The sequence below is a fragment of the Diorhabda sublineata genome, chromosome 6 (genome assembly GCF_026230105.1).
Source record: "Diorhabda sublineata isolate icDioSubl1.1 chromosome 6, icDioSubl1.1, whole genome shotgun sequence".
NCBI lineage: Eukaryota > Metazoa > Arthropoda > Insecta > Coleoptera > Chrysomelidae > Diorhabda > Diorhabda sublineata.
In genome coordinates, this window is record NC_079479.1 from 22,378,071 (window position 1) to 22,449,122 (window position 71,052).

At 33.5% G+C, this 71,052-nt stretch overlaps 3 protein-coding genes across 4 annotated transcripts in view; 2 read left to right on the forward strand and 1 right to left on the reverse strand.

The window, feature by feature from the left end:
- Window positions 1-2,315: 2,315 nt before the first annotated feature.
- LOC130445852 (phenoloxidase-activating factor 2-like) lies at window positions 2,316-16,273 on the reverse strand. The gene is made up of 6 exons (XM_056781740.1): window positions 16,130-16,273; window positions 12,985-13,202; window positions 12,240-12,470; window positions 7,851-8,061; window positions 4,007-4,147; window positions 2,316-2,480 (listed from the first exon to the last, which is right to left on the reverse strand). The coding sequence occupies exons 1-6, from the start codon at window positions 16,271-16,273 to the stop codon at window positions 2,316-2,318; spliced, it is 1,110 nt and encodes a 369-aa protein (XP_056637718.1).
- A 5,509-nt stretch (window positions 16,274-21,782) lies between these two features.
- Window positions 21,783-47,406, forward strand: LOC130445202 (inactive CLIP domain-containing serine protease A8-like). 2 transcript variants are annotated; one of them, XM_056780745.1, is made up of 6 exons: window positions 21,783-22,259; window positions 34,725-34,819; window positions 36,509-36,768; window positions 38,941-39,156; window positions 43,765-43,975; window positions 47,094-47,406. In XM_056780745.1, the coding sequence occupies exons 3-6, from the start codon at window positions 36,509-36,511 to the stop codon at window positions 47,313-47,315; spliced, it is 909 nt and encodes a 302-aa protein (XP_056636723.1). In that variant the 5' UTR covers window positions 21,783-22,259; window positions 34,725-34,819; the 3' UTR covers window positions 47,316-47,406. The 2 variants fall into 2 exon arrangements, with proteins under 2 accessions (XP_056636723.1, XP_056636722.1); XM_056780744.1 differs by lacking the exon at window positions 21,783-22,259 and adding an exon at window positions 30,643-30,707.
- A 19,734-nt stretch (window positions 47,407-67,140) lies between these two features.
- The window catches only part of LOC130445853 (methyl farnesoate epoxidase), a 9,623-nt gene continuing 5,711 nt past the window's right edge, over window positions 67,141-71,052 (forward strand). The window contains exons 1-2 of the mRNA XM_056781741.1: window positions 67,141-67,477; window positions 70,543-71,052. The exon at window positions 70,543-71,052 is cut by the window's right edge and continues 3 nt beyond it. Coding sequence (XP_056637719.1) covers window positions 67,141-67,477; window positions 70,543-71,052 — 847 coding nt within the window. The remainder of the gene's footprint in view (window positions 67,478-70,542) is intronic.

Consider the following 71,052-nt stretch of genomic DNA (forward strand, 5'->3'; position numbering starts at 1 on the left):
AATCAAGCCCTTCCATTTGATTTATAGTATGATTGAATTGGTTGAGTCTGAAAAGAATTAAGCGCGGACATTCAACTTAACTTGATGGCTGATTTTTCGACTATGCTCCGATACTTTTTGTATCCCTTTGACGACAAAGTATTGATGGATTTTATGACGAAGCTATAATCATCCACATATCTATTACTGATTCTAATAAGTAACAAGTATTTTAAAATATGACAAAGATTATTTGTCTTTTCATCTCTATGTGAATGTGGATTGAGTCTAGGTTTATAAAAAATCAAAGGTCTTATTATAAGCAAAAAATACAAGAGTCGGTCGGTCTTTGACTTTTTATATAATTTTGGATGTTAAATCTTTTTCTATGGAGCAATATCTGCGAAGGAAATATTTACTAGTGGCTAACTATGAGGTAGATATATTTTTGTCATGGAAACTGCATATGTTGATACAAAACAACTTTTTCGTTAATATTTTCCACTCTGCATTTTTACCTTATGTTGTCGCTACGTTCTCTGTCTGGGAGCGTTTTACCAGTAATTTTTCGTAGGACTTTCATTTCTCTTGTTTCCAGGAGCCTTTTTGTTTTTGCTGCATCAGGCCGAGTTTCTGCTGTGTACGTCATTATGGGTCTGATTACAGTTTTGTAGATTCTTGAATTGGCCTCAATACTTATGTATTTGTTTTTCCATATAGTGTCGTTCAGACATTTGGCTGCTCTTGCTGCTTTTATTGTTTACTCTCTTACCTCTGTCTCAATATCACCATATCCGGATAGTTCTATACCCAGATATTTGAATTTCATTTCTTGCTAGATTATTTCGTCGTCTACGACCAGCTTGCATCTAAGAGGTATTTTGTCATGCTTTTTGTTTTGGAGGCAGCTACCTGATCAGAATTTGTAGGAGAAAAATAGACATACTGTTAAAAGAGAAAATTTTTTGTATTTTTCGTTTACCTTGATAGGCAATCGTTAAATTTTAAAGTTTTTGTATTCTTATACGTTTCTCACTTTAATATATATTTGTTTTCAAAAATTGATTGAGTATAACTAATTTATAGCCGAGAGAAAGTTATGTGCCTACTCTTGCGTGGTAACTACTCTCTCTCTCTCTCTCTTCTAGCCGTTTTCTATCCTTTGGATATAGGCCTCTCTCATATTTTTCCAGTTTTCCCTGTTCTGTGCCACTTGGTACCAGTTAAGTCCGGCTGTTCTCTTGATATCATCATACCATCTTTGTTGTGGTCTGCCGGTGCTTCTTTTCTCCCCCCAAGGTCTCCATCTTGTTATTTTTCCGCTCCAGTTGGTGTTATTTCGAGCAACATGTCCGGCCCAGTTCCATTTAAGACTACCTATTCGCCTCACTATGTCCTCGATTTTGGTTCTATTTCTTATCCACTCATTGGTTTTATGGTCTTTAAGCGTTATTCCTATCATTTTCCGTTCTATTGATCTTTGATGTACCTTTAATTTATTCAAGATTTTCTTTGTTAGGACCCATGTTTCACATCCGTAGGTTGTTACTGGGAGAATGCATTCCATGTAAACCTTGGTTTTTAGTTTGAGGGGTAGGTTGGAGTTGAAGACGTGTCGCATCTTCCCGTAGGCCGCCCATCCTAGATGTATTCTGTGGTTAATTTCAAGTTCTTGATTGGTTTTACCCAATGTTAATTCTTGACCTAGGTAGATATAAGAGTTCACTTTCTTTATCTGTTGTCCTCGCACATTTATACTCTCTTTGTTTGTCCGTTGGTTTGTCATGAATTTGGTTTTAGAAATGTTCATTTCTAGGCCTACTTTTCTTGCTTCTTGTTGTAGTTCTATAAGCATGTATTCTAATTCTTCACTGTTTGGGGCAAAAATGGCAATGTCATCGGCAAATCTTAGGTTACTTAGTTTTTCTCCCGATATATCAATTCCTCTGTCTTCCCAATGTAGGCTCTTAAAAACGTCTTCTAGCACCAGTGTAAACAATTTGGGTGACACAATGTCTCCTTGTCTAACGCCTCTTTTAATTATGATTTCCTCAGTGTCTTCATATAGCCTTACTTTCATTTTTGAGTTGTCGTTTAGTGTCTGTATAATGTCAATATATCGTTGGTCTATTCTTGCATTTTTCATTGACCTGATAATTGCCCAAAATTCAACTGTGTCGAAGGCCTTTCTAAAATCTATGAAGGCAATCCATAATGGGATGTTATATTCCGTTACTTTTTCGTTCAGTGTCCTTACGGTGTGGAGATGTTCTATTGTACTCATGCCTTTTCTGAAGCCCGCCTGCTCATAGGGTTGGTATGCGTCGAGTTTGAATTCAAGGCGGTTTGCTATTATTCTCATAAAAAGCTTGTAGATCTGTGATAGCAGGCTGATTGGTAACTACTGGTTCCGGCTTATGTTGGTACCACTTTGTGTCTACTTCGATGTTATATCCTTCATATATATTCCAATGTATCTGTTTTACAACAGTTTCTTGTCGCTATAATTATGATCACTTAGCTAAGATTGGGCAGCCTGCTACAATGTGATGGTTCGTTTCGCAATCTTTGTATTAGTTTACATGTAATTTGTGGCAGTGGCTTGGTATTGATCCGCCATCATGAGCTTCAGTATCTAGAGCCACGCCCATGTTCGTTTTCGATTTTTTCTTTCATTTTTAATTTCTTCTGCAATTTGTGCATGTAGAGATTGTAGCTCCATTTTTAATTTTACCCTGATTTTTATTTACGTTTCAGGATCTGCTAGGTTGTTCTTTTCTGTCACTTTTTCGTGTACCTCATCTTCTTCGTCTACAGTTCTTTGGTTTTGTTGCCGGTACATCATTTCCAAATGTTCTTTCAATTTCAGGTAGCTGGCAAGCACTTCTTGGACGATGTTGTGAGTTGCTCACCGTTTCTCTGCCTCCTTCTTTTCTTGATAAGTATAATCTCGAGTATAGTGTTCGAGTTTCATATCAGCTCCGGTTCATTTTATTATGGCTACTGCTAGCGATGTTATTGCATCCATCTCATTTCTTGCATTTAATTCTATTATGGTATCTCTCTTATTTTTTCGGAAAATATTTTTTCTTTAGTTTAAATTTCATCCAACGTGTTTTTCTAAGCCCAGGTACTCATACACTTCCGATTGGTCGAGGGATCTGATATTTATATTATCATTTAGCGCCAAGGACTGTTTTTATGTATTTTTCCACTGACGAATGAGGCATTTGAACATTATTCAAGGCCAAATCTGGAATTAAATTCTTTCCCAAGTTCAAATTGTTCTGATCAGTGTTATTTCGTGCTAGTAGTCTTAAGTTATCGATTCTGTTTACGCTGTAAAAAAAGAACAGTGCTACACAAAACAATAGGGGAGACAAGTAATCTCCTTCATAAATGTTGTTGTTAATTTTCTTCTTTTAAATTGTCATCTCAGGACTATTCGCAGAGCTTCCCATTTCAGATGAACTCCTAAAGTCTTGCAGTCTTTGATTAATTATGTTATGTTATTATATTAATTGACTAATTATGTTTTTTTAGATTTTACTACCCGTATGGTTGTATATATGGATTTGGGTGTACAATGCGACCCAAAGGATCTATTGTGTCCTATCTGTATGGTTCTGTTTATTTGCTTTTCTGGTTATCTGATAGATAAATTTGAACATGATAGATTACGAGTGCTTTTATTTTCTGACATAAAGGTGATAGATCAGTTTATTAGACTCTAACAAACATTTTCTACACGAGATTTCATACAGATATGTGGATTTTAAACTAAGAACATTTAGGAAAATGAGAAGAAATCGTGAAGGATGGTACTAAAACATTTCACTAAAAATGAAAAGGAATTCAGAACGTAGAAAAAGAAGTTGAATAACAAATTTGAGCCTACTGAGTGCAATTACTAATGATTAAACTATAACAGAATATCAAAACAGTAATAAATATGCATTATGAGTTCCACTCGTATTTTATAAAATATGAATATCAACATTTATCATGTGGTGGTCATTTGACTTACAATCCAATCGTAATAATAAGGAACGTTGACATAAACTCCATAAACTCCTGTTAATCCACAATTTTTTCCCCAAATGACTAGTCCAGCTACACTATAAGTACCTGTAGAACTTGGACATACCAGAGGTGATCCTCCATCTTGCTGTAAATAAAATTAATTTATATTTATATCGTGACAATATTTATAGTCTCGATTCATTCGAAAATATTATCGTTATATATGGAACATATCACAGAAAATAGAATCCTCTGAATAGTTACATTCGCGGCCAAGGAACAGCCATTAAAATTGACTTTTATTGTTATTTCGGAACATAGAATAACTATTTTTGTAGTTCACTTATTTATGAACATAATTTGTACATTATTGAGAAGAAAAGAGAAACAACTCGCTCATACTAAATCCCTAATGTTAATAGAAAGAAACATGCAATAAACAAAATATGATTTACATTTTACTGCTTTGTGCTTCATATTCTACATGTTGTTAAGGACTATTCTTCAATTGAATTTTTTCTGGCGTTTTTAAACTTTCTTTCAAATTATTTTTGAAATAACCTCGTTTAGGTTCAAATATGTCGATAGCTAACAAATGCTTGTCTTAATGTAATAACTTTCTTTCAGATCTAAAAGTAATCAGCATAAATTATTTTTCATATCTGACCAAACTACTTTTAATATTTAATCGATACATGTATGAGGTAATGTTTCACTGAAAGTTTCTGTGAAACATTTTTTTTTTCAAAAAGTTTTCTCAATAGATAAGCACTTATGCGAAAAAATCACAAGTTTCAACTAAATTATCCACCATTGTGTTGATTGCTTCCCTATCTAGAAGGTCACCTAACCAAGTTCCTGTCATTCTTCCGAGAGCATCCAGAGTGCTTAGTCAAGTATCCTGTCGAGTCCAGATGAAGTAAACCTCTTGTTTGTGACTTTGTGAAGGTCGTATTTTTTCCGTAACAGAAACTTAATGTGCTGGAAGCCACGCAAAGAAATTTTCTTGAGTATTAGCTTTTTTCAATCTAATCACTTTCATCTCCGCTATGCTATTAATCGTCTTGCATTTTTTTCTTTTAGAGGCTAAAAGGCACTGTCGAGTGATCTGGCAACTCCATGCCTTCTATAGATTCTCTCCTAATCACTTTTAAAAGAAGTAGATAGATGCTTTTCAATATCTTTCTTTACACGACCAAACATTCGATCGGCAAAAGATAACGAACCAGTTATGATTTCCATTATGGCTGGTACAGCTTGGAATTTCAACAAATAATACAAAGTATGATAATGTCTGCCCACTGTCCACCGAATGAGTCAGTTATAATTTCTATACTACCTCGCCAAAAAAAAGTGTAGTTACCTTTTATGTTAACGCAACAGCAGTTGTACAAACGAAGTTGGTGATTTTTGGGCAAAGGCTGTGCATGTTGTAAATCGAAGCAGAAAATGTATGAGTTTTCAGAAATAATTCTCATTGATTTGTAAAATCTACTGGCTTTTCCTATTTAATTTTTAAGTCCATGTCGATTTGTTTGTTTGCTGTCTCATACCTGATAATTAAGTCTAATGCTCTGGATACAACAGTCTGAAGATTGAGGAATATGACTATGATGGATGTAGGTGAATAATATTGGAAAGCTTAGAGTTTCAACTTAACTAAGCTGGAATTTCTAGAACCATTAGCGATATTCATACTGAATACACTGTTTACACCACCACTACACCAATGCTCACAATTACTCTCTCTGCGCGAAGGTAAACAGTTTACCTTCAGTCTCTGAGACGATAACTTGGTTATCGAAAAGCTCATATCAGACAATGTAATCGTGAGTGTTGGTGTAGTGATGGTGTGAACAGTGTATTTAGAATTGTTGTTTCAACTTGAGCTACTTTTATTTAAATTGGCTTGATAACAATTATCGTTTATGGAGTATGAAGCTCTTGCGGAGCGTCCGAAGAAAGTGAATGATTGGGCAGGTATCATCAATAGAAGGGATATTGTGTCCTTATTTAGAATGTAGAACGTTCAACGCTACTTAGACATATCAAGATAAGTAATGGTCTACTGCTTTAGAAGATCTAGATTTCATCAGTGGAATACTTTAGTTTCAGAGAAATGGCGTTCTCCCACTTTTGAGTATCATATATTTATTGAATATTTGTACGGGGTATTATGATTGGAAGGCTATCAACTGAGTTAAAATTCTTAGAACCGTTGGCGATATTCATAACGAATACACTATTTACATCAACACTCACGATTACACTGTCTGACGCGCGTTTCGATGCATGCATAGTTGTTGGGCAATCCCTCCGGCAGTGAGTCCGCTGTCGGCTTTGATAGTCAATCACTCGTTAGGTACTGACAAAGGAATTCAATTTTCGAATTCTTGATTCTGTTCAAATCTCATTTGTCCGCGATCCCTTATTCTCAAGTAATAGAAAATTCCCAGGATAGCTAGGTCGTCCATATAAACACGAAGCAAACCCGTTTTTACCGCTTCCGTCGACGAATTTCCACCACTACTCACCAAACCCAATTCGCCGATCTCTCTCAATTCGACTGTTCTACCTTGAATAATATCTCAGAATATATTTTCAAACTAAAATATCTGCAAAATAGCAAGAGTACATCTCCTGCACCGTCTGCGAGTTCCTATGCGTCTAGGGTCTCGCAGAAATCTCGGAAATCTGCCTGTTCGAAATCTCAACAGGTGGATCATTTTCATTTTGGCGCTATCCCAAAAAGAAATAAAAATACCCCTACCCAGAAACCACAATCACTTCAATCACCCCAAAATACCAAACCAATCACCAAAAACACCCCAAAACCCCAGAAACCTCAAGCACCAATCCAAACCCAGCTCCCTAGAACCCCCCAACAATCCCATACCGTCGCCCAACAACAATCCCGTACGTCCTCCCAAAATCCTTCACTCCAGACAGTCAATTTGAGGAATCTTGCTCGAAAATACACTTCACAGAGGGAGCTCTACAATCTCCTCAATACGCAACAGCTATTGAGGGGACAAATGACCTTTCTCAAAGCCAACCCCAACGGCACTGTCCTCCTCAAAATACATGCCACGTTTCATCACGAAAAGTTGGCAAGAAAAATCCGTTACGCTATTGGCGACGAGAAAATCGTCGTCATCCCAATCACTTAACACATTTCGACGATTGTTGGTGTTGCAGGTTTTCTGCGGTTTCCCTGCAACCTGGTGAACCAGGTGAACCAGTGAATGAACATACATGATCTTTTCTTCTCGCAGTCTTCCAGGATGTGACCAGGCATCTGTTTTTCTTTATAATGGAGGATTTCTTCACAGTTTATATGACCCTGAATAACTTCTTCTCGAAATTTGCTCTGAGTAACTTGCTGATGTAAGACGTAGGCATTAACTAATGCCGATCCAACAACCAACTCTAGCTAATTTTCGGTACCACTTGACTCCGCAGCGCAAAGATGAATTGTAGGATTTCATTTGGTCAGAAAAATCAATATAAGCCTTATGTTTATTGTACTCAATAACACTTTTTGGTTCTGTTGTTTCTCCTGATTTTTCCATAGGGTAACCATTTCGGGAACAAATTTTGTATTTAGCATAAGAACGTCTATACATCTATACATATAAATTCGTTTGGAACAATTGGGACTTGAAAGCATTCTTAGAAGTTTTGTAACGAGTGGAGACCATTATTTTGGAAAATAACTTGAATATTTCACTTTATTCAATATTTTTATTTGACTAAAAATGAAGTAATTCGATAAAAAAAACTATGGCCAGAAAGACATCAATATTTGTGTTTTGATTATGGCACTCTGCGTGTTAAATATGTCTTACCGTACAAGCATCCAGCATGCTTTGTCCTCCTGCACAAATTTCCCCGTTAGGATCTAAGTACGTATCAACGTTAGTTCCTAATAAATTTGCCATGGCGAAAGATGCTCTGCAGGTTGTATAGTCCGTAATGGTAACAAAAACTTGTTTTTGGGGAGTAGTGGGAGCATCGAATATTGTGAATGCTGTTTGTCCCCATCCACTGACGACACATCTAGAAAGTTAGAAGTGAGAATTAGATAATATTTATGTAATTTTATTAGACGCTTTGTAGATGATGGATGTATAATTTTCTCCTTCATATTGTTCATTTTCTTGGCGCGTTTAGATAAAAATGAATTTGATATTCAACACCTTTTCGACCAAGACAAAATCCAAAAATCTATAATTTCTCGATTTATTCCCAAAAACTCTAAGATTTCTCGTAGAATGTCGTATTTTATTCAATAAAGTACACACAAAACCGAACAATTTGGGACAAACACAATTGAATATCATAATTTGAATTCTAAACTAATTAAACCTAGGTCAATGAATGTCTGATAAATTTATCGTTCATGGTCACTCCGACTGAAAAAATGTACGATAACCTAGATTTAATCATCCCGTCATCCCGAAAAAATTAAGAATATAAATGAGAATGAATTTATCACCTACAAACTGGTTTTGACAAGAAGGAGACTGAAAAGGTGCATTTACAATATTGGGAAGACGCTGAAAGTGTAATCATATTTAAAGGTAAACGATTCAAGACAGTATTATATAACAATTTGTGACCGAAATCATTGGTAGACAAATCTGAAAAGGATTATATGGCTGACTCTCTAGGCACTTTGCCGGATATGAAAGTGTAAGAAAGTCTTTTTAAATATTCGATAGAGCATCTTACCATCGTTGAAGTTGCACATGCAGTTGACATATCACTATAATGTTTTTTTTTTTTTCGAATACCATGATGAACTACAACCCCTTTCGATCATTTGAACATTCTAGGATGCTGAAGTTTAATCATATATGGAACAAAACTGAGACAGAAAGCTCGAAGAGGTACGGATTAATGTTGTTCTTTCGATCCATAATAACAATACAAGCGCCTTTAAATCCACAGGCTATTCCAGGAACAGCTTTTGATCTGCCTTTAATACCAGAACTTCTAGCTCCAGTGTCTAATACACTTTATTGGGGAAATTCGCAGCCTCGCATATCTCCCAAGAAAATGATCCCAATGCCCACAGAACAATAAGAAAGAATTTATATTACTCCAAAGAATCTGAAGATTGTACCGCATGATGATTCTATCCAAGTAAAAATTTCAACAGTTTCAATTCTTCAAACGCAAAGAATTTTATTTTATTTTCTTGGCACTACTTAAGTTTACAAAAGATAATTACCACTTCTTTCATCTATCTTTGGCACGTTGGTTCCATAAGACTGAACCGACAAAACGAAATATACTTTTAAAATCAATATTCTAATTTATTTCTGAAATACCTCTAACCGAAATCATACTTACAAAATTGAAATCCTGAAAATGTTCATAACAAGGGAATAGATTAATATATCACTAAGGCACAAGTACGATTTGCGTGGCGCCAGGATTTGTCTATGCAATATCAGAATCGATCCAAAATAATAAACATTTTTACATTTATTATTAATAAAATCTTCAAATTATTGCAAAATACTATTCTTATTTTATAAACGATACTAAACAACAGACAATTCTTTGTAAAAAAGATTGAACCATTGGAATATTAAGGTAAATTAATATAAAGGTAAATTAAGATTAAGGTAAATTAAATTAAATAAAAAATTGGGTTTGTTGAATCACAGTACTTCTTTGGTATTTAAAGCGATAAAATATTCATTCTATACGAAGTATTGAATGCCATCCATCTATTCTATAAAGTGAATATTGAACTTACGTTTGGTTGAGATTCCAAGTATCACAATATCTCGAAAAAGAGATAAAAGAGATAAAAATTTTATTCTCTATTTTCGTTTTATTGTGGCTTATTTTTTTTTGTATTTATTAACACCCCCATGCTTATGTGATATTACAATCCCAAAAGCAATATTATTCTAACCTAAATTACTAAGATTGGGAAACTTAAAACTAGGGTCTTACTCACTAGTGCACCATAGAGTCTAATGTTATAACAACACTAAAACCAGCGTATCACCCTCAAAGGGTGTAATCGCCTTAAGTCTTCTGGTTATGTTTGTGTTATCTAGGAACTGGATTGCCTCGACGTTCACATGATAAAGCAACCCTAGAGTTGTATGCCATAACTTCAAATAGGTCTCAATATTTGCTTGTATAGAAACAATTTATTATACGTGGATAACTTTGAACTCCTAATAGCCAATACAGCTTTTTATATTTAATATCAAGCTCTTCGCGTTTCGTTTTGATATGAACTTTCCAGGAGTTTCTTCGTGGATATCTCCCACAGCCATAATTGCCTTGTCAGCAGCTAAAATAGCTATTATTCACTGATATCACTAGTGTACAAAATATAGAGCACTGGAGCAAGTAAGCTACCCTGGGATACTCCTGACTTGATAAATCAGAATTCGATTTACTCTGAAATATCTATCTGGAAAGTAAGACTTAAGGATTTTGGAATATTGTCCAGGTATAACCATTTCCAATTTGTGGAGTAATCTTTTGTCAAAGAGCTGTCGCACATCTAAGTAGACACTAGAACAGACCTTTTCTTCTTCCTCCAAGTCTTAATACGTCATCTGTTGGTCCATTTGCTAATTTGGTCAATGGATGTTTGTAACTTTTTAACAGCTTCTTCGTGAGTACCTCCCATGGCCAAACTGCCGTATCATCAGGGATGGGGTGGGATATTCAAGTTCAGTGATATCACTATTGTACAACAGATAGAGCACTGGACCAAGTAAGCTACCCTGGGATACTCGTGTCTTGATACATCAGGATACTTGTTTTTTTCTTAAATATCTATTTGACAAATAAGACTTTAGGATTTTGGAATATTGTCCTAGTATAACCATTTCAAATTTGTGGAGTAATCCTTTGTTCCATACTTTATCAAAGGCCTATCGCACATTTAAGAAGACAATGAAACCGATGATCGAGTGGTTTTTCCTAAAGCCAAATTGATGGACTGGAATCAGTTTTTTATCTTCTATCATTGTCTTCAGTCTCTTATAGAACTATTTTTATAGAGCTTCAAGATGACAAGCAGCAATGAAATTGGTCTGTAGAATGAAACTTCATGAGGAGGCTTTCCTGGTTTGAGGATCATGATGACCTCTGCAATTTTCAGCATTTTAGAAATATACTCCAATCTGAATGAAGTGTTAATAAGATTGGTAAGATTTACTATAGCCTTTTTTGGTAGTTTCTTCAGAACATCGCCAGTAATCAGATCAAAGTTTATTCTGATCACCTCAAAAAATTTCTCAGTAGTCAAGTAGGTTCAATTTTAACATATTTTGATTCTGGTTCATTGCAATTTTCTTGATCTTCTCCATCATTGAATTGGAATGTCGTCTGTAGATGCTCTGCATTTCCATGCTTTTTGAATATTGTTTTATCTGCAATTCTGAATGGTGGATTTTATGAGATAGGTCTTTTCAGTCCTATGGTAGCTGTGCAAATTGTATAATCTATCCAGTGATCATTAGTCAGTTCACTCAAGTAGTTAGCAATGTATTAATTTTCAACACACTGGATTTCTAGTTTTAGTGGCTGTGTTACGTTATTTAAGGCTTTTCTACCTGAAAGTGCTCTAGTTGTCGTTTTTCAGGAATGAGGTTCCTGATTGTTTTGGATAATTACTTCCTTTGGTTCTGCGGGTAATTTCAAGAGTAATTTCCCATGTTGCTTGCTGGTTTATTTTTACGATAACATCAATTTTACTAACTAGGCTTGGAGGACTTTCTTTCTGAATCACAGTGGCACTTAATATAAGAAGTATAAGAAAGTGATCAGAATTAGTATTCTATGCTTCATAAAAATGAACGTAATTTAACGTCAACGTCAACGACAGGAAAAATTGGTCTAATTGTCAGATTAGGGTGCCACGGAACTCGTTCTCTCTCCTTCACTCATAACTTATTGATATAGTTTTATTCATATCCTATCTCAAACTAATCTACTTTTGATGAGAAGGTTTCCAAGTATATTTCTGAAAATTTCAAATGATGAAGTTAATAAAAATATTAATGTAACAGCATTCATGGAAGATATAGAAATTTTCCATAATTTTTGTCATTCTATGATGTACTTGAATGTACCTCGCAAAGTGGTCGTACAATTTTAGCAATTTATAAATCATAGCTTTCAAAATTTGACACAACGTTACATAGAAGTTGTCCGTTCGAGGGTATATTTAAGTTTCTGAAACTGATACTTACGATTGTCCAACGTATGATGTTCCAGTTGTAGATAAACATATAGTATTGATATTGTTGAATATACCTAATACAATAGGTTGAGTGAGCTGGAGAACCGCTATATCATCAATTAGAGTAGATGCTACGAATGTTGGATATACAGATATTCTAGCTACGGTACTACTTTGTACATTCACAAGATTTGATGGATCCCAAACTCCCATTAAAACTGTAACAGCTGTGGGAGTATTCCTACAAAACAAAACAATATTGTGAAATGGTATTCTCTGGAATCTATGTTTCGAAACGAATGACAAATCTGATTTCAAGCAGCGGCGATTCAGTTCTTTTGCTTGAGTCAGAGTAACTATCGTACATACTGGAAACTGTGACCGCAGAAACGGGTCTTATATTGTGAATACAAATCGTATAAAGAAAAGTGGATAAGCGCTTGGAAAACATATAAAAACAATTAAGAAAAAAAACATATTTGAGCTAGCTTGATAGTACTGAGTAATATACATTGTGTATAGTAACAAAAGCCTCCAGGTATAAAAACTAGTTTATTTTACGAATAAACCCGGTATACCGACTATTAAAAAAACTAATTTCAATAACTGGCTATTGACATAAACTTATAATACTACAGAAACATAAGCCAAATAGAATATAGTATAAGAACTAATAGTGAAAATAAAAAAAAAGTTGTCAATTGAAAGGCAACATTCATTTCTGATCACTTATTTTTTTTTTCATCAATACTCACATATTCAAATAAACTTTATGTGCTGCAGTGATTACGTAATATGGACTGATTAGGACACCGCTTCCTGCAAATACATTGGTAGTATTTCTCAAATAAGCTTGCCATGGATATGCTCCGAAGCTTGTGTTTCCTGGGCCTGCCATATTTGAGGTTATAAATGGTGTTCCACATGCAGTGTTTGTTCCGAAGCAAGGTATAGTTCCATTTGGACATACTGACTGAAAAAACATGTTGCCTCAAATATACAATCAAATCTAATAGTATGCGGTGATGTCAATTTTATATATATATATATATATATATATATATATATATATATATATATATATATATATATATATATATATATCTTAAAATATAGCTTTACTTTTTATCTGTCACTCAAGAATTATCGGCCAATTGCACTTCTTCCCACGTTATCTAAGATCATAGAAAGATTGGTTCAAAAAGGGCTTGAATATAAAATACTCATTACTCATCAATTTGAGTTTGTAACCAACGCACAAATTGATACTAAATTCTTCCTCCTTAACAATATGTACTCTAGCCTGAACAGCCATCACTCCACTGCAACAACTTTTTGTGATTTTTCTAAAGCTTTCGATTGTGTTAATCATAATATTTTAATCGCAAATCGCAGTACTATGGTTTCAGGTGAACACCTCTCGCATGGTGTAAGTCATGTCATACAAACAGAAATCAGCTTGAAGGGGTTGATGTCTTCTTGTAAGTCAATAGAATGTGGAGTGCGTCAAGGCACACTACCAGGCCTTCCATTTTGTTTCTTCTGTTAATAAATGAAATCGCCTATATAGACATTATTTGGTAAAATATGTCTATTTGCAGCGAACACTAGTTTCTCTTGGAACAGCCCTGATCTCACGGCACTTCATAGGACTTTATCTAGTGACCAAATCACCTTTAAATCATGATGCGATTCTAACCTTCTGTTTCTCAATGTTTCTAAGACGATAGTTTCATCATATAAAGATACAATGCAGCCTTTTCTATTAGATAACACCACCATTGACGTCGTCAAAACCGTAAAATTCTTAGGACATGTTGTAGACAATTCCTTGAAATGGAAGTTATATATTACCGCCTTATCCAAAAAATTAAGTCTTATTGAGTCGCATCTCCGATATTCCTTTTCCTTATGGGGTACGTGTAGTGCGACTCAATTCGAGAAAATCTGAAACTATAAAAGAGAGCTGTTAGATCTTTACTCGGACTAAACAGCTGGGCTCACTGCAGGGACATTTTTAAAAGATTAAAAATCCAGACTCCTCTTTTCGCTTACGACCACGGAACTCGACCTTTACCTACCTACTCCGCATTCAGAATTAGTTAAAGGCTCATTATTTCATAATTCAATAAAATGCACAATCACTTGCTAATTGAAATCAAATCGATATTGTATTTTTCCGCATTTCCCAATAATTAATGCAAAGTCTCTTCTACTCTGTAAACGACACCTATTCTGATAATAATATTTAACTCCAGGCATGCTACATATTGGTTTAATTGTGCTATTTATACTAATTATTACCTATTACCCATATCTCTGAGAAACAGCAGCTGAAATTGTTTCGTCTATGGATGTACTGTTATTCAGTATTATTTGCCACAACTTACAAATGCTCTCGTTTACAACAAATGAAGCACTGCTACATAATCAAAGCAACGCCCATCTATATCTTGACAGTATATTTTAAATTGTTTGGAAAGGATATAAGGGTAATAGAACTACCTACCCCCTAATTTAAATTTATTGGATTTTAATTATAGTTTACAAAGCTTAAAATCTTGATTTTTATAATGGAAGGGCGCTCTTTCAATCAAATTTGAGTTTATTGGAATATTAAAGCGATATCTGATAATTACATAAATACGAGGATATATTGAAAAATTCATAACCTACTATAGAACCAAAAAAATTTCAATGTCAAAATATTTTATTACTCAACATATTCTCCTATTAATTGGATACATTTATTACAGCGAACTTGCAACGTCTTTAGACCTTTCAAAAAAAAATTTTCTTCTTGCTCTATAAATCAAACTTCCACTCCTTCCACCACCTCGTTGGAAGAAAATTTACGACCTTTTAAACATTTTTTCAATTGAGGAAAGAGATGATAGTCGGACGGAGCCAAATCTGGTGAATAAGGGAGGTGTTCTAGTAACTTAAACCCTAAATCACGAATTTTGTGCAGGGGCGTTGTCCTGCAAAAACAAAACACCTTTCGATAGCTTTCCGCGTCTTCTTTCTTTAATTTTTTCCCGTAGAGTGATCAGTAATGTCGAATAGTAATCTCCAGTTATTGTTCTACTCTTATCTAAAAAATCAATTATGATTACTCCATGGCAATCCCAAAAAACTGAAGCAAGAACTTTTCCAGCAGATTTTTGTACACGAAACTTCTTAGGTCTTATAGAACCAGAGTGTCGCCATTACATCGATTGCTGCTTTGTTTCTGGATCGTAGAAATGCACCCAAGTCTCATCCATAGTTACAATTCGGTTTAAGAAGTCTACATCGTTTTCTCTTTCGAGCACAGATCGAACGCGATGCTTCTACCCTTGCACGCTTTTGGTCAGCATTCAAACATTTGGGGATCCATTTTGCAGCGATTTTTCTCATGTCCAAGTTGACGTGAACTATATAATGAACGCGTTCGTATGAAATATTCAGTGCTCCAGATATCCGTTTTAGCCCAATTCGACGGTCTAAAATCATGTCATTAACTGCATCGATATTTTCCAGAACTAACACAGAAACTAGCTTTCCCGATCGATCATCATCTTCAATAAAAAATTTACCTCTTTTGAAGCTTGCAGTCTAATTTTTCATGGTCGCATACGAAAGACATTGATCATCAAAGGTATTAATTAGCATATCTTCGTGAATCTGCTTACCTCTCAACCCTTTCAAATACAGATACTTCGATTTTCACAATTTCAGTGGACATTTTTATTTTAATTTATTGCGTAACTCTAGTATACTTTTTTGACGTTAAACTTTACACTGACACTTCTAATAATTTAGTGTTCGTTGCTATGGTAACGCAATATTTTTATGCATGGAACTGGTCTAGGCTAACTAGATATCAATACATCCTCGTAGAAAATAGAAGATACTTACAGAGGATGTTGGTGTTACAATTCTTGGATCAATTGTACCAGCTCCAGAATTTGTAGGACAGATCGTTTCAACAGGAAGACATAAGTAGTATTGTCCATTGAGAACTCCGGATGTAGCTTGTCCAATTGCAAAGCCTACTACCATAAAAATTTGATCAGTTTCAATCACAAAAGTGGATGTGTATTTTATAAATTGCTCCAGCAAAATTATATCAGGAAAACCTTAAAAAACGTCATAATTCATGCGGGCAATTGTTAGGAGATTTGTATTCGAGAAGGATTGATTTTAAGAAATTTGAAAGATCTTTCTTTCTTGGAAAATCTAAGTTTGAGCTCTAGTTCCGTTGGAAAATTTCTTTGAGGAAAGCTTTCTGCATAACGCTAAACAGTATTGCAACAAAATCGTTAAACATGTCTATTTCTTAAGCACCCTATATGTCAGCTGTAAAAACGCGAAATTTGTTTTTCTACAAGTTGTTATTTTCGTTTCTCTAGCTAATAAGTTCTACTCCTTAGGCCGGAAAACAAAACGTTCTGAGTGTTGCTTAGATAACTCCTAATCACGTTTTATGTGGTTCAATACTTTTTGAACAATCAGATATGACAGATTGCAAATTTGATTATTTAATTTTACGCTTCTGTTTTTTGAAATAACCTTCAGTATACCCCATACATTTCTGTCCCCTTTATACTGAACCAATAAAACGCTATGATAAAACGCCACACATTTTTATCTTGATACCTCAATCACAACACCAAAATATATAAAATGCAGAAACTGGCATTAATATGCTAAATTTGAGGAGTGTTATTAAAATATTCAGATATGGAAACACTGATGTGAATATGTCAAAACTAACATTGCCATTATAAAGTTTGACATTTTCAATGGTGAACGTACTCACACGAGTGCTATTTGAGTTGTTTACACATACTTGAAACATTCATCTTGGCCAAAATTGAATTAAATCAACCAACAGCTCTGTATCGATAAAGTTTCTTCGACTTTTGGTGATGAAACACCATCTTGAGCCACTATGTTTCGTTTTCCGAACTCAATCGTGCTCGCACTTCACTACAGGGTGAATTGTTATGGTTGTCCCAAATAGTTTATTGTGCTAGAAACATCGAAAATGTAAGTGAACTGATTTTGCAAGATCTTTATGTCACAGAAGTCAATCGCGGTGCTTCAAAAGACGTCTATAAGATCATGATAGGCTACGTATCATGCACTTTTGTATATGAACTAGAAATTGAAGAACATTCGATGATATGAGCCAAATCCAAGAAAAGTTAGCGCACGAAACACTTCGAAGCAAATGGTTGCCTTTTTTGGAATAACTGAACATGTCACCACCATTCCATTAGAGCATCGTGGAATGGACAATTCTAAATGGTACACCTGCATTTATTTGCTAGAATTGTTCCTAAATTAGAGGGGAAACCAATCACAGGAGACAAATCATCCTTCACACGACAACGCGAACTCTAAAACATCAGTGCAATCGAAAAATTTTTTGAACAGCAAAAACATCGAATTGATATGCACAGTCCTTGTTTGGCACACAATGATTTTTTGTTATTCTCGCAAATGAATTGCGAGATCACCGTTTTTCTACATCTGTAGAGGTTGTTGCGTTCAAATCACATGTTTTGAAAGTACCTCAATCTGAATGGAAACAATTCTTCGACAATCGATGCAAACGGAGGTAAATGGGTATTGATATTGATGAAGAATATTTTGAGAAACAATAAAGCCTCGAGTAACGTAGTAACGTGATTCCAGACAGAATGTAAACCAGCTTAGATCACCATCGGAACCTCTGTCAATGTGTCAATGTATATTATATTAAATTAATGATATGTTGTTCATATTATCATGTACAAATATTCTTTAATACATACTACTCTAACATTAAAATAAATAAAGGTTTTCCTAAGTATCTTTTCACTATATAAAACTGAAAATGTAAATTCGAAAACTAGCTTATTAAAGTGGAGAAGGTGATTGAAATTTTGGAAGATTCAGTTGAAGCTTTAAAAAAAATGATCAAATATTATATTTACCAATATTATACTGTAATAAAACTAGCAATATCTTATTCCAGTACATATTCAATCCACTCAAAAAACCAACTGTTTCGTGCTTAACGAATTTTGAAATTAAATATGAAACTGTCGGTAATTCCATACACAGAAATAAAAGAAATATACAATATAACTATGATTATTGACATATTTATTTCAGTGTCAAGTTTAAACGGATATGGCAAATTTAATGAATTACATATAAAATATTCACTATTATCAGTATAATTTCATACCACGTAAGAGCAATTGAATAGTAATATAAATAGAGTAAAAAAATATTTACGAAAGTATCTCAAATCACAATAGATCTTATATATGTGAAAGAACTGAGGGGAGCGTGGGGATAGTTTCAACAGAGGTAGACTCTAGACAAATTTTGCGCTTTTTTGTTAGAAACTCTAATAACTCCCGTCACTTCTTAATAGAGAGCTATTAGGTGCAGTGTGTGTAAGTGTGATTTTAATGCAAAGTCATTTCTCAATTTGAATCTACGAGGATAGATTAATATCTAGTTAGCCTAGACCAGTTCCATGCATAAACAAAATATTGCGTTACCATAGCAACGAACAACTTATTAGAAGTGTCAGTGTAAAGTAATCCAGAGTTACGCAATAAATTAAAAGAAAAGTCATCATCAAGTACCTGTATTTAAAAGGGTTAAGGGGTAAGCAGATTTACGAAGATATGCTTAATACCCTTGGAGATCAATGTCATTCGTATGCGATCGTGAAAAATTGGACTGCAAGCTTCAAAAGAGGTAAATTTTCCGTTAAAGATGATGACCGATCGGGAAGGCCAGTTTTTCTGTTAATCCCCGAAAACATCGATGCAGTTCATGACATGATTTTATCAGACCGTCGAATTGGGCATACGGATATCTGAAGCACTGAATATTTCATACGAAAGCGTTCAGCCTATAGTTCACGTCAATTTGGACATAAGAAAAATTGTGGCAAAATGGATCCCCAAATATTTGGATGTTGACCAAAAGCGTGCAAGGGTAGAAGTATTGCGTTCTATCTGTGCTCGATTTGAAAACTATGTAGACTTCTTAAACCGAATTGTTACTATGGATGAGACTTGGGTACATTTCTACGAACCAGAAACAAAGCAACAATCGATGGAATGGCGACACTCTGGTTCTCCAAAAATCTGCTGGAAAAGTTCTTGCTTCAGTTTCTTGGGATTGCCATGAAGTGAATTTTCGTAAATTTTCTTCCAACGAGGAGGTAATAAAAGCTGTGGAGGTCTGGTTTGCAAAGCAAGAAGAAACATTTTTTTCTGAAAGGTCTAGAGACGTTGCAGGTTCGCTGTAATAAATGTATCCAATTAAGAGGAGAATATGTTGAGTAATAAAATATTTTGACATAGAATTTTGTATCGTTCTATAGTAGGCTAAGAATTTCTCAATATATCCTCGTAATGTAGTCGAGATAAACGGGTGCGTAAATAATTTTTAGACGTAAAGTTATGATTTAGTCTAAATAGCTGCTTCAGTAATTCATGTGGGATTGATAAATGACGAATTTGCAACAATAAAGTCAACTACAACACCAGAAAGAATGGATGATAGAAGAAATTCTACTTATAATGGATAATCGGAGAGTACACAAGAATAAAAACGAAAAATACATACAAATAAATATAATAAGGAAGAAAATCCGAACAGCAAAAGAAAAATGGATGAAAGACAGTTACGAGGAAATTTAATTACTTCAAAATAAACAGGACAGCCACGGAGTTGGGTTAGAAATAAAAGAGGTAACTCATTCCATTAAAAATCAACCCGTAACAGGTATACTGAACAAAAATAATGAAATGGTAACAGAAGAGAAAGAATTATCAAACGTATGGCAAACATTATATTTTCGCTAGCGATACGCCATGAGTATTCGAAAGGAATAATGAATTCTAAAATTGACTAAAAACGGAAAAGTAACGGGTCCGGACGAAATCCACATAGAAATGATGAAACTTATAAAAGAAAGAGAAAATTTGTTGCCACTTTTCCAGTTACTATATGAAGTTCATGCAACAGGTAATATTCAAAAGACTGGCTTACCTCTGTATTTATTCCCCTCCCTAAGTCAAAAAATGTGATGAGTTCAGACTGATAAGCATTTTTCCACGAAATCCAACCCAGAGTCATATTGGGATGATTTACTATAAGGTCCTTTTGTAAGTTCAAAGATATTCACGAGCACATTGGAGTCCACTTCCATAAGGAGGCATTGAAAACACTTTCAATCTTTTCTCGAAGGTATGCCTGACAATTTGCAACTGAACAAATATTGAAGGAAATTATTGAAAAAAATCGCAAAATTATAAAATCTATTGAGATTGAGAATAGAATTATGGTGAAGATATTCTCGAGGATTTATACAGTTTTTTTGATACCTAATATTTCCAGACTTTGCGAGACAAGATGGAGTGAAAAACACAAAACCATCAGAGTTTTTAAAGAAACGCTGCCAGTAATTCTGGAAGTCTTACAAACATTATCTCAGGAAGGAAATAGTGCAACTCGGAAAAGTGCCTTCCAACTGCATGCGGCTTCCAGAATTTCTGTCATTCTGGGGATTATGTTGGTAGCCAAATACTTGACTTTGATGGAACCAGTTGTGAAAGTACTCCAATCTGTAGCTTTGGACGTTGTCAAAACCTCGGAACACGTTAAAAGGAATTCACTCTTAATTAAAAACCATCGTGATAATCCGCAAAAAATGACAGACGAAATTATAAAGGAGGCTTGCAGAGAAAGTCGGACCGGTTATTACGGGGAAACAACGTCATAGAAGCAATCATCCGGCAGAAAGCCCTTCAGAATATCTAAGTTACACCTGGCGCAGATGCAAATGAAGACAACTGAAAATCTGAAACGAACTTGTACTATTGCACAGTTTTATGATTTACCGAACATAAAGAATGAAATCGAACTTTGGCAGCAAATGTGGTAAGATAGGTTTAATCTAACAGTTATTGATGTCCTAAAAGAAGCAAATACCTTCTTTCCCGAAACAGAATAAGCATTAAAAATTTTGATCGCTTTACCATGCACGACCTGTACAGTAGAGCGATTTTTTAGCAGCATCAGAAGACTAAAAACATGGCTAAAAAGTACCATGGTAGAAGATCGCCTTAATGGTCTGACCATGATGAGTGTACACAGAGCTATAATAAATAAAAACCTGAATAAAATTAATGATAAAAAGATTAAAAGTTTTGCAAGAAATTCCCGCAGATTTTAATTGAATATTATTTTTATAAAAATAAATAACTTTTACTGCGTTTGAAAGTTTGATTTAGTTATTGTGCTGTCGAGGGCTTGTGAAGCTTTATACATTGATATTGATATTAGAACCGTTCTTATTACAATCGTCATCAGTAGTCATAGAGGCGGTTCAGGCAGACAGGCAGACATCCGGTCCAGCCGCTCTGACCGCAGCGCTAACCGCAAGTCGAAAGCAGTGATAACAGCGTTTACTATACTACGTGTAAACCTTCTAATTAAGATACATTAATTAATCAAATTATTTAATTAAACAATTTAATTGCGGTGGAACTGAAAGTTTTAGACTTTTGTGTTTGAAGGATTTTGATAATTTTAGCACATCGCGCGTCAAGCATCGTAGATAATGAAGGTCTTTCGTGACAGTAAGATCCGCATTCGATAATGAATATACTTAATTGTCCGCTCTGTATATAAAATAAATATACATTTATCATGCAAACTGTGGGTATAATGAATTATATTCCGCCTTGTCTGGCCTGTATGATAACGGCGAAAAGGGTGTAGTTACTAGATTATCCAGGTCGTCAAAAAAGTTACTAAACACTCTGTATAAATAATATTAAGAATTGTGCATTTGTTGTTGAAGTGTATAAAAATTATTTTATCACAAAGCCACGGACGATAAGACCAACGGTCCGTGCTGAAAAACACTTTATTCGGGTCGACGAAGTGAAAGTAGACCGTGTCTTTTTGGAAAAACAAAACAGGTGCGTGTGAACAGGAGCCATTCTGAAGCATGTTTAAAAAGGTAAGTCACTTTGTTAGGCATTCACAAGTATTTAAGACAAAGACTTCCAAAATGTAACGCTTCATGCTCTCGACTGTACCAGGCGTTCATATTTTTTATCCATAGTATTGCCCCATTGCCCCCCTTATCATAAACTGGCGACGCCCTTGGTGAAATACTATAAGGAGACATTGGGATACATCTCAATGGCCTATCCTAATCGTTCATTAATGCACACGTGTTTAGTCATTGCTGCAGCTTTTATCAGATCAAAAATTGAAAATTCAGAAAGGTGATTTTAGCAGAGCATTGTTGAATAGCTGATCGTACCAAAGTAATACTCTATTAATAAATCTTTAGATGAAAATGTAAATTTGTGAAGAAAAACATATGAAAATAGTTAAATATTTGCAATATAAAATATGAGTAATAAGAGCTGGAAAATTTTAAAAACGTAAGTATAAATTTATAATCGATAAAATAGAAAGAGAGAAATAGAGATTTTGAAAAAGGATTTGGTTCAGGACGAATGGATGATATTGATATTATCAACCTAACATCCTACATAATATAGTATCCCCTTCAAATTTTTGTACTTTCTCCGTCTCTGATTTAATTTGATTATTATCAGAACGAAACAACCCAAGCGACAAAATTGAAGGATGTTCTCATTTGATTAAATTATTAGAATAAACAACATTTTCCCATTATTATAATATAATTTACTATAAAGGTCATTTTTTTGATTATTTGTATAATTTTTGTTAATAAATGGACTTGTTATTTCACCTAACAAGTGAATTAATCAAGAATATTTTATAAACAATACTTGTAACTGAATGAGAGTTTCAACATAGTGAAATATTGAAAAAACCCTAGAAATTGACGAGTTGAAATTGTTTCTAGTATGACATCCAAAAACTTTACTGGTAAAAGCAGGAGCTGTAGCTCTAGAATACAGCGATGTATGTACATCATGTTAATCAAGAATCAAAATCACTTATTAGGCGGTATCTTACATACCTATGTAAGCAGCACGAGAAAAGCCCTCGATAACGTACAAATACTAGATTACTGGAGATCATGCATATCTCACCCATCTACACCTGGTGATAGATAGATTAACTAGTGGAGCAATTTCCGGGATATCTAAGAACAGATAATAAGAGAATGAAACATGGAAACAGAGAAAATTAAGCATCGAAGATGGTTTACCACCATGTTAAGCAGACATTAAGATTAGGAACTCATATTTTTCACACTCCACAGATTTTTAAATAATTTGTCAAAATAGTCCAATGATTTTAAAATTTCTACCTAGGCGTCTAAGCTCTCTTTTAGATAAAAACTGCTGGTAGTAGATCAGTAGGTATTTTACAGATAGAGCTATGTTGAAGTAAAGACGTAAAACAGGTGAATCTGAAGTGATTAACTCTGCATGGAGGTAGTCTTCAAATAGTTATTTGCCCCCTACTTGCTAAAAATAAAAGGCGAAACACTCTGATGGTATTCTGCATCTCTGTATTTTTGATATAACGAGTAGAACATTTAAATATCATTGGATAACTAAATTCTTTCGGTATGACGTTAATGCTTCTTTAGCTAGAGAGTCTACAAATTCCGCAGAACGTACAAATAATGGAAAAAGCATACGAGCACCAAATACACATAGATATGCTCTTAATCGATTATCAACAGGCCTTTGACTCAATAAAAAGAAACCATTTATTGACTGCACTAGAACAACAAGGTATAGTTACAAATTAACCACGATTACTCTACGCGATCTTCCATATTAACACCTAGAGGAGAAGTTTTTTAAAATAAAATGCGGCAAGATGTAGACTTGGATTATGCGGTGCAACCCCATTAAGTGCGTTAACAGGTTGAGTGCCCACTACTCCGATCGGAATGCAATGGCATCAATCAACGACGCCCACTACTTTGATCGGAGTGATCTGTTTGCTCAAATTTTACATACCAATATGCAGACGGAGTTAGCGAAGGTATGTTGGAGCTGCTCCGGGGCTTCCTTCTAAATTTTTTGTGTCGCTGAATAAGGATGCTCAGCCTGAACCTTCTCATAGACGAAGAACTTTTGCAGTGTTTAGAAGTTAGCAGTGATGACAAATATTTGTCCGAAGTCTGAAGATGAAGATTATCTCTACGAATCATAGGCAGTAATTCAGATGCAGATGGATATAATGATGACCACTCCGTAGGAAATCAACTCGTCCATCTCCGATTAATTCACAAGCAAATTTCCAGTGGACAAAAATAGGTACATTAGAACAATTCACGTTCAAAAAAAATCAAGAGGGTCCGGGCAGAGGCAGACCTATAGATTTTTTCAGCCTTATAATTGACGACACTTTTTTATTGCAGACCAGACAAATGATTATGCTATTCAAGTTTTTCTCAGCAGTGAAACATCAGTCACGTATCACAAATTGAAAGCACGTTACGGTTCCAGTATTGAAAATTTTCATAGGTCTGCTCTTTCATAAAGGTACTATTCAACATACACTAGTAAATAACTACTGTAAAACGGACCCGCTCTTCAATATACTCATTTTCCGGAAGCATATGTCAAGAAATAGTTGCTTCTCATCTTGAGGTGTCTACACTTTACATCTACCAGCACTAGAGCTAACGATCGTCTAGGCAGAATAACATATGTGGTCGACTTTTTCAATGCAAAGATGAACAATCTCTGTTACCCGGGAAAAGAATTGTCTTTAGAATAATGTATGGTATTTCGAGGGCGCTTACAGTTGAAACAATACATACAAAATAAACGTCATAAGTACAGTATTAATCTTTATATGCTTACAAAACCTGGATTAGTTCTGAAATTCCGCGTGTATGAATGTTCATCAGATGAATATGATAGAACTGGACATACCACCAAAGTAGTTAGGCATTTACTTGAAGAATAGTAAGGTCTAGGACAGGCGGTATACCTCGACAACTTTTACACCAATTGCATCAACACCCTAAGAAGTGACCGTACAACCCACAAGACGTCATTAAAGCGAAATTAAAACGAGGAGAAAACGAATCTAGGTTCTATAATGGCATTCATATTAGAAAATGGAATGATAAACGCGACGTCAATTATATAAGCACTGAACTTGTCAATAAAACTGACATTTTTAAGAATAAAAGAAAAAAGAAACTGAAAAACCTAAAGCTGTTCTAAACTATAATAACTATACGAGGATGTATTAATACCTAGTTACCCTAGACCAGTTCCATGCATAAACAAAATATTGCGTTACCATAGCAACGAACAATAACTTATTACAAGTGTCAGTGTAAAGTTTGACGTCAAAAAAGTAAACCAGAGTTGCACAATAAATTAAAAGAAAAAGATTTCCACCGAAATTGTGAAAATAGAAAAATTGGAGTATCGAACCATCATCAAGTACCTATATTTAAAAGGGTTAAGAGGGAAGCAGATTTACGAAGATAGGCTTAATACCCTTGGTGATCAATGTCCTTCGTATGCGACCGTAAAAAATTGGACTGTAAGCTTCAAAAACGGTAAATTTTCCATTGAAGATGATGACCTATCGGGAAGGCCAGTTTCTGTGTCAGTCGTCGAAAATATCGATGCAGTTCATGACATGATTTTATCAAACCGTTGAATTGGGCTAAAACGGATATCTGGAACACTGAAAATTTCATACGAACACATTTATCATATATTTCACGTCAATGGATGAGACTTGAGTACATTTCCACGATCCAGAAACAAAGCAGGAATCGATGTAATGGCGACACTCTGGTTCTATAAGACCTAAGAAGTTTCGTGTACAAAAATTTGCTGGAAAAGCTCTTGCTTCAGTTGTTTTTTTCGGGATTGCCATGAAGTAATCATGATTGATTTTTTGGATAAGTGTGGAACAATAACTGGAAATTACTATTCGACATTACTGACCACTCTACGGGAAAAATTGAAAAGAAAAGACGCGGAAAGCTATCCAAAGGTGTTTTCTTTCTGCAGGACAACGCTTCTGCACACAAATCTCATGCTGCTATGCAAAAAATTCGTGATTTAGGGTTTGAATTACTAGAACCCTTATTCACCAGATCTGGCTCCGTCCGACTATAATTTTTTTTGAAAGGTCTAGAGATGCTGCAGGTTCGCTGTAATAAATGAATCAATTAAGAGGAGAATATGTTGAGTAATAAAATATTTTGATTGTAGGCTGAGAATTTTTCAATATATCCTCGTATGTCAGGAATTAATCGCCAAGATCAAATGTTCTCGTACTATCCGTGTAATAGAAAAACGCAGTACAAGAAATTTTTCATTCATGTTTTGCAAATGAGTTTGACTATCTACATAGAAAGTACTCTGGTGGTCGTCGCCTTCATTTTTATGAATTTCGCCTGGAGGTAATAGGAGACCTGTTAGACCCAAGTGATGATGTAGTTGTCCGTCCTCCACATCAAAAAAAGAATCCGAACGCTAGAGTGTACTAAAGAAAAGGCGTATTGAAACTAAAACAATATCTATGAATTAATGTAGAACCTGCAGGCAAAATAAAATAAGGAAACAGACGACGTTTGAATGCAAACAATGCGCTAGGAATCCTGTTATTTGTGTAAAATACTTTGAAGACTCATAAAAAAATATAGTTTTTGTCTGTCTGGTATTTTCTATATTTTTGCTACTTTATGTGACTATACCATAAATTAAGCATGTGACTTTCTTTTGTAGGTATGAGATCTTGTTACCAGTCTACTTTTTCGTTATGTTTTTGTTTGCTTTAAGAAAATTTAGTTATGTTGTTTCGATTTTTTTTTGTATACCTCATCTTTTGTTACCAGATTAGTTCTTTTGTGTTGCTTAAATAGATGTTTTTCGAATATTGCTAAAATTTATAGCGACTCTGGTCGGAGTGTTCGGCACCCAGTGAAAATATTAATACCTGACGCCGACGACTCCGATCGGAGTATCTTTTTTTCTCTAGTGTGAGAAAAATTAAGGAAACTATGATTTACATGATTTATGGCATAAGTAAAGGCAACAAAACAAATAAAACCTAATGGCGTCTGAGAGTACCTCAAATATATGGTCGGCAGTTAACCTGTTAAGCAGTTATGATTATTATTATTATTATTATTATGCGAAAAACTTATGCACTACTCAGTTTAGGGCCGGTATTATTTACCTATTCCGGATACAAAGTATCAAAAGGATTAGGCTCGGTTTACATAATGAACTTGCGCACTGTGTGGCAAGTATTCAATATTACCTTCTGGATGTCGGCGAAGGTGTTTTTCGCTAATCCCAGTTTGGCGATGCTACCGTCTAGGGTCTTAAGCTGGACGCCAGTTGCTGACATAATAACTGGGACTATTTCCATATTTTTGCTGTGCCACATCTGTTTAATCTCAATTGCGAGATCTGCGTATTTGGTCAATTTCTCCTGGTGTTTGTTGAGAACGTCATGGGGACTGAAGGGACTGAATTGACTCTTCTATCAACCACCACGATGTCAGGTCTGTTATTCGTCACCAGTCTATCCGTGATAATGGACCTATCGTAGTAGAGTCTAAAATTGTCATTTTCGAGCATCCTCTACGGCTGGTAGTTGTAATACGGTGTATACGTATTGAGAAGACCGAACTTGTTAACCAGTTTCTGGTGGATGATGTTGCACACTTGGTTATGACGTTGTAGATAGTCGGTATTAGCTAACACACTACTAGTAGATATTATATTATGAATGGTCTCTGATGTTTGTTGGCACTTTCTGCAGCTATCAGATTAAGTGTTCGGATCGTTAATAATATTTTATTGTATATTGTAGTTATTCGTGTTAATAACTTGATCCTGGATAGCCACCATGAAGCCTTCGGTCTCTGGAAAGAGATTGCCGCTAGTAAGCCATCTGTTTGAAGCTTTCTTGTCAACATGTGGATGGTTGAGATCATAATGATGTCTACCGTGTAGTACCTTTCGTGACCACTGTTCCAGCTTCTCGGTGTCCAATAGTCAGATTCTGGCGATTCGAGATTGAGTGATAATCCTTATCCGCTTTGAATATAATCCGGTGCAAAGCTGAGACTTCAGATTTAATATGAAAGAATTCACGTAGTTTCATTACCTGTCGAGGTTAAGAAGGTCAATCAAGCCTCTTCCGCCCTCTTTTCGGGGTAATGTTGTTCTAATAGTGGATGATTCGGGTGGTGGCTGTTGTTCTTCGTCATCATTGTTCGTGTCAACCACTGAATACCCTCTAGCTCTGTTTTCGTCCACTTCAGGATTCCAAAAGAGTACGTTTAACCAGGTATGGCATAAGTTTTGATTGCCTGGACTAATTTGCTTGCATTTAATTCGGATTGCATAAGTGACTTCACTCTTTTGGTGTATTGATCCTGGATTCTAGCTTTTGCCTGCTTGTGATCCAGCAGCTTAGCCTGTTTAAATCCTAGATATTTGTAGGTTTCTTCGTTTTCCATCGCCTGTACAATATCTCCGTTGGGAAGTTGCACATCTCCGTTATGATAATGCCTTTCTCGATATGTAGTCTTGCACTTAGACTTTGTAAATTATTATTATTATATTGACCAGAGGGAGAAAGTGAATTTACACTATTTGGAAGAGTAAGAGTATCGGTTCATCACTCTTTATTTCTATCTACTTACTTTTGATTGGTGTTTCATGTACAGACTTAATACTAAAGGTCTAAGGTCAAAAGAGATTAGACGGATATAGAGAATGGTATTTCGATGTTCTTTCTATCTCTATTAGCAGTTAGTCCTAACTTGAATAACCTCCCATACCTTGCTCTTTCTTTAATATATACTCATTGCCATTAACATGTGAGGACAGTTATAATTACTTCTATGACAGCATTCGTGTATAGAATGTAGTAAAAGAAAGAAGAAATATTAAAAACTGAAAAAACAAAGTTGGAAAACTCACATTATTCGATGAATCAAGAAGAAATTTCAGCCGATTTTTTTTTCTAGAACAATTTGATGTTATACTAAATTTATAAGATAGATTTCACATCCAATAATGCAGTTTTACCTGTGTCTTTTCCATTTTATTAAACTATTACCTGATAATTGGCCTATTGACTGTATATAGTAATGCCAAAATAAGTATTAAAAAAACTATCAATTATTAATGCAAGCAATTAGATAGATGCTAACATATGTTATATAATTTAACTGTATTTATTCATAGGCAATACTGTATACATCTAGATCGAACTGGTGGTATAACTCCTATAATGTAAACAAAATTCATATCAAATTACTTAAAATATTCTAAAATAGTTACGCTATTTAATATACGAATAATATTCACTATTACATTTATGGTAAATCCCAAATATACAATCACAAAACATGGAAATTCCAAACATTTCAATGACCCTCAGCATATTCCGACAAAAAATATGTGCTAAGTATAAAATGCATGTTCTAATAATTCCTATAAAATTATAAATGATTAAATCACAATTTACATTTCCTCAATTACGTTAGAAAATTGATTGTATGAAAAATAAGAACGCTATAAACTTTTCATAGAATTTAATTTGTTTATACAGAAACCGAAGAGAAGGAAACGAGGTAAACACAAGAATAAGGGAGCTAAATAAAAACCATTGAGAATTCACAAAAGGTATGGAGAAAGACATTTATGTAAGTCAAAGATACAATGCGCAGTAAGTACCAGAGTAGTAGGAAACATCGTTGGGAACAAGAAATTGATCACATACAAAATAAATATAGAGGAGATAAAGACATAAAACTATCAAACAAAAAGATATAAAACATTGTAAAATCCATCAAGAATAGACAACCCACTATGATCATATTACAAATCTATGCTGGGAATATGCCCAGTTGTAAAAATTAAAAGAAAGATAATTATTCAATAGAGCAATAATAGTACTTTTTGTATAAAGAAGAAACGAAAAGTCCATTTTTTCTGTGTTTCATGAAAAGGATCTTCTTATCCTGGACATATTTCAGAACTTCGTCAAAAAGTTCTCAATAAACAAAGTGCCGGGCCAAATTTTTCGACCACAAACTTATGTGACGTAAATAGTGAGAAAATTGAAACTAATAAAATTTCCATCTGGGAATCATTCCTAGCCTATGACGTTTCAACCTTTGAGTTTTCTTTGACTATTGCTTCAAAACCTGATTCTTATATTATACGAAACTCACGAAAAATACACCAGCTATTTAAGTATTCTCTTAATAAATTATTTGAAATGTTTTTTATATGATAATGAATTATTGTCGTGTCCGAGATTCCATTATTCAATTAATTATCGCTAATAAGGGCTAATCTTTTCAGCTACAGAATAATTTACAGAACTATGAAATGCTTATATATAAATGTAGATGATACTACAAAGTAATTATTAGTGTCCATTGAAAATATGGAAATAAACCTATTTATAGTTGCAGTTGCAGTTGCAGTTACTGCTGGTACGTTTTTAAATTAAATTAAAGCTTTTATTTAGTTTTATCGGTTTCGTTGCAAAATCTTGCAATTTAAATTTGTTCCAATTCCCGGTTTCCGATTGATATGAAATTTCGCATGTATGTATAAATCGTTGGAAAAAAACTTCATTCTGTTTGTTATTAACGTGAATTATTTCTTATTGATTAATTTATTAGATAGATGACCCAATACTAAGATGAGTACGTGCCGAGGGCTGAATGGTATTAGGGTGTATAGATTTTTAATATCACTAATGTTGCGCCTCAGGTTACGTGGCGAACCCTGTTGTACTGAAACTCTTATCCCTCTACAATGGACCTCTTGGGGGGATGGATGATTTTTGTCTTATACTCATAGGAACAACACGAACAAAAAAAAGCTACTATACAAAGAAAACGACATTTAGAGAAAGCGAAACTGACACGACAGAAGACAGAAGATTGCTAATGAAAGCGATGCCCACAACAAGCACCGATTAAAAAAAAATAAGTTTAGCAGTAGCTGAACAAAGAGAAAACGAATTGTTATAACAACGCAAAAATGGGCAAGATAACGATAAAATACATACACAAGAAAGAAGAAAACATGAATTACAAGAAGAATATACGGCAGAAAAAGACTAACCAGAGGAATTTGCAGCTTGGTAGCTTTGAGTGATAAAAACATTTTGCGATAAAGTGTGTAATATTTACATGAAGAGGTGTTATCCCCATCAAGTGACCAAATATAAAATTAGTGCCACATCTCCTACTTATTTTCCACGAGAATTACACGAGAATAAAGAAGAACTGATGCTGTGTTACCGATCTAAGTATCACGTAAGTAAAAGTTCGTACCTCGTTCTAAGGCATATTGGAACAGCATGGGCCGTGGAAACGCGCCTTATTGCCTTATTTCTCGAATAATACCGTTTTAAAATTGTAAAGTTTGTTGGCTTATTTGGATAATATGGATTTCATGGCCAAGTAGTTCATTTTGCTCAAGATTTTGTCGAGGAATTTATTTTTATGTTTGACTCTTATAGAGGGAGCTAGTTACACAGTTCATACCAAGTAGTATTAAAATAACTTTTTCAGTATTAGATTTATTGAGCAAAATTTCAAGTGAACTCAAACATCATCTAATTTCACACCAAAAAGATACACCTGATAAAACTAGATACTGCGTACCGTTTTCGGAATATTTTTATTTGAAAATTATGAAGGAATAACCGATGCTGGTGTAAACTATTGATAAAGTTATAAATTATTATTATTAATTAGTAAGCATTATGTGAACTGTGAATTTTTTGTCGCGTAAATGAGACCCCATCGATAAAACGGATAGATTTAAGAAAATTGAGACTGAGTGCTTTCGTTTCACAAAAATCCAGTCTAATTAGTACAGGATCTTGTTTTCAAAGTTAAATAAATATGGGCACTGAGCTATTTGAGGCATTAGTAACAAACAACAATTTGATGATCATGTATTGCGGTTTCAGGACTCAAACTGTTGTTTGTTCCATACTAAAGCTCCCAATAGCTGAGTACCCATAAATATTTAACATTGACTTTTACACGGCAATAGCATTTTCTCTGAGTTTGCTATGGAAAACTATCATTCATTGACTGTTATGACGTTGCGTCAATAATATAATTAATATAATCAAAATGTACTCAAATTTTGATTATTTCATACCAGCATCGGTTATTACTTCATAATTTTCAAATCAAAATATTCCGAAAACCCTACATAGTAACAAGTTTTATCAAGAGTATAAAATTAGATGATGTTTAAGTTCATTTGAAATTTTGTTTAATAGATCTAATATTGAAAAAGTTATGTTCAATACCAATCTGGTACGAACCGTCTAACTAGCGCCGTCTATGAAATTCATTGGATGTATCAGCTTCCAAAACATATTCGTATAAAATTTCAATACAATGTTGCCAGTACTTTTTATTCATAAAACACCCTATATAACTATGGAATTGTGATTGTAGCATAGCATCTGAAAAACTCTTGTTCTACCTCGCAAGTATTGTTCAAAGCGCTGTCCAAAATAATCAAGACTTTGTACAATTGGCAATCTTATGTGGCTTTAAGCCGAGATAGGTCTTTAGCAGGTCGAAGAACTTGACTGCTCCAAGTTGACTTCGAAGAAACCTTGTAATGCATTAAAAGGAATGGATAGAATGAGAAACGTTACAAATAACTAACTAGTGATTACAAAACTAATTTAAACATTATTTTACCCAACCACAAAGTGCACAAATCAGCAAATATGTGAACGTACTACGGACTATATAATTAAAAAGCTTGTAAGAACGCTGCTACGAGCTACGTGGTAGTGAATCTGGAATCCAAAATACTGACTAGTTAAAAAAAACTTTGAAGAAGAGAAAAAAAACCTCTTTTAAAAACAAGCTTATATTATTTGTTAATCAAATTTATTGAAAATTAAAAAATAATCTAACTCTAATAAGAAATATAACCCTTTGTAAGTTCATTGTAACCTTTAATTATAACTAAGCTTCTTCGTCTATTTTTCGTATATAACACATAACTATACATATATATATATATATATATATATATATATATATATATATATGTATATATATATATATATATATATATATATATATATATATATATATATATATATATATAAAAACTAAACTAAATTAAACCTTACACTTCAATTATTAAATATTAGTATTTCTTGCATAATGTACTTCCCATTTCTGCTATTTCTATTTCAGAATAATCTTAAAAAGTATTGTTAAATGCCCATAATTTGAGTTATTGTTATTCTCCCTTGTTCAACTGTCACTTTAACGCACTTTTCTAGTCAAAATATATTTTTAGATCTTCACTGAATGTTCCCATATTTACAAATCAAATTTTATTTTTCATGCACTAGAAGCGAATTTCATTATTTTTCCAATCTATATACTATTGCTCACAGCAATTTTATTAGTTTGGAAAATCATGATATTGAAGACATGTTTTATAAATTGAATTAGTTAAATATGATAATGTCATCGTTACATAAAAATACCTCTCGTTTCCGCATATATATTTCCCAACTTTGTACTTTGTATTGACATCTTCAGGTAGAGATCGAAAAGATTTCCGGGACTCGATGAGAAAATTGATAATATGTATAATATATATACATATATATATATATATATATATATATATATATATATATATATATATAATATGTATAATACGTGACAATAATACTGTAACATGAAAGAAATTTTTCCATACGATTTTGTTTCTGAGCTATAAGCCTTTGAAGATGCAAAATCAAAAATTAGATTTAAATATATTTTCTAAATTATACATTCCAATATTATGAATTTTTAATGGATGATTACGTATGTCCAGTGTGTTGAACGGAACAAATAATTTCACACATTTTTCGATTGATTTTTTAACAAAAAATATACTTATATAGCATTATTTTCACTTCAGCTACTCATTCCCGAATTTTTTTCATCAAGTCCCGGAACACTGATATACTATATATAATGGAGAATATTGAGCCCAAAACAATAGCTTGAGGAACTCCACAATCCAAGTTTTGCGGTTGATTTATGTACTTACCAATTTTAACATATATTGTTCAAATATGTCTGCATACGTTTTAATGAAACACATATAAAGCCCAAATTGATGACTTTCAATAATCTTGATAATTGATAGCAACAAAGGCTTCAGCCAAGTCAGAGAAAATACCCATACAATAATTTTATATCCTTTAGGTAACGATATGTCTACATTTAGCAACTTCTGCACATATTATTGCTCATTTAATATTTTTTGAAAAGTAATTAAATTATTTCAAAAATGACAGAAACTCAAGCTCCATTTCGGTTCAAAATTATAGAAGGGAGTACATCCCTGCTATAGTGTTCACATTGTTGAAAACTACTCTTCAAACTGTCTTCGTGAACATTAAATGGGACTTGACATTCACATATTTATTAGTATCATTTTATTTTCAGATTATGTCTTAGTCCATGCACAGCGGTCTTTTAACTGTGCTGTAGCAGCATTTTGTAATGATGTTACCATTGATCCTAGAATCCAAACTGATTGTGTGAGTGAAATTATTTTAAAATTTTATTAGTTTATGATTTAAAGTTACAATTTAATACACTTCCAGCGAACTATAACAAAAAATACACAACCTTACCCAATACATATATCTAGATGTATGGGTAGATTTCTGTAATTTCTTAGACCTTTTTTCAAAGGCAGGAATAAATTAGACGTTTCACGCGTTCTTCAAAATATTACTTGACAATGATAAGAATGTCAAGTAATATTTCAATAAAAACTGCAATAGGTCGAAATGTAAAATTTTTACTTGTCTTTAAAAAAATAAATTTGTCTTGATAATACCAAAAATTTCTTTCCTTTCTGCACATCTACAGGTATCAAATGAAAAATACCCGAGTTCGCTACATAAACTGGTGGCCGTTAATAACGCACCTCCCTTTATTTCAATATCAAAACCTAAAATGTTAATCTCTTGAGTTTCTTTTTTTTTCTATCACAAAAAGTTAAGGTATCTTAAATGTTAGCAATAAAATGTAGCAAAATTTCTTAACTGTTTTTGTGGTTTTTTAAAATTTCAATTTTATGCATATTTGAATGTTTCTTACATTCTATTGTTGTACCAACTTGTGGACAGCAATAATTCAAGTAAATCGAGGTCTATTAAAGCCGAGACTATTTAAAGAAAAAATGAATAGAGTTAGGCAGTTAAGTGAACGCGAAGCTGAAAAAATAGCCGAGTTAGTTGAACAGGGACAAGGACGTCCTTCAGTTTTAACTCCTCGAGATGATCGTTTTTTGCAATTAAATTAATTAAACTAAGAGGTCCAGATGGACCTAGACCCGCTCTTAACGCAGCAAGATACATAACTCACATTCTTGAAAATCACGTCGTTCCGTTTGGGCCATTTTTTTGGTGATGATTTTAGCTTAATGCATGATTATGCTAGACCACACGTTGCGGCAGATGTTCTGAATTACCTAAACGAAGTAGGAATTCATACCCTGGACTAGCCACCAAGAAGTACAGATATGAATCTTATCGATCATGTCTGGGACATTTTAAAACGCCGCATTCGTCATCGAAATCCATCTCCTCAAAATTTGAATAAGCTTGGGCAAGCGGCATTAGAGGAATGGGAGAAGTCATACAGCACCTAATTGAAGGCATGCTCAGGAGAATGTTAGCAACAATTTCATCCAGAGGCGGAAATACTCGCTACTAGCGTTTTAAAAAAAGGAATATAATTGTTTAGAATGCAAGTTTTATTTTTAAGAAATTTTGGTTTTATCACAATGTTTTTATTTTTATTTTTTTATTCATTAAAAAGCACTCAAAATTACTACACATTTATTATTATTGCGTAAAAATAATTTAAAAGAAGTTAAATAATAGCAATATTAATTTGAATTTATTAAACAAAAATATATTTTCAGAAATCCGGGTGGTGCGTTATTTTTGACCACGAGTGTATTTTCTGTGAGGAGATATCGGGCAAATGCCAGACAGACAGACGGACGGACAAAGCGCTAAAAATTTATTTTTTATAAAAATGCGCTATTTCTAGCTTTAATAAATTCTTTCACATACCAAGAGATTTTAACTATCAGATATAAATTGTTTTGTTGACTTGCGTTATTCATGTTATTGATTATAGTATTATTATGAATTATTGTTTTTCTCTGTTTATTATGTAATATCGAGACAGAGAAAGATTTTGTGTTGTAGATGAATTGTAACCTTAACGAAGATCAAGTAATAACAGGTTGTCCTGCTGGTTATATTCCTTGTAATAATGTTAAATGTGGATTTTCTACAACGTCTCCAACGATATCTAGTGGTCAAGCAACACAAAACGCATACCCATGGAATGTTTACTTACAAGATGCTAACAACGTCAATTCAATGACAAAAGGATATGTAGGAGGAGGTGTACTGATAGACCAATATTTCGTAGTAACAGCCGCTCATAAAATTTATCCCAATGTGTGAGTAATTGCTACAATTCAACTTATGTTTTACACATTAGTTTCTCTACCCCTGTACCTGATAATATTCCATTAATCTTTCTCTAGAAACTCCCAAAATAATAATTGTGGATATATTCAATATAATCTGGACAAAATATTCATATGGTCCCAAGCAATCAACATCCCTGTACCTAATACGTGAAATCTGTACGCGTACAGTCAAACCCTTAATATTCAATCTATTTTTACTAAAGTGAAAGATAAAACACCAATCAATAAATTGCCTAACATAGTATATGGAATACCTTGTTTAAATTGTGACTAAAAAAACATTGATCAGTCGAAAAGATCACTGATCAGTCGGATCGAATGATTGCAGATTATATCTTGATAAATGTTCATTAGCGACTCATGTCTATCATGAAGGATACAATATGAATTATGAATCTGCCAAAGTTTTGACAACTGAAAAAACTAAAAGAAACGTTTGTTTTCAGAAACAACATAATTGCCAAAAATTCTATAAAAATTCAACACCATTAACAACCAACTAACCTCACTTAACCTATAAATTTCAACTTCATTTATAACGACGTAACCTATAAAATTTATTGTCATTTATATTCTATAAATATTCAGCTGCATTCATGACGACCTAGCCTATTGAAATTTATTGTTATCCATAAATTAACCATTCACTACAACTTATTCTTATCTATCCTATAAAAATTCAAAGTCATTCATAATCTAACCAATTTAAAATTAATAAAAGTTCCTATAGTAACCAGAATCAATATTTCAATTAAACTATATTTCCATCAACGTCAACATGTCAAAAGATTGAATTTTGAAACCTATGAATTCAAAATTTACCAAGAACTATTACAATTCAAAACCACCGAAAATCTTAATTAATTATTGTAAGTAAAAATTTTATTAATTTTATACATTCATACACATTTCTTATATTGTATTTGACCATAATTTCAGTCCCAAACGATGAATATATTCGAAAGCTCGATTTTGCTAATTTTGGTCTTAAATTATTTACGGAAGTTCAGGGTTAAAAGGTAAATAAATATGAGAACGCTCGGAATTAAATAGAAACAACAATTTGGTTTTTCCTTGATGTTTTGTCCCAAATTAAATTTCTGAACGCAACCATTATATTTGACACTTGCCAACCAACTATATCTGGATTAATAAATCTAAAATTTTGTCAAAAATTAAATTTCTGGACGCAACTACAATATTTGACATTTGACAACCAACCGAGGAGAAGACTTAGATCGTTGCAGTCAATCAAATGTGCAAAGAGCTACCTCACGTGCTAGCCACACTAATAACCAGAAAGAGACAGATCAAGAAAATAGTCGTATGCGTTCTTTAGTGAGTCAAAATGAAGTAGATATCTTTAGAATGCGATTTAGCGCAACAGCAATATTGGCGACGAAAAATAAAGATCTCGAGAATCTCTTACAAGACAGTTGGTTTCCTTCAAATCAGTCGACACCGTTATGGTAATTAATAACATCAGTGAGGCAATAATCATAAAGGGAAAATACAAAGTAGAGGATGTCTTGATCCCGCGTATACCGATGTTTCCAACGGATTTACCATTTTTCGATTTTAAACGTTCACAATTTCCGGTACATCTGGCCTTTGCGATAACAATAAATAAATCGCAAGGTCAGTCGTTGAAAGTTTTCGGAAACAACTTGGAGTCTCCCTGTTTCGCGCATGGAAATTATACGTCGCGTGTTCGTACGTCGGAAAACCGTCATCTTTGTTTATTAACACACCACAAAACGAAACAAAAAATATAGTTTATCAGAAAGCTTTAAATTGATTAACAGACTGTATTATAACTGTGTGTGTCTGTTAATATATCAAATTGAAACCTTATAAATAACCAGTATTTTAGGAAAACACTGTCTTGTAAGTAAGCAACATCATGTGTAATTAATCGAAAATAATAATAAAACTTCATGCACACCCCGACAATTTTTTATTTGTTTTAATAAAAAAAGGATTCCTTTTCTTTGTTTTAAGTTTATTTTATACAAAAGTTTAGGTCTTTTATTTATCGATTGAGCAGTACGAAGTCTGACGGGTCAGCTAGTAAAATATAAAAAATAGAATTTTAAATTATCATTTAATCACAAAATTATTCATTCCTTTTCATTGTAGAGTATTGAGAGCTCTGTTTGGTTTATATGATATTAACGGGGCACCAGCTCAAACGATTGATGTCAAATCAGTATATTATCACTCAGATTATAATCCGACGACATTGAAAAATGATATAGCTCTACTAAGATTAGCAGAGCCGGTAAATATCGGACCTTCAGCCAACTTTATTTGCCCACCGCAACCTGGTATAGATTACCATACATCAAATCCAGGGTAAGTAATAGAACTATTGATGGTTACTTCCATTCCATTCATCTACACATGAAAAATTGTTGCTCAGGATGTGCAATCCATGACTAATAAAGTATATTGATATATATTTTGTATATTAGTGCAAAATAGACCGTAATGATATTAAATCACATTCAAATTGTCGAATACCTTGTCGCTCATTTGAAACTAACTAGATCCAGTAGATCACAACACATGAAGAGGTATAGGTAATGCCACTACTTTATCCAGACTTCACTCTAGCTCACTCTGATTTTATTGTATATGTTGAGCAAGTGATTCTCAACACACTTGTGGCTAATGGAATACCAGCATTAACAATACAAAAAATGACTTTAGAGGGAAACAAGAAATTTTGCAAAAATTACAGTTTAATTCCTTTCGTCGTATGAATATTTTTAAGGATGGAAGTAGAGATGACTTTCCACAGTTCTCGTGATATATTCATTATTTTTGGTCGTGTTTCAGATATTTATTTTCATTCAAGTTTCACATTGAATTTCACTTGTAACTATGAGAAATAAATTTGCTTATGATGGTGAAATCATAAGCGACTGCATTGCTTTCTACTTTTCTAAAAGGCATGACCCTGAAATAAGAAAATATTTCAAAAGTTTCCAATTCACTTAAATTTCACGACAGAAATTTGTGACTTTACTATAAATGACAAACAAGTTTTGTTTATTCTCCTACCTAATGATCATGCAAAATACAATACCCATATTTTCATAGTTTTTTTTATGTAAGAAGCAAGCACAACACTCCAGTACTTTGAGTGGTGACTTGAGATGCCAACTGCTCTAGGTGGGAATATATTCGACAGCTCGACAGTTGTCCAAGCTTCTGGTCTACTCTTGATCGCCTATAAGACGAATTGCTCTCTTCTGTATTGAGTCGAGCATCCTCGGCAAATGCTTCTACACAACTCCAGAATGTTTTCAAGATCAGTATTAATGGTGGTGATTAGTTGCTGCCTACAAATTTGCGTTTATTTGAACGACAACACCAGTGTGTCATCGTTTGCAGTTTTGTCGAGTGAATCGTTGATGTACAGGAGAAAGAAACTAAGTGATAAGATGTCTCCATGAGAAATACCAGCGTTGACATCAAAACTTTCCGAGGTGTGTCCGTATAGCGATGCCTTGGCTGACCGCTTCTGTTACGGACATAAATCCACTTGAATAATTGAGAAGTTTGTTGTTCACTTTCTCATCATATCATTACTTGCGAGCAGGTATTTCTCGAGACAACAAAGTTTGTACGATTTTTGAGCACCATTTCCGATAAGCAGAATTTTTGTTGTTGACTGCTCTAGTGCAGTTTCCATCAAACCATGGATTATTCTCTGAAAAACTCTTGAAGGCGTAAGGAATATAGACTTCTATACCTATCGAGATATCATGATAAAATAAACCAATTTCAAAATTTTAACTTCAAAGCCCAAACTAATCGACTTTTATGTATAGTAAGTCCACTTAAATCTATTCATGTTCGTCTTGATCAAGGAATATGTGGTAATATTTGTATGGGAACCTTTTACAGATACCTTCCTTTCATTTTCCTGGTAGTTCCTAATAAAATTAAAAATAAAATCTTCTATATTTAAAGGCTCAAGTACACGGGGCGAATTTACAAGCTACAAGCCGGCTTTTTCACAAGCAGCTCGTAAACTAGTCCAGTGTACTCGATGTTCCCGCTCCAATAGCTGCTTGTAAAAACGCTCTGGAAAAAATTCAGCTGCCGGCGATTGAGAGAGTTAGCTTGTAATCTAGCCGCGTGTACTCACAGTAGCTTGTACACAAGCTGCTAGTAGCGTTGGTCTTGAAGATGTCACAGGAGCTGGTTCTAGCGGGAGTTGCAGTTGTAACTAAAGTGATTAAAAACGTGTTAATTAGACGACAAAACGCTAAACGGAAAGTGCATAAGAGAAAAGTGTGGGTGAAACCGTGGATACGAAGACGTACTGATTATGGTGCATCAAATACTTTACCAAAAGAGCTGAAGAACGAAGATCCTGGGGCGAATAGAAATATTTTGAGCATTACAGGTAAGCAGTTTGATGAACTACTGGGAGTGGTAGACGAAATGTTGTCAATACAGGACATGACAATGAGAATGACAATTCAAGTAACTACAAAATTAGAAATAACATTACGCTATTTAGCGACTGGTGATTCATTCAAGTCTCTGGAGTACCTGTTTCGATTTCCAGAAACAACAATATCGAGTTTTCTACCCCATGTACATACGGCGATTTGTTATGTTCTTCGACCATTCATTGAAGTAAGTGTAAATAATTTGTTGTAAGATATTTATTTCTAAGATATTTATTTCATGGAATCTTTTTAAATAATTTGGGAAAACGTATTGATCATAGCTGTTCGTAAAATGTCGTCTTCATCGTTTGAAGAACCAGTTGCGGAAGCCATTGAGTGCGGCGACGGGAGTAGAGAAAAGTTGTGAAAATCTTGTTTGACTGATGTATTTTCCAGTATGTCGAACTTAGCACGAGCTATACTATTTTGAATTTCCTGCTGCAGCAAGATGGCTGCTCGCGTTGGTAGCTGACGGAGTTCACTGGCTATATACTTGCCAAATAGATCGTATGGCTTATCGAGTGGGTCGTGTGTGCTTCAACAATGGAATTGTTCACGATGCCAGGCATACCAGGATCAACAGCGTCGCTTCCCTCTTCATCTTGTTCTCCATTTTGACTTTAGTTTAGGTCCTTAACATAAATAAGTTCTAAAAACAATCTATTTCTTTCAGGTACCAAAAACTGTTAAAGATTGGAAAGAACGTAAAAAGTTATTTCTCCAGCGTTGGAATTTCCCTAGATACTGTGGAGAGATTGATGGTAAACACATTGACATCAAGAAACCTCCCCGTTCAGGTTCATTATACTACAGTTACAAGAAAACCTACAATATCATACTATTTGCTATGGTGGATGCAGATTATTGCTTCACTTATATTGACGTAGGAGGAAATGGACGATCAAGAGATACTGCAGTGTTTACGCTGTTATCGTTGGGGATGACGCTTTCCCTCTAAGATACCTCCCTAAGATCTTATGAAACCTTTCAATAAGCATGGACCAACTGATAAAGAAACAATATTTAATTATCACCTTTTCCGTGCCAGATGAGTGTCAGAGAATACTTTTGGCATACTTGCCTGGCAATTTAGCGTATTTTCAAGACCAATTGAGTTAAAACCCGATACCATCGACAGAGTTGTTTGGGCTGCTTACAGTTTGCATAACTGGCTGCGAAAGACTGCCACAAGGCACTATATGTCACAATAAGCAGTGGATAGAGAAGATTTTAACACGGGAGATATAACACCTGGCGAATGGAGACAAAATACCAACATCCTACATTCAGTGATTAGACTAGACAGTAACAATGCAAGCCAAATCGCTAAGGGATCAGACAAGCGTAATAACTGATTTTCTTTCAGCTCAGTTATAAGTCGCTCAAAACTCTCATTCCTCAACGATTTGTTGCTGTAGTCTTTATCTTTAATGTTCCACAATGTAGGAAATTGTTGGTATACTTGTAAAAACAATTAAATATTACTAGTGTTCCACTTCATTTTCACAACAGGATCTAGATAGGACACTGTAGGGAAACCACCAATAACTAAGCAAATCTTCACAATAACCTAACCTAATTAACAGCAGACGGCAACAAGTGGTTTCAACATGCCAGCTAGTTGGCTACTGAGCAAGTGGGAAGTTTGTGTGTACTTTAGCAGGCCGGATTGTTAGCTTGTAAACTCGCCCCGTGTATTTGAGCTTTAACTGAGTTTTAAAAAAACTGGGTAAAAGAAATGGAAAGTAATTGGTATTTACCAAAAAGTTTTCTCCAGTAATACGACCTCTGTTCCGTTTGCGTTTCAAATTACGCTGGGTCCACGTCGCGCATAAATTCAAGCTGTGTTGCTAAATTTCTGATATTGTAGGATACTGACATACATAAATATATAAATGTAAAAAATAATCCAGTTGAGCGATGACTCTGAAGTATTTACTGTAGAAAAAAATACTTAACTTTTCAAAACTAAAGTTTTGTTATAAATCAATCTTTAACGAAGCAGAAGTGGACTCTTAAAAATGAAAATTTAAATAGAAAATTTTTCATCTTTTACAAGTCATTTCATTTATATAGTCAATATATCGAACTATATTTTCTTGATTTCGGGAGTAAGTCGGCCAGATCGTGAAGTGACATGGAAGGATCAGCCATAGTTGAGAGAAAAAACGTTTGCACGTGTTTTTGGCTCTGTATAACCATAACTAACCTAAACTAAGATAGGAAATACTAAAACAATAATACGATTACAGAATACGAGGAAGGAACAGAACTTACCTCATAGTGAAATAGTTGTGAAACAATACACTGCCTATCAGGCATTCTTAAATGAGCACATCGGGTTTTGGTCAAGACATCGTGGTTACTTCGCGAAATGGTTGGCCAAAGTAGAATATTCAATAGTCGTTTCAATTTCATCGCACTTTGGTCATATCTCTGGGCTTTGGCCGTAAAATATATAATGAGATGAATAATGGTGACTTTAATTTTTCAGTGCAGACAACTGTGTAGTGGTAGGATTTGGAAACACTACCTTTGCTTCAAATGATGCACCTTATGTACATTTGAAACAAGCATTTTTACAAATACAAGCTTATACATATTGCAAAATGGCTTATGATAGTCTCGGACTTATGACTGCAAACTATTTAGATGGGCAAACTGACATTTGCGCTGGAGGAGAGCCAAATATAGATGCTTGTACGGTAAGTATGAACTTCATCGATTAGAAACGTGGAAATTTTAGATTATTGGATAGGAAATAAGCTATTGTTACATACACACAGAGTAATTTTTTAGCTATTCTTCAATTTCTTTAACACAAAGTGAGTTACTTTCATTTACACGGTCTCTAGCAACCAAACGGACATTTTTCAAAATTTAATATGTAATCTCTCAATCTATCTCTGTAGAGCCTATTATATTATTCAACACTTTTGGTTACACCAAGAATAGGTTCTTGATCAGTCTGTATACCAAGTTATTATTGTTCATTATAACAGTCTTCAAGCCCCTATTATTCAAAGGCCAAATTTCATCACTCCCCATCAAAATGATATTTACCTGCTCCCTGTGACCAGATTTTCGCTTGACCAGTTGCTACTGACTGCAATTTGTTGAGGATATCTGTATGTCTGTATGCTATACCCATAGCTCCAAATTATATGGCTAGATCTAAAATTGGATGATCGTCAAAATCTTCAAGGACTCTAATTTAAGCCAAAATAAAAAATATACAGAAAAACTAAAGATAAAACGAGTTATAAAATAAATATATAAAGCCTAATTGAGATAGTTTGAGCACATTTAATGGATGCCCAAGATTACCAAAACAAAACGTGATTACAAATTCAAAATTGCAGACGAAAATTTGAGAGGTAGACCAAGAAAAAAAGGGATAACCTACAACATAACAAAAGTTTTCGAAAAAAATTTGTAGTTCAATTTTAAAACAATGAAGTTAAAAATTCATCTGTGTAAAATCCAGCATTTCTTTTAATTTGTGAAATATTTTTCGTCATCTATAATCACAACTCGGTTCTCTGTGAAGTGACGTTTTCTCATTGCAACATATCGGAGTTCAGCGCAAATGATACATATATTTTGAACATTTCTTCTTTTTTCGATGTTTAACTTTCTTTCTGTTCAGTTCTCGAGTCATGGTCATGTGGGAAATCCGAAATTGGCGAGCCAGCCTTCGAGTTGTTGTTCCTAATTTGTAGTTTGCACATTCTACCAATCTATTTGACTCGATATTAGTGAAAGCTTTAAACCGCTCATTTTTGGAACGTTTGAACATGGTATTCCTTGTTCACATCCACTTATTGTTATTAAATGGTAAATATTGCAATATTCTGCTCTCCGAATATAGCAGTTTTTGACAACCTTCCAACTAAACTGTATATATTTTTTCCACTATTTAACTTTTCAAATATTTAACGTTGTTTTGCCATAGAAATTATATCTACGAAACATTTTTCTAATTCAATAAAAATAACCATCTCACTAAAAGTGTATAGGGATGTACTTATAATCGAAAGCGTTGTATAGACAATGGAAGTATGCTTTATTTAGGTTAATAAAGTATTCTTTATTAAAGTAACGAATAAATTTCAAATTAAAATTCTTGATAGCTGTCTAGACATCAAAAATAATTATTCATATTTTTACTATCAATTGGGCGAGAATATGCCACATATAGTTGTTCAATAACTACTTTGAAATGAGCCAAGGCACATACTGGAATGGTAGTCGAAAAAATAAATCTGATGTAAATCTGTAAATGCTCGAAGAACTTGTTCGCTTTGTTGGTCAATTCTTCTACGTCTGTTAAACTATGAATCAACGCGTTACTGTTTGTTCTAATTGTCTCTGTTGATTTCGTTTAGCTCGTGCCTCTTGCACATATAATCTGTGAATAAATCAAATTGAAATACTTATTTGTGAGAAACAGTGACTCAATCTTGTATTCGCTTTCTTATTATTTGACTAGACTTTCACAAAAATAGAACACGTATATTTATTAAACTCGTACACGTTTCGATTTGATTTAAAACTATTTGCAAAAAATGTTAAGTACAATATGTACAGGTACGATAATGGCTGTTGTTAGCGGGAGCTCACAACACGTGTTTATTTACATGAGAGTAAAAACTGTCTTTTCAGCTATTAATAAAATAATTCACGATGAGAGTAAAATTAACATGAGAATTGCACAGAAAAATCAAAATGGTACGTATAACAGTCACTGCTAAAATCGATACAAAAAGGAAATTGAAATTATAAATAAGAATTTATCGTACTAAAATTATTATATTCCATTGCCATCTTGCAATCTTATTGCGGATCTGTGGATAAAATAAAAAATAACAAAAATCGAGATAGGAAATAGGAGTTGATTGTAGAAGGGTGAAAAATTCAGAGTACTATAATACTTTTTATTCTGTCATGACAAAAAAAATCTTGCTAAAAAAATTAACAAATTAACAAATAAAAAATAGGGGTTGATCGTAGAGGATTCAAAATTTAGGGTTGTATGTATTTTTTAATGCTGTATCATAAAAAATAAGAACAAAAAATTTTATCTAAAAAATGAAAAAATATTTTTAGGGGTGAACTAGCCTTGAGATTTAGGAAATTAAAAATAGATTTGATTCTCATACCTACCTGATATGCACACAAAATTTCATGAGAATCGGTCAAGCCGTTTCGGAGGAGTTCAATTACAAACACCGCGATACGAGAATTTTATATATTAGATTGAAACTTGATCAAATATATGTTTTCTATGGCAACTGAATTTTAAGTTATTTGGAATTAAATTGAAGGCAACGAATTTTTTCCGAAAACTTTTGTTATATACGTTATAAGGGGAAGGAAAAAAAGATGAAATGAAAGATAGAAAGGCACGAAGAAAAAGTTATTCCTGTTTGCAAATCGTTGAGGATATCCTGATGGTTTCAAATTATATGGTTAGGTCCAAAGGAAGAATACCCTTAGATCTTCCAGGCCCCTTGTTTGACCCTATGACACTAGAGACGCGAGGCGTCGAACTTTGTAATGTTACACTTTAGTTTCTACTTTTTCTGTAGAGGGGCATCACTCGTTTGAAATTTCTTTTTAATCAAGATAATTAAGTTTTTTTTCACGAATTGCATTCAAGCTCCGTGAGATAACAAGAAAAAAATAGTAATTCAACTAATTAAATGTTGATATATATATAAATTAGTATGCTGTAGCAAATATTTGGTACATAATTTGATTTATTGTTAGTGCTAAATATGATATTTGAAAAAATATGGTACATTTGTTTCAAATTTCCAGGGAGACGGTGGTTCAGGTTTCGTTTGTAGAAACGTTGGAGCGAATCAATTCAACCTAGTTGGAATAGTACTCTGGGGCAAAGAATGTGGACAAGAAGGTATTCCCGGAGTATATCTTTATTATCCCGCTTTTCTGAATTGGGTCACAAGTACTCGAAACTGTATATTAAGTTCATCGAATTGCGCACAATGTCCTGGAGCAATCTCAACATATTGTAATTGAAATTTTTCTCATTTGTTACAATAAAGTATGAATATATTTAAATCCGTAATACATCTCGCACGATAATTGAATATACTCGTATAGCTTTAAAGATTTTTTTATAAACCTTCTGGTTAAGATTATTGTTATTATCGAACTTTTCCTTAGGGATAATAGAGGTAGGAGGTCTTCCTTATCAAATAAATGAAAGATACTATTTTTGCATAAAAGAATTAACACAAAATCTTAATACAATTCACCACCTTTTATATACTACATAAGAAACTGCTAACTTCAACTATTGGTGTTATAGGCAGACGTCTTATATTACAACACTTTCTCAACGTTGACGTATGTGGTAAAGGTACCTCCCTCTCTACAAAGCTTTTTCACTGTGTGAAGTAGTATTATAAATTGTCTTAATTTTAATAAATGTTTGTGAATTTGCATTCGTTGGAGTCAACTCTTCCAAACATGTAATCACCGCGCATCGCTCGATTCGATCCATTCTGATACTCCAATTTTGAGGTTCTACGATAGACACCCTTCAACATGTTCAATTCAGTCTCTAGTATGAGTCTATACATAATAGGTTACAATGTGACGTGATGAGAAATCATTGTTTTGATATATGAATGGGTCAAGAGCAGGGTATATACCGCACTTATAATGACAACATTCTCATCTGCTTCCAAAAATAATAGACTTCCTGCTTTAATCGGGATTGTTTTTTTAAGATATGCCTAAAAGAAGTAATAATGAAAACACGCATGGATAAGTGGCAATTCTTTATGATTGTCGTTTATTCATATCGAAATCAATTAAAAAAAACTATATTCACCTTTCTAGGTGTTGCGGTTCCAGATGAAATGTAATAAGAGTACTAAATCGTACTAGTAGTTCGAGTTTGATAAAACTCCAGTCACGCTCCTACTTGATATTTAACTAGAGATCCCATTTTAGTTAATCACGAATATGTATCACAAAATATGACAAGGAAATTGAAATAAAATTGTACATTGAGCGATTGTCCACGCTCCGATCTGAGCTCGGATGACGGACAGATACATGAGATGCTGGAAGTGCAGAACGGAAGATGTCTGTCCACTACACTCGTGTTTCCGAGCCAGTAATTAACTTTTTACACGACGTCATCTGAAAGTTGTTCTTTCTGTATTCATTTACATACCGAAAGTTGCGTTTTGAGTGTTCCATGTAGTGAAAATGACAGTTCCGTACTGCAAAACACTTTCGGGACGCTCTGGAGTAGACAACTTTAACTTCCTTAAATGTGACTCTAGCCACTTCAATGTTGACAGTTGACAGTTTCACTTCGATGATTTTGCATAACCTTAAATTTTTAATTTTCTGAAATTATTTGTTTTATACGAAGTTTTGTCTCTAAATTAATGAGTGATGCTGAAAAAGAAAAAAACTAAGATTGACATTGCAAATATCATTAAGTACATTATATTGTTCAATAAATAAAATGTTTATAATTCTCTATTATTTATTTTCTTTCCTTAGTGTAGTTGAAAAAGTTTTGGATCTTATGCGTCGTTTAAAAAATGTTGTGTACGCCGCGTTTGAAATACTACTTTGTTGGACTCATCTGTTGCTTTCAGTGCTTGGCATACAAATAACTATTATGCAGCTGAAACAACATGTATACCTCCCCATGTAGAGAAGCGATATTTGTTAGCATTGTTATACACTGACTAGCAAAAAATTGAGGTCACCTTAAAATTTTACGTTTTCAGATAGTATTCACAAACTGTACATCATTGCATATGCTTTTGTAAGCTGAATGTGATACTCTATACTAAAGAAAAATGTATTTTTTTCTTGGATTTAATGATTTTATTCTGAAAAAGCAACAAATTAATATTTTCGGCGAAATTCAACATTTTGTTGTTAGGGAAGATATGGAACGAGCAAGATAAAAAAACTTGACACTAATAACGTGTATTCCCTCCACTTGCATTGATGACTGCTTGAAGTCGGCGCGTTGCGAATCACATTCTGGTCGATGTTATCCCATTCCTGTAACAGCAATCCTCTCAGCTTCTGGGCAGTTCTTGGTGCTTGTGTGTGACTGCATATTAGTCATCCCAACTCGTTCCAGACATGTTCTATGGGATTCATGTTGACGAGTCAAGCTGTCTAATTTCTACCTCATCCAGATACTCCCTGACAATTCTAGCTGTATGTGGTCTCGCATTATCTTGCATAAAAATGCCACGTTCCCCCATAGTAACCATGAAAGGCATAACATGGTCTTCTAGCACCTCCGTAATGTACCTGTGAGAGGTTAGGGAGCCATTTTCTATGAAGAGCAACTCTGTACGAGCTTGTGCAGTGCTTCTCGCCCAAAACTGATCCACCGACAAATGGAAGGCGCTCGTCAACTTCAGCATATCTTTCCACAGGTCTTCTCAAAAACGCGACTTATCTGAGAACAATACTCAGCTCCAGTCATCAACATTGCAACGAACGTAATCTCTGGCAAATGTCAACGGGGGACCTGTAGCCATTCTTCTGCATGACAGTCCAGCAGCATGAAGTCTCCTTCTAACAGTCTATTCACTAACGTTGACATTTCATCCAACTGATTACGCAGTGAAACTGCAGTAGCTCTCTTATTCCGCAAACTTGTGGACACCAAAAAACGGTTATCTCGTTGAGTGGTAACTCTTTTTCACCCAGACCCTGGTCTTCTAGTTATCAGGCCAGTGTCGAGAAACAGCTGGTACACCGTTTGCACACCACAAAGACTAGCACCAACAATTCTAGCAGTTTCACGTTGCCCCCGACCATCTTGTTACAACGCAACAATTTATGCCACAACAATCGGATCTAAAGGCATTATGGGCCTGTTAACATCACTACACTTTGCAATCGTTAGGTTTTACATAAAGAATCAACAGTGAACTGGAAAGCAGGCAAGGGAAATGTGAATGTTCAATTAGCGCAAAGGCACATTTTTCATCAAAGTCGTACTCTAATACATCGAATGACAGCTAATGACAGCTGTCAAGTCTCGGAAAAAATTTACTTTAACGCCTATTAATCCTTATCAATAATGACGCAATTTCTGAAGTGATCTCAATTTTTTGCTCGCCAGTATATATACGAGAGAGTAGAATAACATAACAGTGGGAGATTCATCCTCTTTATTTGACTAACTAGGTCATTTTATATATTGCATGATATACTGCGATAGATTTTTTTTTCAATTACTTCCGTATATCCGAAATAACTTTCGATGTTTTCTGGGTATTTACAATTAGACGTCAGGACACGAACATGAGGATAAGCATTCCAACAATTGGAATGTTTTCTACAGTTTTATCCTACAAACATTTTTCTTTGTGCTAGAAAGTAGAAAGCCATAAGCCCCTCTCGGACCTAATCAAGCGAACCCTAGGATGTGACAGCATATCCGCAGTGTGATATCGGACGTTGTGTACAAGGATTTCTACTTAAGTGTTGAGATATGGCAACACTGATGTGAATATGTCAAATCATACATTGTATTCATAACGTTTGACATTTTTAATGGTGAACTTACTCAAACCTTGTTGTCTTATGAGTGCTATTTGAGTTGTTCACAGACACTTGGACCATTCATCTTTTGCTTGCGATGACTTTGAGTTTCGAAGTGGATTAAACAAACAGAAGTATGCCTATCAACTCGCTTCGACTTTTGTTGATGAAGCACCATCTCGAGCTACCGTGTTTCGTTGGTATTCCGAATTCACATGTGTTCCTACTTTGCTACAGGATGAAGTCGTCCAATATCGACTGTCGTACCAGAAAACATCGATGTACTATTACAGGATCGTCATGTGAAATACCGTGAGATTGAGGCATTAGTTCCACTCGCATACATTCAATAATGACAATCACTAAAGGAAAATATCGTGTCAATTGGTACAAATAAATGCTGAAAAAATTCAATCGAGGTGCTTTAAAAGACGTCTTTAAGATAGTGACAGGCAAATGTTGTATTTATGTATATATATATATATATATATATATATATATATATATATATATATATATATATGTATGTATTTATGCAGCCAAATACAACAAAAGCTGTTAACGCACGAAGCACTTCGAAGCAATCGGTCGTCTGTTTTTTCGGAATAACTGGACATCATTCCATTAGAGCAGCGTAGAACGAATCATTCTCCATCATGACAATGCGAGCTCTCACATATCGAATTGATGAGTCATCCGCTGTACATTGTTTGGATTCCGATGATTTCTTCTTATTCCCGCAGATCTATAATAAATTGCGAGGTCGACGTTTTTATACACATGAAGAAGTGGTTGTTGCGTTCAAATCACATGTTTTGGAGGTACCTCAATCGGAATGGACAAAATACTTCGACAATTTGTTTTTATTTGTCTATCTCAAAACTTAAGTAGCAACCTTCGTAGACACATAGACCAAAGTTAAATAAAAAGTGTTGGATGAAGAAATTTGTTGGTGACGTGCACTATTGTAACACAAAAGTTTGCAGTCGATTCGATAAATCTGTGTAACAATTGTATTTATTCGCTTCCAAAGTGGCATAACTTTTTTACTAGATAATATTTATGCTACCAAAAGATTCCCAACAATTTATTTTGTTAAGCACCAAATTAAAAAACTATGTATTTTTGAATACTAAAATATTGAAATAAGAGTATTCCTTGATTTTGTTTATATTAATAAAAGTTTAATTGTGTGGAAAATTATGTGCGAAAACCAGTTGTAACCACACAATAAATAGGGTCCTTCACGACGAGCTGAATCGATATGTATATGGGAAAGTACTGCGGCTAATGTTCTGAAAATTTGCTTGCATGAGTTTTCCGAAATGCTCGTTTCAGCTAAAATTATACCGGAAGTGGACCCAAAATTCGTTATTTTAAACATTAAATTAAATTAAAACATTTTCATTAAATTTTTGAAATCTACACAAAATTTCAATATAACTTTATATAAGGCATCGTATGCCTAAAGTCCACCATTTTCTAATTATTTCACATTTTCGAGATTTTTGGACAAATACAGCTTTCCACTGAAAAAATTATATTTCTAAGTTTAGGTGAGTCAGGTCTAATATTTTTGGGATTTGTACAAATCTTACAGCTTTCAAAATCTGTGGAAACCTTGGCAAATATTTATATAGGATGTTCAGAAAATGTTGCCGAAATTGTCTATCTAAAAACTTAGAAAACTTAATTTTTTTCCATTTTCCATTTTTCTTTATACCATTGGATTTTACGCTTTAAATTAAGGGGACTTCGCTGGTGAATTTATATATCTCAAATGAACGGTTTTTGTATAAACTTGAAAAAACTGAAATTTTCATGGTTTTTAATTGTCGTTTGTCTGGAGTTACCAAAAAAGGCTTAAACGTCTGGTGTTTTCATTGTTTGTTTGTTTGGTGATATGTTAGTTTTTTTTTGGTCCCTCCAGACAACCCACAATTAAAAACCATGAAGATTTCAGTTTTTTCAAGCTTATACAAAAACCGTTTATTTGAGATATATAAATTTACTAACGAAGTTCCCTTAATTTGAAGCATAGAATCCAATGGTGAAGAGAAAAATGGGGGTTGCTATTTGAAAAAATTAAGTTTTCAAAGTTTTTAGATAGCGAAATTCAACACCATTTTCTGAGCACTCTATATAAATGTTTGTCAAGGTTTTTAGATATTTTGAAAACTGTTAGTGTTATTTGTCTAAATCCCAAAAATATTACTCACTTAAACTTAGAAATATAATTTTTTTAGTGGGAAGCTGCATTTGTCCAAAAATTTCGTGAATGTGTAATAATTAAAAAATGATGGACTTTAGGTATACTATGCCTTATATACATTTATATTGAAATTTTGCGTAGAATTCAAAAATTTAATGAAAACCATAGTATTTTATTTAAAATAACGAAGTTTGGGTCCACTTCCGGAAGTTTCAGAAAACTGAAATTATTTTAGCTGAAACGAGCATTTTGGAAAACCCATGCAAGCAAATTTTCAGAACACTAGTCGCAGTACTTTCCAATATACATATCGATTCATCTCGTCGGGAAGGACCCTGTATATCAGTTACATGTTACTTAGAATCCACTTGAGGCTTCAATAGGTTGAATCTCTTTTCACTATTATCAAGAGAATCTATAATGATTAATTTATACTAGAACATTCATTATATTTACATGTGTTTTATTTTACAAATCATAATATCTACCGTAAATACATTTTGCGATACCAGATAATTAGTTCAAATTCGTATTTCCCTCTATTTTTGTACTAACATCACATTTTTCAGTTGTGAGGCTGGGAAAGTGATATTAATCCACGGCATCATATCAATAAACGGGAGAAACTTTATTTAAGGAAATCTATAAAGGAAACTGAAAGTGCATTGAAGTGTGCTTAGGTAGATGCAAGTGATTGCATAATCTGTGTTATAATACTACATAACGAAATAAGACAAGGTAATTATCACTTTTATATATCACAGTAAAATTTGAATTTATAACAAAGATGCACAGTTAGGTCGTTTCCTTTTAGTAAAATGTTATTCTAATAGTATGAGCCTCTAAAAAATGAGATTCAGAATGTGAAAAAGTTCTATATTCAAGGTACTTTCAAGGTACTGAACGCAGCTCAAAATTCTATGATTAGTAGATACAATATCGGTTAAGGGTATGAATTAAAAAATACATTTTTTCTATTAAAACGCGAAACTGTTTTTATTGAGAGGTTTTAAAACCATACTTTATTTATATTATATATCACAGGCCTTGAAGCCCCGTGGTTAAATTTTCACGTTCATGTTAATTTCTATGTCCCTAAAGAGGTTCTGTTTTGTTCTTCCTACACTCTATTTACTATACCTCTCCTTCCGTTTCTATCGACTGTTCCGTTTCTCTGCTCAGTTATTACCACTCTTCAAATCTGATGTCACCTCTCCTATACAGTTCTTCCTCAACCTGCTTTTTATTCTTGTGATTCCCCATCGTTCTATTTGTGCTCTCTTGGTACTTCTGTTTTTATTCATTCGATGTGCATGCCCCAACCTCCTGAATCTTTGGGTTCCGACTTATTGTGTGATATTAATTATCTCTTTCAGCCTAACATGTGTTCTTTTTATTCTTGAATCGTTATGAATTTTTACGCTCCTAATATTTTTTGGATTACTTTCATCTACCAAACTATTTTTCTAGCACTTTTCTAGAATAATACCAATGACTCACATCTACAGAGTAAAGTCGATTTTGTACAATCGTTTCTTTGTTGATATGGATATTTCTTTTGTTCTCAGAATATTATTTGTTATCCGATTTTCACACTTTCTCGACTCATCATCGATATTTGTTATCAACTTTCCAAATATTGGAAAGACCCAATTTTTTCAAAATTATATTTATCATTTTCCATGTTGAACAATCAGTTTTTTTCCTTATTCTTCCTCAGCTGTTGCATTTCCATACGTTTAGTCTTTCAGTTTTTACCCTAAGCCCGAATCTTAATAATTCCTTCTCCAATTTTTGTATACATTTCATAATTCATCTCAATACCTGCGTAAGCGAAAATTTGACTTTGATCTCAGTTCTATTCAGAGTCTCACCATACGTGGAACTTCTAAAGCCTCATACAACTTTGCCGTCTCTATTTTATTGTAATCTTCCGTATAATCTATAAACAATAGATTTAGTACTGGATTTTGGTCTAGGTTATTGCTCTATTGTTTATAAGCTTGTTTGTAATTTTGTTCTGTGCCTTATCATTGCTAGCATATTCCACCACTTTAATTGCGTTCGATTTCCCAATGGGTTAAGACGTAAACCCACAGATTCATAAACCCTTTATTGGAGATTTACTATACTAGTTGCATCAGCATTACTTTATAGTTTAACACCTTAAATTTTATTTTTGACAATAAATCTAACTAAAAAATGGAAAATAAATCTAGTTTAAAAAAACTAAAAAACACATCAAACTAAGAAGCTAAAAGTAATTGTTCTGCCGTGATTCAACACTCCCTAAAGCCTTCTTAATATTCAACGACTTCTTGGTTATGAATTTTGTTACAATTGGCTGTGAACGCGACATCCATTTATTTAGAATATGCTTAGTTGCCTATGTTGTCATAGATAAACAACTTGACTACTTTAAAGTCTATTTTGTTACGGTTATTTAGAACATCGCTCCAACGATTTATGTTTTTACATATAATTAGGTACTTGGTATACGTAATAAAGGGTGCAGGGCGGGGTGGGATCATTGGAATCAAAATTTGAAAATATTTCTCAGTCACGATGCCACAGTGGCCCGGTAACATTGCGCGTTCGTCTTCAAGGCGGTTTTCAAGAGTAATGATTCTTTCATTGTCACTCATCGTCAGTTTTGCTCTCACTTTGGTATCGAGAAATTAACTGATGCACAAAAAGTAAATTTAGTTATGGTCTAAACGCTCTACAAAGACCAACTCAGAGAACAATGAACTGGTAGAATAGATTTTACATGAAAAGAACAGCCACATTAGGAGGATTATCCTTGAAGTTATGAAAAAAGTTTCATTGTACCAAATCGAAATTTTCCAAGAGTTGAAACAATATAACCTTGTTTCAATAAATTTTTTGTATTATACTTATTTGAAAACACCATGTTTTCATCTGACAACGCACAGAAAATATTTCCCCATGACCGATTATTGTCCGGTAGATAAAAAAATGCAATTGAATTAACTATAAAAAAATTTATTTATAATTCTTTTCTGAAAACAATATTATTGTATTATTACAGAAGTATATTCCTTGCGGTATTTTGCAAGAGACTGAAGTTTACCTTCAGTCCATGAAAACGATAACTTGGTAATCGAAACGCGCGTCAGACAATATAATTGTTAGTGTTGGTGTAGTGGTGGTGAAAACAGTATATTCAGTATGAATATCGCCAACGGTTCCAGTAATTCCAACTTAAACTAAAACGTATTAAATCACCTCTAACACAATCGGAAAAGATCCCAAACATTAAAATTCACTTTCACCAGTAGATATTATTCATCTGAAGATTCGTATCAAAATCAGGTTACTGGTTCTGCCATTAGTTTCCTCGACTTTTTTATTACTTATAGCTCACAGTTTGACGATTCGGAAAAGCAATAGTTTTTGAATATTTTTTGCTGCCAGCAATTTTATTTCATAGCAAGACAACGTGCAATGCAATGGAAGATGCAATATTTCTTGATCAAAAACATGCACAGATGAAGTTCAGCTGAATGTTTCATGCAAGATCTCGCACTCGATTAGGTGTCATTTTTATTCGTGCAAGTTGCAATTCTAAAGAGAAATAAGTTTCATATCATTTGATATTGCGTGTCTCGCTAAGAATATCTGAGTTATCTTATGTTTTATTTTTATTAGGAGTTTTTCAAATGTTTCTTCATCTATTATCAAATAATTTTTTATTGTTTTCTCATCTAATTCCAAGGCTTATCCCACCATTGCGTGGGTACTCTTTTCTGTTCATCATACTCCAAAAGAAATGCAGCAGCAGACATAATTATTGCCAGTTTTTCTTGTTCACTTCACCTAGCTTTAATATTTTCATTTTTGAATCGGTCACAAAATATTAAATAAAACTTGCTGTAAGGAAATTGGTAACTTTTATTATTGAAATTTTGATTAGTGGCAGTCATGATGCTATGACAAGAGAATTGCTTCATTTTAAACGATGTTGAATATTCGTCTATGCAATATTTTGATCTTGCAAGAAATTACTCGTACTTTTTGCACGTTGTCTTTTCATCATGCCTAGCGGTCTTAAGAAGTTGATACTCGTGATATAGGCCTGGATTTTGCTGGTATCAAATCAGCATTTTCTCACGACGCTAGTTCTAATATGTTTTTAGGAATACTTGGATCTTGTTCCGAGTACATTTTTAAAATTAACATGAAATAAACTAAACAGGAACTACATATGCTATGAAAATGTTATTCAAGTATTGGTACTATTACGATGTATCATGAAAATAAAATGTTCTAAATTTAATTCATATTATTTTTTGGGCTGTTTTCTGATAAGTATAATAAAAAGTATCGTTCATTACACGTCCAGTGATGGGGCTTGCATGACTTCCCGTGAATTAGTCACGGAAAAATCCGTATTTCGAGACTCTTAATGATATATACTATTATAAAACGTTGTCGGAGCTTTTTTGCTCTGTTAATTCCATTTTTTTGGCGACGATACACAAATAGGATTATCGTCAATGATGAGAAATATGAGCACATGATTACGACGTTTTTTTGCCGAATATAAAAGCTCAGTTACTATTCTTATCAACCATGTACAATACAACTCGACCAATGTAGCTTGAGACTTCAAATGCGCAGACAGAGAAGAGACAGCAAACGAAAAATAATGATAACAATATTATGCCTGCGAGCTGGCTGATACGGAGAGCGGGGAGACCTACAGCATCGTCACATTGGTACTTTTGTAACAAGAAGGACTGGTTTGAAGACAAACATTCTGTGAATTTATATCAAACATAATTAAAAATCAAAATATTGACGAAAGCTAAATATATGTGTGATTCGGTGCGAAACAAATTGTTTTTTGGGGATGGAGTCAGCAAAGGATATAAACGTGCATATGTTTTCAATTTTATTTGAATATAAATCCGCGTTTATACAGTGTTTTTCAAAACGTTATATCACTGCATTAAGCGAAAAAAATCGATTAAAAATTACCAAACAATCACATGTTTATAACGCATAGATTAATCGCAAGTTAACAATAAGGTTTAGCCAATCAAAGCTTGTGGAACGTTCCTCCCTATCGATCGTTCAGAACGGTCGATAATAATATGCGCCGAAAAACTTTCGAGTACGTTTTAGAAACAAAGGTAAGTTCCAAAATGCGGCAGCAGCTAAATACTTTTATGACTCTCTCGACCTTGAACGTTCCACAAGCTTTGATTGGCTAACCCTTATTGTTAATTTGCTATCAATCTATGCGTCATAGACATGTGATTGTTTGGTGAATTTCAATCGATTTTTTTTACTTAATGCCATGATATAACTCGCATGCGAACGTTTTGAAAGACCCTGTATATCAGGTTACATATTGAAATTGTCTTGAAAGCTGAATAGCCAGCAGGTTAAAAAATACTAAATAAAAGTAACTAAGTATTTTTTATTGAAAATTTGTTTGAATCTTTCTTTAATTTGAACTAAAGCTCAATATTAATTTGTGACGCGTTCCGCTAACACAGTAGCTTTGCGAAACGATGGATGGTATAATGAAATATTTTTAATTTATACAGTGCGTAAATAAGGGATTTTATAATATTAACAAAAGTATTAATAAAAAAGTGCCTAAATTCGGAATTCTACCAATATTAACAAAAGTATTGAACAATTTTACAAGGAAATTAAATCTCTTAGAAGTCCTTGAGATAAATAAAAGCAAATATTTAGGTAATCTTCTTAACTACCAAATATATATCAACCATTCACCGTTATTAAATCTATTCACCTAGAATATGTGATTGTTTTGAATGAATTTCCTGGTAAAGTTGTTCAATACTATTTTGTTAATATTAGTAGAAATCCGTATTTAGGCACTTTTAGCATTTTATTTCCATGTAAAAATTTAGTAATACTTTTGTCAATATCTTAAATCCCGTATTTATGCACTATATGAATTAAAAATATTTAATTAATCACTCGTTTGACAAAGCTACTGTGTTAGCGAAACGCGTTACAAATTAATATTGAACTTTAGTTCAAAATTAAATGAAAATTTAAACAAATTAAATTGTTTTATTTCATCTTAATAATGAAATTATATTATAGTAAATCACTTTAACAAAATTAATAAAAATAAGAGAATGTAAAAATATTAGATATTATTAATAACATTGTGAATAATTTTGATCCGGTTCGTTTTGGACGAAATTGTTCACTCTTACAGTGCTACAACCTTCTACCTCTTCAACCTTATTATTTCTTGAAGAGCTTTCCCAATCAAAATCGTCCCCACTTTCCACAAAATGCCTTTCGGTATCAGTTTCATCAGTATAGCTCCCTCCACTTGAATCATCATCATTCAAATCTATAATTAAGTTGTCGATTAGAAGTGGTTCTATATATATTCTGTGACGTTCAACTCTTTACCCCCTTTATATTCAAAATCATCGCAAAACTTTTTCTACACGTTTTTAAGAATTGGTACGGTTCTCAGTTATGTGATAATTAAGAATCGTTTGTCGAGTTTATTCCAAGCTATCCAGTGATATTTTGGTTTTTCTGCCAGGTCTTTTCTTTTGGGTTTGAAAGTGAATTTAATTTTTTATCATCCACCATTTTACTTTCTTTAGATATATACGGTGCATCGGCTTTTACCCAAACAAGCTACAACACGTTCAGTAACCTTAAATATTAACATAATATGAATAATACTTTTCCGCAGTTTTTGTGTTCAGAGACTTGACAACAGAAAACAAAATAGATTTAGATACATTAGTCTTAAGGTAATAACATAACCAGGAGTTGTTATGAAAATTGTTATGAATACAAAATAATCTAATCTAATTTTTATGATAACTCCTGACGATACAAAAATTAAATTATTAAAACATACCTTAGAAAGAGATATAACAACTTCCTGCCTTGTCGCTTCATCTTTCATGAATTTTAGGAGATTACTTACTAGCTCCCGATACTGACCACACAAAACTTTATTTTTTAATTTACTTCTACGCTCCATGTTGAATAAAAGGTATAAGAGAATAACAAAAATGAATAATTTCACGCCGAAATTTTTGCTACGGCACTGGAATAGCTGCGAGGCTTACTGGCACAAAATGAGCTCTCGACATATTCCGATCCGCATGACTATCGCGCATCCAAAACTCAAGTCTCAAGCTAGACTGGTCGAGTTATAGTTCCAACGGAATGGCGTGACTTCACACACGGGTAGAAGAAAAAAACGTGAAGAATACCAGTTCCAGTTCAAGTGTAGTCTTGGCAGACAAAAAAAGCTGTTCACTTTGTGGGCAATGTATGATTCGAACGATGCTACAAATTGAAGAAAACTGTTGGCTTTCCTAAAACGACAAAATGTGGACTTCATTTCAATAAGTAGTTTCTTGTATCTTAGTTCAATGTTAGTTTTTATTGTTTTTTGTTTGCCATTAAGTAGGTATTATTATTAATATTTGTCAATGTGTCAACACATTAACATTGACAATATTCATCTAGAATAGATGAGAAAAATTTGAACGATCACAATATTTTAGAGGGTGGGAAGTTAGGGCTGTAAATGAGGGCAAAAGTAGAGGTGTGTAATAAGACACTTTATAACCTTCAATGACGTTAGTAATGACAGCATTGCATATATGGTTGTAAATAATAATATATTATGCGACAAGTGGGAAAAGTTCGACTTTTCCCACATGTTGGACACTATACTTTCTCTACAACTGCACAAATTGAAAGAATAAGAGTAATGGAACTTAATGTTTATTTTTATGATTAGTAAAACCAAAATAATACTAAAGTATCCTCTTAAAATCATATCAATTTGTAGTTGATTGTGAAATTTTTACAATTTTGTATAGTTGAACCCGGACCGTCATTTCTTTTTATCAAATTTTCTATTATGTTTATTTTAGATGTTAAGGGCTGATCGTTCATATACGGTGTATTCTCTGTCTCCATTTCTGTAAAGGGCTTAAGGTTAATATGTCCCCTCCTGCATTTACTAAAATTGTTACCGAAGAACTTTTGAAGTAGTGACCTATGAGTAATTTTAAAAAACTTGCAATTGTCTTAGCCATACTACCGAATTTGTTAATGCCAACTACCTGTCTAGTACATTTTCCGTGTTGGTAATTTAAAAAGAAACGTTTTTCTGGCAAATCAATCGGTCGAGGAGCAGCATATTTTTTTATATATCTCATAAAATTCTCCCGTTACAGTTAACGTTCTTGGCTTTTTTGTTTTCTAATTTCACAAGTAAAGCTGAATTTAAATCCTCGAAATTATCGATTCTTAACTTCCACAACTAATCTTCTCGACATTCCTCTGCTATGCCTATAGCTACTGCTGTCTGCAAATAAAAAAACCAGAATTAAAATTTCACAAAAAAATTCTTGCCATATTGAGTTCCAAGCGGACATACTATCCACTGCATCATTGACCATTGATTTAAATGTATTGGTTAGAAGTACAAATATTTATCTACCATAATTTGAATTAAAATTTGTAATGATTATTTAATTCTTTTCATCTACTGAAAAACCTACTAATTGGAAAAATATATGTTAATTCAAGGAAAAAATAAAATTGCTGTTTTCGATATCTCTGGCTGGGTATTATCAAAATCGTCACTACCATATTATTTATTATAAATTGGTATAGTTATGTCCTACTAAAATAATATTTAATGGAAATTTTTATCAAACCACGAATGAAAACTACCTTAAGAATTTAAAAAACTTTTTTATTATGACAACTTTAAATAGTTGATACAAATATTACAAATATTACAATAGACAACTAAGTTTTCATCGATTTTTGTTGATTCTCCATATATCTATGGAGTATAGGCAATATATTTCTCACATTGTGAGCAATATTAAATTGAGTTAATTATGAGAAATACGTTGGCAGTTGTAGGAAAATATTTTTTTACATTTTTTTACATTTTTCTACACAATTTAAAAAATGGAAATGTAGACCATTTTGGTTAATTGAACGGATATGATTTCATATACATCCTAGAGTGTATATGAAATCCACCAATCAGCATTTGCGTTTAGTACCTCATCATCAATTAGTATCAAATATTCTTTTTTCAATTTCAAAGTAACGTCAAAATAAATTGTCAAAATAGTTTAAGAAAAATATTGATAACGAATTAATCTAATGAGGAATCAATAAATAATGCTCCACCAGACATTCGCCTAAGAGACGACTAACGTTAACCTCATGAATCAAAAAGTAAATATGAATTTTGTTATAAAAACTTCATGGATTGGACTCATGGATGTAAGACAAAAATTTTAACTCCTGAGCAAATAAAAAAGTTTCTCTTAGAAGCGGATTAAGAATATGAGGATGTATTGATATCTAGTTAATCTAGACCAGTTCTTCGCATAAACAAAATATTGCGTTACCATAGCAACGAACAATAACTTATTAGAAGTGTTAGTGTGATGTTTGACGTCAAAAACCTAAACCAGAGTAACGCAATAAATGAAAAGAAAAAAGATGTCGATTGGAGTATCGAGTTATCATCAAGTACCTGTATTTAAGGGTTAAGAGGTAAGCAGATTTACGAAGATAGGAAGATAGTCTTAATACCCTTGGTGATGAATGTCCTTCGTATGCGACCGTGAAAAATTGGACTGCAAGTTTCAAAAGAGGTAAATTTTCCATTGAATATGATGACCGATCGGAAAGGCCAGTTTCTGTGTCAGACCCCGAAAATATCGATGCAGTTCATGACATGATTTTATCAGACCGTCGAATTGGACTGAAACGGATATCTGAAGCACTGAATATTTCATACGAACGCGATCATCATATAGTTCACGTCAATTTGAACATGAGAAAAATTGCTGCAAACTGGATCCCCAAATGTTTGAATATTTACCAAAAGCGTGCAAGGGTAGAAGTATCGCTTTCGATCTGTGATCAATTTGAAAACGATGTAGACTTCTTAAACCGAATTGTTACTATGGATGAAACTTGGGTACATTTCTACCATCCAGAAATAAAGCAACAATCGATGGAATGGCGACACTCTGGTTCTCCAAGACCTAAGAAGTTTCGTGTCTAAAAATCTGCTGGAAAATTTCTTGCTTCACTTTCTTGGGATTGCCATGGAGTAATCATGATTGATTTTTTGGATAAGGGTAAAACAATAACTGGAGATTACTATTCGACATTAATGACTGTACGACTATCATCTCTTTCCTCAACTGCAAAAAAAGTTTAAAAGCAATGGCAATGAAAGCTGTGGAGGTCTGGTTTGCAGAGTAAGAAGAAACATTTTTTGAAAGGTCTAAAGACATTGCAGGTTCGCTGTAATAAATGTATCTAATTAATTAAGAGGAGAATATATTGATTAATAAAATATTTAGACATTGATATTTTGTTTGGTTCTATAGTAGGCTAAGAATTTTTCAATATATACTCGTATTTACTTACAATAGTAAGTTTGAATAGAATAATCCGTGGAATAGAACAATTTTGTGTTAATTACCAACAAAGAAAATATACCAAACAAGTAGTCGGAAGTAGTAAAATTTGTGAACAGCCAAAAATAATTACTGAATTTTTAAAAATTACCAGATGTGAATTTATATACGGGACATTCTTTCCGTCGTTCAGTGAAAAATTTCGGAGTTGCAAATCAACCAAACAGACCTCGCTAATACTATTGTATGGTAAGTTGACAAAAAACATTAAGCTATGCCATCAACACTGATGCAAAATATTCACCGAAATTCATTAGAATCAACATCTACTCATAATAGTATGGAAGAAAATAACTACGCAGATTTAAAAAAGGAAACAAAATGTACTTTTAACAACTGAACGTTTATCACAATAAATCAGTGGAAATATAAAATTATGAATAAAAGTGTTAAACATTTCTAATTTCAAGTTATAGCATAGTTTAATAAAATGTTTATAAACTAGATTTTTTTTTTAATTGGGTGGTAAAAAAAATAAATTGTTTAACTCGTGGGGATTATTCATATCGCACTTGAACGATATGGACGGATAGATATGACCATCATATCCACACTAGCTGCAAAAACAACTATTAAAAGTGCTTTATCCTATTTACCATAACCTGAAAGGAATCATATGAATGGTTCATTATCATGTAATGCACTTTTACGAAGTCGTGGTACAATTTTAATATATGCGGAAGCCATCTTAGTAATAGAGAACTAGTTAATGGGGAAGTATACCGTTTACCTTTCTTAATACATGAATAAATGTAAAGTGTGACATAATAAATTCTACCTATATATACCAGTATATGTTTATTACATAAATTTCATATAAACTAGTAGATTCAATTCAATTACTTTCACTACATTCATGACATGAATATATTAGCAGAAATAAGATAATACTTTCACTATGAAATGATATTATTTTGTTGACGTGTTGTTTAGACGTAAAAGAAGAGACGTATACAAGTGAGCAGTGCAATTTCTGTTGTTTATAGTATAATGGAATAATCAATTTTTAGATTTCATACATGAAATCATACCTACTCTAGCTATATAGTTCAGGCTATCAAGTTTTCACCTCCGATTTCCATGAACCTGCATCGATTTTAATAAAATTTTGATAACATACCGCAAAAAGCAAAATCTACACTACGCCGATGTGTGCTTTTGCCCCAACTAGGGGGTGAACATTTTTATGTTGAAAATAATCGCGGAAATTGATAGAGGACCATATTTTAAGCAAAACAATTCTCAGCATTTTATTTTAAACTCAATAGGTTTTTAGTTATGCGTTACTGAAAACTTGAATTTTTGTTGATAAAAACGTTTTTAATAGATTTTTCATGAATAACTCAAATACTTTTGATTTTATCAAAAAAATGGGAAACACAAAAACGAAGCTTGTTAAAAAACACAGAGATTGATCATCTTAAATTTACTTTAGGCCTAATACAAACCGAGTTATGATTTATTGAAGATTGAATATTGTTATCGAACGATAATTTTTAACGTCGAGTAATGGAAAAACGGTCAACTTTTGGAAAAATAAGTCTTTTTTGAAGTACTTTTAAAAATTTTTAAATTGAGAATTAGTAAAGATCTCTAGCATAAAAACTAAGAACTTCTAAAATAACTTAGATATGAGCTTACAAATCGTACCCTAACGTATGACTGCTACCATTTTCGAACTATTTAAACGTCACCCTTTACGACGTTTATAAAGTTGCATGCATCGGAGATACACCAGACAAAACATCGTGCAGAACATTTAAAATACATAATATTCAAGTTAAAAGAGATAAAAAATGCGGATGAAGTATAGCGGTTGAAAATTATAAATAGAAAATAATTACGACAAAATATTTAAAAAGATGTCTATTAGAAATGAATAAATCGTAAAAAAATAAATACGTCTATATATATATTTTTTTTCCATTTTTTCGAAATGAAGGATGTTTTATAAGGCTTGAACATCTGGGATGCAAAATATTTGAGTTGAACACAAACAAAAAGAGTCATTTTTATAAAATTGAACTACCACAAATTAAATGAATAATATTTGTTTCAGTTTCTATTAACCTGAGGTGCTTTATAAGGGATTAAATACATCAAGTAGGTTTGAAAAATAATAAATTATATATTGAAGCATTGAAAAACTTTTATTCAAACCTTAGAAGCATTTTTCTACTGATTAAATTCTTTGTGATTTTATTAATTTTTTGTAATAAGGGGTAAGAGTAATAAGCCCATATCGGCATTTTGATTTTGAAGATAAAGGTAAGTCAAGTCAAACTTGATTCGAAATTTTCATGCAAATCGATGCAGGTTCATGCAAAGGTGATATCTCATTTTTACCTAGGTAGCCTAGACTAATGATACTTAGCATAAATAGAGCACGGTATTTATTTAAACGTCTAGTATCGAACGGCTTGCATAACCCTATCGTTTCGTGGTACAGATGTTCTTATTTAAAAGTTGTAGGTAAATTTAGGCTATATCAGTCTTGGACAGCCTTATAATCACAAAGGTGATAACCCTTTACTAACTAACCCCATCATTGAAGACGCGCCACTGCACATCAAATTCCTGTATTAGCTCTTCTTTATATTTAGGTACATGCATACGATATATACGATTCTCTCCAGGTCTGGAGATGGACTCAGTGAAAGGTAGGAAACGTTTTCGAGTTGCCAAAGTCCGTATCGCTGGACGTTGGCCGTGCATGACATATTTCCTCTCGTCTCGATATTTTTTCCTTTCAACAGTAGTAGCGGTATATCTTCTAGTATTAAGAGGTGTAATCTCAATTATTGGGTATATTTTTGCAGCGATGTGTATTATAGGAATCCTGTGATCGTACGTACAGTCTCATTTAAGACAATATAGACTTGTTTTACGTAGACTGAGATGCGCCAGCATATTCTTTTGCTGATAAACACAAGCTCTAGTTCAGTTTAGCACCCAATGAGCTGGAAGTTTCTGGAAAAAAATTTGCAATTTTTTCAACATATAGTTACCAAGAAACATAATTTGTATTATACTAGAGTAATTTTTGCTTTTCGCGTTGCATCATATGCTGGAGAATTGTCAATCACGAAATTGGTTAACAATAGTGCACAAGTCCTCAGGTCTTTAATTTATCTAATTAAACAAAGTCTACAACATTAAGAAATGAAGAGCTGTGCAAATATTATTCTTTCTCGAAAAATTCATTCGATTCAAAGTTTTCACCACACTTTGCAATTCTGAGCGTATTCTTCTTCTTGTGACGAGTGACCCTAACCCATTTACAAACTTCCATTACTTGGAATCAAGACCATAAAAATGTTACAGGATAGAAGAGACTGGTGAAAATCCATCTGATTTTCATAGTTCTATTTAAAAAACTGTCTGTTGGAATATGTCAAAAACTTCCTATAAAATTATGTAGTTTTATGCAACGTACGTTGACCGCTAAGCTTCCAACATGTAAAAAATTTACTTGTAAACTTGTAAATTATTCTATGAAACGGGCTCTTGTTTGCTCACATACTGATAAGATTTGGAATAGACAGTTAGTTTATTTTTTTCAGATATGTTTTTGTTGGTAATAGTTTCCATAATTTTAATTGCCTTACTTGCCTACATGGACACCAGAAAACCTAGAAACTTTCCACCAGGACCTAGATGGTGGCCTATTCTTGGAAGTGCTCCTCAAATAGCAATGCTCCAAAGAGGCACAAAACACTTATTGTTCACTACAGCTTTATTGGCTAAAAAATACGGCCCGATCTTGGGGTTGAAAGTTGGAAGAGAAATATTAGTAGTAATTCACGGTCCAGCTGCTAATAGAGAATTTCTATTATCTGACGATTTATCTGGAAGACCTTTGGGAGAGTTTTTTGAAAAAAGAACATGGGGAAAGAGAAGGGGTGAGTATAAACTATATTTTCAATATAGAGTGAGCTTTCTTACTTTTATAAATATACTCGATGCTGTTGTATATAAAAGTAACTATTATTGTGGTTTCGATTTTGTAGTATAAAATAACTTTTTTTACACAGAATAGCTTTTAATCAATTGAATATCCTCCATTCTGCTCAATGACCTTTTGCCATCTTTCTTTCAGATTAGAAGTAGCTCAAAAAACACAACAGTGTTGTAATCCCTCCAAACAGCATGAGCTTTTTTTGTTGTTTTTCAGCTTTCGATGTTTGTGTTGGTTCATCATGTTTGCTCCATGATCGTTTTCGAACTAGGTTACTGTACAGGACCCATTTTTCATCAACGGTGATGATTCTTTTCAAAAGATGGTCGGTTTCATTTCATATAAGGTGCATATCGCAAATGTTGATTCTTTGTGTTAAATGAATTTCTTTCAATTCGTGAGTTACTCAAATATCAAGCTTTTGAACTAGCCCAAGACATTTTAAGTGTTTTTCAATTGTTGTGTGCGATACATGTAGCTTATTCACAACCTCCTAAACAGTTATATAACGATTCTCCTCAATTATGACTTTGATGATTTGGTCATCATCAACTTCAGTAAGCCGACCACAACGCTACTCATCTTTGAGGAAAAAATCTCTAGAACGGAATTTTTTATACCAATTATGACACGTGCGCTCTGTTAAGCAATCAGCAAACTACACATATTTCTTTGTGAGCCGCAGCAGCTTTTTTTCCTTTACGGAAATAAAAAAGTAAAATATGCCGAAAATATTCGTTTCTGCACTCAATTTAAACTTAACCCACAACTAATAGCTTTAATAAGAATCACGCACTACTTGCTTCAAAAGTTACGTCAATGTGACCAGTATAACGTGACAATCGGCAAAGTATAGCACTAACATAAGTTATTCAAAAAATAAAGAAAGGTTCTGCCCAATATCTTATTCTTATTCTCGAATCTATGTATTATTTTGATATTGTTTGAGCAATCATGAACCCACAGCTATGAGCTATTGGTCTATGAAGGTTTTCAAAACTTGTTCCAATTTGATCCATATTTCTGGTATAATGATATAGATACGTAGAAAAACAGCAGACAAATTCCATAATAAAATATCAGGAGAAAGACGGAAGGTATATTAAGAAAACGACCAAGTAGTGAATTTTAAAAAAAAAGTTGCATTTATAAAAATAATTATCATGATAAAAGCATCAAAATTGGTATGTTGGACAATGATGCCAAAAGAAAATTTTAGAGATTGGAAGCTCCTCGAAATTCGCCATAGGAGGGGCAAGGGGTCGATTTTTGAAGTTCCACCCCCCGTGAAAAAGGGGGATGAGCAGTTTTGACGTTCTTAGGGTCGATTTTACATATTTTGACCCTCCTGAACATGAATATGTCATTAATTGTAAGATTCGACCTCGAAAAGTGATCCAAATTTCAAATTGAAAATTTACCCATTTCCCGATGTTTGTGAAAAATACGTCAAAATTGCGGTTTTTCTTCAATAGACCGAATACATTTTTCAGGATCAAATTTTCAATACGATATTCGAGTAGTAGAGGTCAAACATGACATTTTATCGTATATATGAGCTCTATCGAGGTGGGAGGAAACAGTAGGTATTGCAAGTAGCCTGGTTTCGAGGATTTTTCATGTTTGCGAAATCCTTTTGACTACTTTGCAGGGGCGCGGGGAAAACAAATTTGGGAATAAAATTTGGAATTATTTCTAGTAAAAAAAAACTTAACTTCTTTCTTTCGAATTTTGATCTATTTTTTCTTATACTTTTTTAAGTGGTGGGGAGATACGAACGTTTATTCAAATTTATTCCCCTCCCTTTCAGAAAATTGACCCCTGCGTCCATCCCCAAGTTTAAAAGCTTCACACTTACAAGCTTGAGACATTCCATTAGATTGAAATAAATTACCTGACTATAAATAAGATATATGTAGGTAATATTTTTCGTGTAAATACCAAAGAAACATGGCTTATCAAGGAGTTTAGGAGTTGCCCCCCCCCCTTCTCCCATCATTCCTTCTTCAAGACTCTCTTTTTGCAATTCACCATACAAATTGTAGCAATTCTGGTTGTATATAAACAATAAAGTATGTTTCAAAAATTATATTCTTATACTTAAAATGAATTATTGTTTTAAAAACAAGTTATTACGATGAAATTTGTGAAATCGATCCCAATACTGAAGATTCGTCGAATATGCTCTGTAAAAAACAAAAATTGTGGCTCCTTACATACTAAACAAAATGTAGTGAAATGCTCAATAACGAATAGGCTCATTGTTCAAGGTCTCATCATATCTACTGTTTGTAATGCTTCAAAATTCGTCACATTTTGTATAGAGAATCTTCGAAACCAGGCAACTTGCGGTACCTTCTGTTCCCCCCCCCCTCGACATATCGAACTCATATATATGTTCAAATGTCATATTTGACCTCTACTACTCGAATATCGTATTGAACATTCCATCCTGAAAAATATATTCGCTCTATTGAGAAAAACCGCAATTTTGACATATTTTTCACAAAACACGGAAAATGGGGAAATTTTCAATTTGAAATTCTCTTCTCGAATTCGAATCTTAAGAGAAATGACATATTCATGATCAGGAGAGTCAAAATATGTAAAATCGACCCTAAAAACGCCACTGCACTAAAGAATGAGGTGGAAAGTACAAGTGAAAAGAAGAATGCAATAAAAGAATTGGAGAACTCCAAGGAGCGACTCACTTTTCCTGGGAATGAATATATAGACCTAGTATATAAATATTAGTAGAGTTCACCAAATGTGACCCGATAATATCATTCCCAAGAAAAGTCTTCACAAATGTCAATCTTTTTGCCCATAAAGTTGTTAAAAAATTGTTGAATAATTTGTATTCTATTCTAACTTTCATGTTTACGTGGTATAACAAATAATGAAATAATGTTATGCATTAAAGTTGCATAAAACCATTCTTTAAATATCTTTGAACGAAAATTATGTTTTTGGCTCATTTCTTGTTGAACTGATGTTACCATTTTTCAGGAATTTTAATGGTGGACGAACTGTTCTGGCAAGAGCAAAGAAGATTTTTTCTAAAACAATTACGTGAATTCGGTTTCGGCACTAGAACTATGTCTATCCTGGTTGAAGAAGAAGCACAAGAGCTGGTGAATTATATTTACAGGACAATCACCCACAATGATTCAGTGGTTTTCGATATACACAATTTATTTAATCTGCATATTCTCAACTGTTTATGGAGAATGTTAGCAGGTCTTAGGTACAATGCCGAAGATAAACAAATGAGGGAATTACAAGCTGTTTTAAACGAATTATTTCAAGCTCTTTCTATGGTAGGAACGACTTTCAGCCAATTTCCACTGTTAAAATATCTAGCACCGAACAAATCCGGTTATAACCTATACGTCAGAAGCCATGAAAGAATATGGGCTTTTATACGAAAAGAAATAGCCCATCACAAGAAAACACTCGTACCAGATTCTCCAAGGGATGTTATGGATGTGTTTTTGAACGTACTTCAATCATCGGATA

Excerpts from the sequence above, each read along its gene's own strand:
- LOC130445202 (XM_056780744.1), top strand. The coding sequence starts at position 30,659 with ATGGAAATAAACCTATTTATAGTTGCAGTTGCAGTTGCAGTTACTGCT. Across the intron at positions 36,769-38,940 it reads CATAAAATTTATCCCAATGT|AGTATTGAGAGCTCTGTTTG; the intron begins GTGAGTAATTGC and ends TTTTCATTGTAG. Across the intron at positions 39,157-43,764 it reads TACCATACATCAAATCCAGG|TGCAGACAACTGTGTAGTGG; the intron begins GTAAGTAATAGA and ends TTAATTTTTCAG.
- LOC130445852 (XM_056781740.1), bottom strand. The coding sequence starts at position 16,273 with ATGGTAGTAGGCTTTGCAATTGGACAAGCTACATCCGGAGTTCTCAAT. Across the intron at positions 13,203-16,129 it reads TTGTAACACCAACATCCTCT|TCAGTATGTCCAAATGGAAC; the intron begins GTAAGTATCTTC and ends ATGTTTTTTCAG. Across the intron at positions 12,471-12,984 it reads CATAAAGTTTATTTGAATAT|GAATACTCCCACAGCTGTTA; the intron begins GTGAGTATTGAT and ends TTTGTTTTGTAG.